Source organism: Zingiber officinale, chromosome 8A, assembly GCF_018446385.1.
Source record: "Zingiber officinale cultivar Zhangliang chromosome 8A, Zo_v1.1, whole genome shotgun sequence".
In the NCBI taxonomy this organism is placed as follows: domain Eukaryota; kingdom Viridiplantae; phylum Streptophyta; class Magnoliopsida; order Zingiberales; family Zingiberaceae; genus Zingiber; species Zingiber officinale.
The window spans coordinates 66110722-66182810 of NC_056000.1; the positions used below are offsets into that span (position 1 = coordinate 66110722).

Here is a 72089-nt window from a genome sequence, read left to right on the forward strand (position 1 = left end):
TTTATGTAAGACATCTCTCTCAATCCCTCCATCATTTTGTAAAAATGATCCTAAATATTTAAATCTCTCGGTTCCGGGCAACTCGTCCTCTCCTATCTTAACAATTGTTTCATTACTTCTAATATTGCTAAACTTAAATTTCATATATTCTGTCTTTAATCTACTAAGCTTAAAACCTTTCCCTTCGAGTGTTTCCCTCCAAGATTCTAGCTTAGCATTTACTCCTTCACGTGTCTCATCTACCAAAATAATATCATCTGCAAACAACATGCACCACGGTACTGTGTCTTGAATGTGTGCAGTGAGTTCGTCCATAATTAGTGTAAAAAGTTAGGGACTTAGAGTTGATCCTTGATGTAACCCTATCTTTATTAGAAATGCTTCAATTACTCCCCTTAAAGTCTTTACTCTGGTCGTTACATCCTCATACATATCTTTAATTAGTTCAATATATGTTACGCTAACACCTCTCTTTTCTAAAATTCTCCATATAATTTCTCTTGAGACTTTATCATAAGTTTTTTCTAAGTCAATGCATACCATGTGTAGATCTTGTTTTTGCTCCCGATATTTTTCAATTAATTATCTAAGAAGATGTATAGCTTCTATTGTCGACCTTCCAGGCATTAATCCAAATTGATTTTCTATCACTGTGGTCTCCTTCCTTAGTCTTTTTTCTATTACTTTTTCCCAAAGTTTCATAGTATGACTTATTAGTTTAATACCCCTATAGTCACCCTTTGATAAGTTAAAGAAATAGATACTAAATATATATGCTTGTTATTATAATAGGATTAAGAGTGCACATTTCTATAATAACTAAGGTCTAGTTCTTTTATTAAGTCAATATAAAAAGAACTTACCTAAAATGGTCCTACTCAATACACTTAGAGTGTACTAGTATAATTTATTAGTCAAGATAAACTAATACCTAATTACACTACGACTATACCAATGGATTGTTCCTTTTCATCTTAGTCGTGAGCAACTGTTTATAATTTATAAAGAGTTGATAACATGATCTTCTGTGTGTGACACCACACACCATGTTATCTACTTTATAAATTAATTGAACAACTATATTCAACAAATAAATATAAACATTTGACCAATGTGATTCTTTTATTTCAAAAATAAATGTTTACAAAAGTTGGGCTTTTAGTATACACTCTAACAGACAACGCACGAGAGAGATTGCTAGAACCGGTGGAGAGCTTGAAGGGTGTTCCCAACAGCTCCTCTGCTTGCAACAGAGAGAAGTGCACAGATTTGCAATTTGGAGTTGTGAACGTTTTCTTCTTAACCTAGATCTTAGATTAGTTGTTACAGATCAATTGTTTCCTCAGTTTCTGATTGCACGAATACACACCATGCTAGTTTTCAGTTTGGAATTGATGCATTGATAGATTTAGTTTTGATTTGTTTCATGAGTCAGTTTTTCAATGGGCACATATAAATTCTGTGATTAGTTTTCAGATTTGAATGAACTTTCTTGATCTTAGATTTGTTCCTATCCGCTAATACAATTTAGAACTGGTTTTAGATTGTTTCAGCTGAATTTCCAATATGGGATTGGATGTGGTAATTGAATAGATAGCTGGATGGACAAATTCTGCCTTTCTCTTTATTGTTCATTCCCTGTTTGTTGGTTGAACTTGACAAATTTAGATTTAGTGGTTAGAGTTTTGAAATAAGTTCTCAGTAACACTCAATCAATTGAAACTTTAGTTTAATTCCTGTTCTGCTAGGTTTTTTTTAGTTTGGTTTAATGGCTGATGAAAACAGAATCCATCTATGGTTCAGATGGAGTTCAATGACTAATTATGAGTCAGAATTTTAGGGGCATTTGATAAAACTACTTTGTTCTTCGGTAACCTAATAAGAGTTTATAATCTAATTCGAGCTCATTTACTAGTTATCCTCGGAAAACATGACTTGGGACTCCTTACTACATGTTTTATCTTTAGTTTAAATGGGTCCCTATTTTTATGAATTTTGTGTGCCAAGTGATGTGTAATATGGCCAACACCATCAATTGGATGATTTGGGTTGACTCTTATGGTTCTAGGAGGTTGATTCTCTTGAGGTTCTTCTTCTTCTTCGTGATTTAGATATTTATTAGTTCTTTCTTGATTATTGTTGCCTTGAATGAATTCAATTTGCTGAATTTGGGTTTGTTCTAGGTTTTGTTTTGGATTTCTCAAATTTTACATTTGTGGTTTCTTCAATTCTTAGTGTAACCTTATTGTATATTTTGTAACCCCTACTATTTAGTGAATATCCTACAATGATTCCATTTTCTATTTTAGAAGTGAATTTTCCTAAGTGTTCTCCTATGTTTAGTATGAAGGTTGGACACCCAAATACTTTAAAATATTTTATGTTGGGTTGTTTATTATAATATATTTCGAAGAAGGTTTTGTTATGTGTTTTATTTAATGTTGTTCTATTTTACACATAACAAGTTGTACTAACAACTTCTGCCCAAAAGTACTTAGGTAGATTATATTCATTTAGCATAGCCCTAGAGGCTTCAAGTAGAGTTCTATTTTTTCTTTCTACAATTCCATTTTGTTGAGATGGTTTATGACACAAAAATTCGTGATGATATCCATTATCAAGACAAAATTGATTAAAGTTATTATTTTTAAATTCACCTCTATTGTCACTTCTAAGTTTTTTAATTTTAAGGTCTTTTTCATTTTCAACTTGCTTGCAAAAGTTTGTAAAAATTTCAAAAGTTTCATCATTATTTTTTAAAAATTTTACCCAGGTGAACCTAGAATAGTCGTCTATTATTACTAGACAATACAAACTTCCATTTATTGATTTCACCCCATGGGAGTCAAATAGGTCTAAATGTAGAAGTTCTAGTATTGAGTTGGTTTGAGGTTGATTAGTTGGTTTGTGAGTAGATTTTGTTTGTTTTCCTTGTTGACAAGCATTACATATTGTTGAGTCTAAGTTAGGTAATTTTGGTAATCCTCTAACTAGTCCTTTTAATTTGCTTATATTTTTGAAATTTATGTGTCACATTCTTCTATATCATAACCAAGTTTTTTCTTTTTGTACTAAATAACGCTTATTTGAAGAAGTGGTTAAGTTAATTGCATAGATGTTATCTTTTCTAAACCCTTTTAGACTTATCGTAGGGTTATCTAAATGCTTGATTAGGCATTCTGAAGATAAAAACCTAACCTTATATCTAATGTCACACAATTGACTAATACTAAGAAGATTATACTTGAAATTTTCAACAAGTAATACATTTATAATAATAAAGTCAATTTTAAGCTCAATGTTACCTTGAGTTTGCCATTGTTTCCAAAGACAACTGTTCCTAAACTTTTGTAGGTAAGTTGGATGAATTTGGTGTGATCTCCAGTCATATGTTTGGAGCAATCACCGTCCAAGATCCACTTGATTTTCTACAATAGGTAGGAATTAGGGTTAGTTTGAGTTTTTACTTAAAATAATTTTTAAGTTAAAAGAATTTAAGATAGATTTTAAGTTAAAAGGATTTTTAAAATAAAATTTTTAAGAAATTTTTTTTTAAATTTAAAAAATTTTAAGATAAATTTTCTTAATTTAAAAATATTTTTTTAAAAAAATAATAATAAAAGTTTTTTTAAAAAATTAAAACAAATTTTTAAGTTAAAAAAAATTTAAGATAAATTTTCTTAAGTTAAAAAGATTTTTTTAAAATAAAATTTAAAAAAAAATTAAGTTAAAAACAATTTAAGATAAATTTTCTTAAGTTAAAAAGATTTTTAAAATAAAATTTTAAAAAAAAATTAAACAAATTTTTTAGGTTAAAAATAATTTAAGATAAATTTTCTTAAGTTAAAAAGATTTTTAAAATAAAAATTTTTAAGTTAAAAAAAATTTTAAGATAAATTTTCTTAAGTTAAAAAGATTTTTTTTAAATAAAATTTTTAAGTAAAAGATAAATTTTCTTAAGTTAAAAAGATTTTTTTAAATAAAATTTTTAAGTAAAAAAAATTTAAAAAAAAATTAAGATAAGTTTTTAATTTAATTTTTAAATTTTTAAATTTTTAAATTTAATTTTTAATTTTTAAATTTTTAAAATTTAATTTAATTTTTAATTTTTAATTTTTAATTTTTAATTTAATTTAATTTACTTTGATCGACTTGATTCGATTCGATTCGATTCGATTTGACTCGATTCGGTGTGATTTGATTCGAGTCTGTTCGAAGTCCTTAGTCATCTCACCCAATGTATGTTTTCAATCAGGGAAACCTATAATTTTTGTGAGATGAAGTTGAGTTCAATTTCAGGGTTGGTTTAATTTTATGTTAGATTCAGGTTTAGCTTTGGGCTCAACAAATAGGCATTCTTTGGATGAACTTATGGGGTATGGTGAGTCACTTGGATATCATTAGAGTAACCATGCTTTCGAGATTTTCCAAATAGTCCTATCCACTGAACTTAATACAAAATCTTGGTCTAACTGGTTAGGATCCGGAAGGGGTGGCTTCAGTTAGTTCCACTTAGCCAAATGCACCAGGTCGAAGTCATATCTTCCTAGACATGCATGGACTAAGCTTCCCTAACCTACTATTATCCAAAACTTTACCAGTACCGTAGGTCAAGTTAAATTTTATCCCTTTTTACTCTAATCCTAATTACCCTGCCGGGTAGGTTAGTTTTGGTTACCCTATCGGGTAGATTATTTTTGGAGGTGCCAGCTATTCTGGAGTCTCCCCCTGAATTATTGACCTGTATTTTTTAGTTTTAGTTCTAGGTTTATGTTTGTTACTTTTATAATTATATTTAACTTGATGATAATCTAATTTTTGATGGGTTTTAAACTTTTTCGATTTTGATTTTGTTGGTCTAGGTTAATTCCTACTTGCGTGGTTAAGCACGCTTTCGGAACCCAAGCTTTATTTTGTTGTTTATGTTGGGTTATTAGTGATTTAAACGTTTTATTTGAACTTGACTTGTAGCCAAGTCCAGTTTTATTGTAGACTACTTTTGACTGTTTAAAATAAGATCTAAATTTTTAGATCTTATTGTAAATTTTTTAAAAATACTTCTTAATTTATTATTTTATGTTTTTAGTGTTAGATTTTCCTCCTCAAGTGTTAGGTCTTGAGTTGGATTAGAATTTGTGATTTGTTCCTTGAGATTTTGATTTTCCTCAAGGAACAATTTATTATCATTTTCAGTTACAACTAATTTCTTATTTAAACAAGCAATAATTTTTAAAAAATTCTTGTTCAAATTAAAATATACCTCTTCGGGACCTTCGGAAATGAGTACGGACTCGTGGCTCAATTTGTGTGAGATCTCGGAAAATTTAAATAAATAGGGTTATTTCAGAAAATAGTCTTATAGAATTTTTCCGGAATTTTTAGAAATTTTCTAGGAATGTTTCGGAGCTCGTATGACGGGTTTTGAGGGGATTAATTTCGGGTACGGATTAAGCCTGTTTGGGATACCCATTTGAAAGAAGAAATATTTTAATTATAAATTCCTTTTCTTTTATTCCTTCTCCCCTAAACGCCAGTCCACCCGACCCGAATCCTTCCTTTCTTCCCCTCTGCCCCGACGCAAACTCCCTTCTCTGTTCTCTCTCGCGGACAAGCGACGCCGAAGGGAATGAAGCTTTGATCTCCGGCGATCTCCCTCTGCTGGCATCAACACCCTAAACTCAGATCTGGCCGGTGTTTCTCCTCTCCGGGTCTTCTTCGGCTGAGGAGTTGCTATTCGGTGGATTTTGCACCGATTGTTAACGATCGGTGGCTAGGGCATGGTGAGGGGTCGGATCTTGCATCGTCTTCCATCGGTAGACCTTCCCTCTCCTCTCCTCGTGTTGGACACAGTGCGATTACTCTCTTCGCTAGCCGGATTGGACCGAGCGGCGCCACCTAGCAGCTATTTGGGAGGTAAGGCATCGTCGGATATTTGGTAGATTCTAGGGTTCTTTTATGTGTTGATCCTTCTTGCTGGAATTGTGATCGTCTTCCAGTTTACACGAGGAGGAGAGCATCGGATTGCTGTGGATTCTTCCTATTGTCGATCATTGCTTTCTTCTTTCTTGAAGCTGTGGAGGTCTCAGAGTAAGGTAGGATCTAGGTATATTGCTTGATTCATTGTTTGATCCGAATTGTGGAGTGGAATCCAACACATTATTGTTCTGTGGACTTTTTGGTTCGGCAGCAACCCATCCATCAGTGTTCCCTTGATCCAGAATCAACAGCAGCTGGATTGAGGTATGGTGTAGTGAGGTTGATACATAATTAGTGTGGTGTTGATGAATTAGGTATGTATTGAATTCGGAATGAATTGGATTGGTACATGATTAGTTAGGGTAATTGATCTTAGTTGTAGATCATGTTTCGAATTTGAATATTAGTTTGATGATCTTGTTCTAGATGGATTAGGTTAAGTGTGATTGATTAGTTATTTATGTGTAGGTTTAATTGGAGGTTGTAATTGGTTAGTTGATTGTGATTAGATATAATTGTTTGAATTAATCTAATGGGGTAATTAGGGTTAGGGTAATTAACCCTAATTAACTGTTAGATTTAAATTGGGTAGATTGAGGTTGTGTGATTAGGGTTTTGCCCTAATTTAGGTTTAGGGATTTTATTTAGCTATTCATTTGGATTTAGCTAAATAAAATATATATATTGTTTGTTGACACAGGACTCTGATTCGAGACGGGCGTCTCGACCTTGGATTGCTTGAGTATACCTTCTTTTTGAGGCGGGTACCCTTTGACTTATCTTTTTGATATTGTCTTATGATATGTGTAGCTTATATATAATTACTAGTGATTGATAGAGTTAGCATTTCCCCGGTGTTAGCTTAGTTGATACCTGATACATGTTGCTACTGTCATCTGCTATACTTTCGTCTGGTATACCTTTACTACTTACCATGTGTATGTATGTTGATAGAGATGGATATTTATGATGCTTATCTACACTTGATTAGTTGCTGGAGATACTTGTTATATGTTGTTGGATTTGCATTGCTTATATCATTATTATACATATGCGTTTGTTTTATTGGCACCAACGCATATGGAGGAGGATATGTTCAGGTATGACATACTGTAGTCGCACGCACCATATCGCATGATTGCATGCTGGGCGATTGACGACTCCATTGTTGTTGAGCTCGTCGGCCGGCTACATGGACCTCTACACACGTGACCACTGCATGAGTAGTGGCATAGCACTTAGGGTGTGTATGGTAGGTTGCTCTGTAGTGCTCATTGGTCTCGTGGGTAGTGTGCTGACGTGGTAGCAGACGGGGTCCCTCCCGTCATGTGTCGGAGATGAGGCGTTCGCTCCTCACTATACGAGGTAGGAGGATAGGTGTACTCGACAGACCGTCCACTCGGTCACTCTTGAGGAGCAGTGACAAGTGACAGTCTACCCACTCGGTCTCACCATTGTGTGTGAGATGGGTGACTGGTGACAGGGACCATGTCATATTGCATCATATGCACGGATTGCATTCGATATGATTGATGCATTTGGTGATTGCGTATGATTGGCGTGCATCGGGATACGTGCTTTTGCTCGACTACTTTTATCTCGTATGTTGTGATCGATTGCCCAAGCCTCGCGGTGAGCGATTTATTTCGATTATGCATTTTCTTACTATTCTTGCTATAGACTGTACTTTTATCATTTCTTTGGTTATTACAGTTTATTTCAGCTATGCATATCTGTTATACTGTTAGGAGACCGTACTGTAGGTTGTACTGTTAAGAGACTGTACTGTAGGCTCTATGGTTTAGTGTACTATACCATAGGATGTTGCTAGTAGTTATATGTTGCTGTACATATCTATTGGATTACCTGCTGAGTTCTTTGAACTCACTCCGTTGTTACTATTTTTTCAGGTTGAGGCCGTCGGGAGATATTCCAGTCGCTAGCCCCATTATCGCGAGGATTTTCTTTGTCGGATTATATTTTGCTTTTGCATCTTATATACTTGTATTGTGGGTTTGTATTGTGGACTTTACATTGAACATTCGGGTTTGCTTTTGTTTTCCGCTGCGGATATATTTTCATTACTTCGTGGATTTTGTTTTTCTTCGTTGTAGTGGAGTAGGATGTGTACGTATATCTTCGTTGGTTTCTATATCATCTTTTCTTTATATAACTGCGTGTATTGTTTATATTATATCTGTGTAGAAATGTTAAATATAACTGCATGGATTATTTACTATTTGTGTGTATTGTTCCGGCCGAGTGTGGCCGAGGTATAGATATATGTATACTGAGATTCATATTGTCCGCCGTACAGGGGAGATGCTGCCGAAATTTCTTCGGACAGGGACTACCTGGGGCGTGACAATTTATTTTGTATCAGAGCTAGGCTCACGATACTTGCTCTTTGTTTTGGATTTTCGAGGTTTATCTGATACCAATTTATTTGGTATCAGAGCTAGGCTCCGATTCGGATTTTTGTGTTCTGGAGTTTGTGAGCGTATCTGGATATTTTTGGATTGTACGGATTTCCGTCGATTTTCTCGTTTCGGAATTCCGAGGCATTTTGACGAGGTTTTATTGGATCTATTTGGGGGCTATGCAGCGACAGGACATCTCCAGACGGCAATAGGTAAATCAGGTAATTTTATAGTTTTCATACCTGTAGTGATATCTGGATAACATTTTTTTACATATATGATACGTGTTCTAGTACTTAAACGTGGTCGCACATGTATGAGGGCGATCGATTCTCTAGAGACAGAGTCTCCAGAGAGTTCTGTTAGGGTTGAGCCTGTCCGTCAGGGATAGACTCCTCAGGGTATTGTGACCACGTTAGACTGTCAGATCCTGACGATTCCGACTCAGAGGTACCTACCTCGCCTGTACCGCCAGTAGTACCTACAGGGTACTCGGCACCTTCTCTAGCCGTGCCTACTGCGTACTCGGTACCACCACAGACATTTGTGCTGGTTACTACATACTCGGTACCTGCACCAGCAGTACCGGTTACATCTTACCCGGTACCGCCCATCGTACCTTTAGTCGTCCCTACTTATGCCTACTCTGTAGTTCCACTAGTGGTTCCTACCCTGTTTATGTTGCAGCACCAGTGGTACCTCTTCCAACCTATCCATCAGTACCACCCATAAGATCAACTCCAGTGATTCTGCCCAGTACCGCAGCGATATCTACGGATATGGTTGTGGCATGAGCATGGATCCCAGCCTTGGCGGAGTTAGTGAAAAGCCAATTCACGCTATTTCGCGGGGAGACTGATCCGAGCGTGGCTCAATCTTGGATAGAGTCTATGGAGCGGACATTCTTTTACATGGCCTACTCCGAGTGGGAGAAGGCTGAGCTGGCTGCTTACCACTTACGAGACGGGGCAGAGATCTGGTGGGACACACAGCGCTCGATTATAGGCGAGCAGCATGTTATATATACGAGATTTAGAGAGGCATTCGAGAGTCAGTGTTTCCCCCGGGCGTATCAGATGACACGTCAGCGGGATTTCCTGAGTCTTCGACAGAATAACCGCTCAGTGATGTAGTATAATGCCGAATTTAACCGGTTGTCCGGATTCTGTCCTGGTTGGTTGCCGATGACAGATCTCGTATGCTTCAGTTTGTCCAGGGACTGGACGAGCATCTTCAGGTGTAGATTGCCGATTTTGGTCATTCATCATATACAGAGGCTCTAGATAGAGCTCTTATGATTTAGGCACTCGATGAGAGCAAATCTGAGATAAGAAAAGCGGTGATCGGACTTCGGACGGATCCGACCACAGACTCTTGGCGGAGAAATCACCCTCGGATGGGTGAGTACTTCTAGGTCATCGACCCAGTCGGGATCTTCATCGGATATTCCGGTCTTCTCGGTGAGCAGGAAGCGATCTGGTGACTCTTAATGCACTTGATATGGATCCCCGATCACATCACCTTTGATGCACCACGGGAGAGTTAGTTTGCTATTATTGCTGTTGCACAGGCACCGAAACTATTATTGAAGGCTCGGCGTAGCGTCGGAGTTTACATTAGGAGACGGTTTAGTCGATCCGGAGATCCGCGATTTCTTGGGCTTGATTGGATATTACCGACGATTCGTTGAGGGTTTCTCCAGCATTGCTATGTCGTTGACACGTCGACCGGAAAGGCGTGAAGTTCGTGTGGTCGAGGCTTGCGAGACCGGCTTCCGAGCTGAAGCGGAGATTAGTATCGGCACCAGTTTTGGTTTTACCTTCGGTGATGACGGATTCGTACTTTACACAGATGCATCTTTTGGGCGCTGTTTCGATGCAACACGGTAGGGTGGTCTCCTATGCTTCGTCGGTTGAAGGAGCATGAGAAGAACTACCGAGTACATTAGAGCTAGCCATTATTATCTTTGCTTTGAAGATTTGGCGACATCATCTTTATGGTATTACTTTTGAGATTCTTACGATCATAAGAGTCTCAAATATATTTTCACCGAAGGAATCTCCGACGGAGGAGATGAATGGAGTTCTGAAGGACTATGATTGTACTATTAGCTACCATCGGTAAAGCTAATGTGGTTATTGATGCACTAGCGGGAAGTTCGAGGGACTTTAGCTTGTCAACGAGTTTTAGTCACGGACTTGATTGAGGGATTCTCCGAGTTGGGCCTTGAGGAGGAGGGATGGAGCAGGGTATTCTAGTTACCATGGTTGCTCAATCGTCGATCGGGATGAGGATTCGAGAGGCCCAGGAGATCGGCATTCTGATTCATTAGCCGGATAGCTCCTGACGATGGGAGTTTACGAGATAGCGAGGGTATTGTTATTTCCGAGGCGATTTGTGTGCCTCGATCTCACCGGCCATGGAGGAGTTACTTCAGGAGGCTCATCGTTCTAGATTTGTTATCCAACCAGGTGGGACTCGTATGTATCGCGATTTGAGACGTTCCTATTGGTGGAACGGCATGAAGAAAGACATCGCAGATTTTGTAGCTAGATGTCTTGTCTGTCAGCAGGTGAAGGCTGAGCACCAGAGACCTGCTGGTTTACTTCAGAGGATCCCTATTCCAAAGTGGAAGTGGGAGCATATTACTATGGATTTTGTGGTAGGACTGCCTAGGACTCGACGAGGCCATGATGCGATTTGGGTAATCGTTGATCGATTAACCAAATCCGCACATTTTTTAGCGATCCGGAAGACTGATTCTCTGGATCGATTAGCAGAGTTATACTTGTTGGTGCGGTTAGCACTAACGATTTAACCCAGGTTTTGATGAATGACAAATCAGGTTAAGTTAGTTTTGTTGTTGTCTGACACTTTGATCCAGTGTGCAGGAAAAGTCCAGCTAGGTCGACGGGCTGACCGGATAGCTGGCAAGAAGTCCAAGCGGGTCGACGGGCTGACCGGACGCTTGGCGAGAGTCGACAGGCTGACCGGATAGTTGGCAAGAAGTCCAAGCGGTCGACGGGCTGACCGGACGCTTAGGCAGGAAGTCCAGCTAGGTCGACGGGCCGACCGGATAGGTGGCCGAAGTCCAGACGGTCGAAGGGCGACCGGACGTCTGCGGTAAGTAAGGTAAGTCACTGGAGGGGAGTGACGACGTTCCGGAAAGGAACATTAGGCGTCGATCGGCTTAGATCCATTTCGGATATCTAAGTCGAGATCGTGACTAGATTCCGGTCTCGGAAAGACGGAATCTAAGTCATACTATCTATAAAAATGTGCTAACAATCTTTGCTGCAGGTACATTTGCCTTGGACTAACCTTTTCTTGCGGAGAAGGACTTTACGGAGAAGAGGGTCCGCGGGAGGCAAACTTTATCTGATTAGCGTCGCCACGTGGAGCTCCGGTTGGACTGCCACGTCTCACCGGCGCTGGAAGGGATCGGCGCCCGAGCTTCATATAAAAGAAGGCGGTAGAGCTTATATGAACTCGTAATCCAAGATCTCGCTCTATGCTCTTGCGCGCCACGAAAAGCTCTCCGACTCGGTCTGGTTTTTTTTAATTACATTGTCGGTATTTTCTTTATCTGTCAATTCTTGTACTTAACCTTGTAATATTCGAATTGATAGTGATTGCCGAAAGTACTCACTCCATAGGCCTTGAGTAGGAGTCGTCACAGGCTCCGAACGAAGTAAAAATATTTGTGTCTACTTTGTCTTTTCCGCTGCGTTTAAACTCTTGTTTTTTCGAATCGATATTCACCCCCCCCCCTCTATTGAATCTAACGGTCCTACAAGTGGTATCAGAGCAGGTACCGCTCTGATTTGGTGCAACCACCAATCAAGCAAAGGGGGGTCGTTTTAAAGAAAAAATTAGATATTGTCTGTCTTTTAAATAAAACCTTACGCCTTTCGTTTTTTCCCTCCAAAACGGTTTTTAAAAAATACATCGTCATCTTTTCACCATTGTTTAGTATTTAAAAAATATTATATTTTCAAAATTTTGAAATAATATTTTTTTCAAATATTTTATTAATATTTCAATAATATTTTATTATTTTTTTTGAAAATAGTGAAATATTATTTTTTCCAGCACTGCTAATCTAAGACCAAGTCTTGGGATTTTTTTCTGTTTCTCTGTGTGCAAGAATAATGACTCTTCAAGAAGGACGGAACCCCCACGAACCACCACCATACGATCAAGATTTCAACTATTGGAAGCGATTAATGGAATGCTTCTTAGGAAGCGTAAACTTTGATTATTGGCTGATATTGAGAAAACCTTCTCAGAACTCAGAACTAAACACAAATGTAAGTAAAATCATTTGTAATGTTTTACCTAACAATGTTTTATGCAGACTAGAAAAATACAAAGATGCACATGACCTTTGGACCCAATTGATCAAACTTCACGAGGAGTCGATGGAGCTCGAGGATCAAGTAAAAATTGAATCCGAACTCGGGTTAGATCCAATCGAAAAGCCTACTGAATTAGGGGTTGCGCTCAAGGTTAGTGATATTTACCAAAATACCCCTGCTAATAGTAGTTTAAAAAATATGAGCATTGATCTGATTATTTCTGAAAATATATGTGAAAATAATGTAGTTGACAATAATTACAAAAATACCCCTAGGATATTATCTGATAAAACAAATCCAATTAATTTAAAAAATTCAAACTTAAACCTAAACAAATCTGAAAACTCAAATGATAGAGATGACAAGGTCAATATTGATCTAGATAAAATTAATAAATTATTTAATAATCTAGACAATATTAATCTAGAAAATTCTATCCAAACCCAAGATAATTTAATTAATAAAAAATTAAATTTTAACGATAAGAATAATCTAATAAATTCCACTAATTATATCAACTTAAAAAATAAAGAAAATATAAGAATAAAATCAAACACTTTGATAAAATCAAAACTAAATTTAACAAAATTAAAATTAAATGTTAAAAATAACATATTAAATAAAGATAATCCAAAAAATTCAAAATTAACAATTAATAAAAGGTTAAAAGATAAACCTTTAAGGAAACATAATTCAAACAATTTAATTAATTCAAAGTTAAAAATAAATAAAAACTTAAACTTTAAAAATAAGCTATTAAAGAAAGATAATTCAATTAACCTAATAAAAATGAAATTGAAAGAAAATTTAAATATTAAATACACTCTCTTAAAGAAAGATAATTTGACTAATTTAATTAATTCAAAATTAAAAACTTGAATCTAAATTACAAATTAAACATTAGATTTCAACCAAAACTTAACTATAATAAACTCAGAACTAAAAACTAAATTAATGACCAATAATTCAGGGGGAGGTTCCAGAATAGCTAGCACCTCCAAAACCAACCTACCCGAAAAGGGTAACCCCAACCAACCTACCCGACAGGGTAACCCTAACCAACCTACCCGAAAAGGGTAACCCCAACCAACCTACCCGACAGGGTAATTAGGACTAGTTAAAGAAGGGTTCAAGTTTAACTTGAATCATGGTACTGGTAAAGTTTTTGGATGATAGTATGTTAGGGAAGCTTGGCTTCGATCTGGTGCATTTGGCCAAGTGGAACTGACCGAAGCTACCCTTAAATGAATCCTAACTAGTTAGACCAAGGTTTAGTACTAAGCTCCGTGGATAGGACTATTCGGAAAACCTCAAAAGGTTGGTTACTTCTAATGACGTCCAGGTGACTCACCAAGCTTAGAAGTTTATCCGAAGAATGCCTATTTGTTGACACCAAAGCTAAACCTGAATCTAACACAAGCTAAACCAAACTCTGTAATAAAATCTAATTCATCTCACAAGATAATAGGATTCCCTGATTGATAATCTAGATCGGGTGAGATGAATAAGGATCAAATTAATTTTCAAATTAAATTAATTAAACTTAAAATTCAAATTTTAAATCGAATTTCAAATTAAATTTAAATTTCAAATTTCAAATTAAAATTAAAATTTCGAATTTCAAATTAAATTAAAATTAAATATCGAATTAATTAAGAATTAAATTTCGAATTTAAACTAAATTAAGTTTAAAAAAAAAATTATTTTAAAAATTCTTTTAAAAATTATTTTAAAAAACTCTTTTAAAAATCATTTTAAAAACTTTTAAAAATTCTTTTAAAAATTCTTTTAAAACATTTTTAAAAATTATTTTAAAAACTCTTTTAAAAATCATTTTAAAAATTTTTAAAAATTATTTTAAAAATTCTTTTAAAACATTTTTAAAAATTATTTTAAAAACTCTTTTAAAAATCATTTTAAAAACTTTTAAAAATTATTTTAAAACATTTTTAAAAATTATTTTAAAAACTCTTTTAAAAATAATTTCAAAAACTTTTAAAAATTCTTTTAAAACATTTTTTAAAATTATTTTAAAAACTCTTTTAAAAATCATTTTAAAAACTTTTAAAAATTATTTTAAAACAATTTTAAAAATTATTTTAAAAACTCTTTTAAAAATAATTTTAAAAACTTTTAAAAATTCTTTTAAAACATTTTTAAAAATTATTTTAAAAACTGTTTTAAAAATTATTTTAAAAACTGTTTTAAAAATCATTTTAAAAACTTTTAAAAATTATTTTTAAACATTTTAAAAATTATTTTAAAAACTTTTAAAAATTCTTTTAAAACATTTTTAAAAATTATTTTAAAAACTCTTTTAAAAATCATTTTTAAAACTTTTAAAAATTCTTTTAAAACAATTTTAAAAATAATTTTAAAAACTCTTTTAAAAATTATTTTTAAACATTTTAAAAATTATTTTAAAAACTTTAAAAAATTCTTTTAAAACATTTATAAAAATTATTTTAAAAACTCTTTTAAAAATCATTTTTAAAACTTTTAAAAATTCTTTTAAAACATTTATTAAAATTATTTTAAAAACTCTTTTAAAAATCATTTAAAAAAAAACTTTAAAAAAAATTCTTTTAAAAATTCTTTTAAAACATTTTTAAAAATTATTTTAAAAAAAATTCTTTTAAAACTTTTTAGAAAATTATTATTATTTTAAAAAATTAGTTTAACTTAAAAATTATTTTAACTTAAAAATTATTTTAACTTAAAATTATTTTAATATAAAAATTATATTTTTAAAATTATTTTAACTTAAAAATTATTTTTTTAAAAAAAAAAACTTTTAAAAATCATTAAAAAAAACTATTTTAAAAAATCATTTTAAAACTATTTAAAAAAAAAAATTTTATGTATCATTTTGAAAAATTCTTCTTTTTTTTACTCTAATAAAATTCTATTAACTGAAAAAATAGTAATAATAATAAATTATTTTCACTTTAAAAATTATTATTTTGACTTTAAACTCATTTTTAATCTTAAACATCATTTTAACCTTAAAATTATTTGTTTAACTGAAAATTAAATCTTAAATTAAAACATAAATTACAATTAAAATTAAAATTTTTTTAACTTAAACTTAAAATTAAACTTAAACTTAAATTAACCACTAATATTAATTTAAATTTAAAATCAAAACTAAATCAAACGTATGTTAATTGACATAAAACATATTATAAAAATCATTTTAAATTCCTTTCAAATGCTGTTTTAGAAATCCCTTTAAAAAAATTAAATGAATAAATAAAAATAATAATAATAATAATTATAACTAACACTTTTATTGACCAACTCAATCAGGTAATATGAAATTTAAATTATTTCACTAAGTATTAAATTATTAAATCAAGTAAAAACTAATCAATAAATTATTGATAAATTAAAGGAGAGTAATAAATTAAAGGAGTATCAAATTCAGGGGGAGAAATAAAACTACTTTAGTTTTCCAAATTGAATTTTAAACTTAATTTTGAAAATCAAAGTTTAAAAACAACTTGTTTAAAATTGTGAAAATTTTTTAAATCACAAACTTTTTATCCTTTTTACTTAGTCTTTGAAAACTGAACTTTTCAAGTATTTTAAACCATGGTTTTGAAACTAGTACTTTTAAACTTTGAAAATTTGATTTTGGAAAATAAATTTTTACAAAAACATTCTAAAAATATGATCTTACTTTTACCAAACTCCTTTGAAAACTAAAAGTAAAGATTTAAATTTAATTTAACTTTACTTTGAAAATTGTCCTGAATCTAGTTCTTAAAATTTGATTTTACTCAATTTTGACAATTTGATTTGAAAGTTAAATTTTACAAAAATTAGTTTAAAAAAAAATTACGTTGTTATTGAAAATTGTGGAAATTAGATTTTTCTAAACTTAAGTTTACAAACTAAGCTTCTCAAAATCATTTTCCTTAATTTTGAAAATTGAATCTTTTACAAACTTAGTGTTGAAAAATAAATTTCAATCAGTTTTGAAAAATAGATTTTTCAAACTTAGTTTTGGAATTTTGGTTTTGAAAACTTATGTTTGAAAAAGCGTTTCAACTTGACTATTTTTTTTAACTTGCTGTTAAAAATTGTACTTTTATCAGTATCTTTGAATTTTTGAACTAAACTTTTTATTACTCTACACTATGCTTGTTTACCCCTGCTTATTTTTTGATGAATGCCAAAGGGGGAGGGTTAGGTGGTTAAGTTAGCTAAACCAATTTGAAAATACAGACTAACTTTAAAACCACATAAATGCATGTTGTTTCTTGCATATGTTTTCACTAACTTAACCAGGTTGTCATTCCATCAAAAAGGGGAAGATTGTTGGTGCGGTTAGCACTAACGATTTAACCCAGGTTTTGATGAATGACAAATCAGGTTAAGTTAGTTTTGTTGTTGTCTGACACTTTGATCCAGTGTGCAGGAAAAGTCCAGCTAGGTCGACGGGCTGACCGGATAGCAAGAAGACGGGTCGACGGGCTGGCCGGACGCTTGGCGAGAAGTCCGGCTAGGTCGTGGTGACCGGATAGTGGCGAGAAGTCAATGGTCGACGGCCGGACGCTGGCGAGAAGTCGGCTAGGTCGTGGTGGCCGGATAGGTGGCGAAGTCAGAGGTCAAGGGGACGTGGGCAAGTAAGTAAGGTAAGTCCATGGAGGGTGACTGCGAGGACGCGTTCCCGGGAAGGGAACATTAGGCGTCGATCCGGCTTAGATCCATTTCGGATATCTAAGTCGAGATCGTGACTAGATTCCGGTCTCGGAAAGACGGAATCTAAGTCATACTTTGCTTATATATAAAACTGTGCTAACAATCTTTGCTGCAAGGTACATTTGCCTTGGACTAACCTTTTCTTGTAGGAGAAGGACTTTCTGGAGAAGAGGGGTCCGGGTGCCCGGAGGGGATCCGGGCGCCCGGAGGTCCGGGCGCCCGGAAGGGATCCGGGCGCCCGGGAGGCAAACTTTATCCTGATTGCGCGTCGCCACGTGGAGCTCACTGGTTGGACCTGCCACGTCTCACCAGGGTGCATGGAAGGGATCCGGGGCGCCCTGAGCTTCATATAAAAGAAGGGGCAAGGGTAGAGCTTCTATATGAACTCAGAATCCAAGATCTGCTGCTCTGTGCTCTTGCGACGCCACGAAAAGCTCTCCGACTCAGTGCTGGTTCTGTTTTAATTCTGTTGTCGGTATTTTCTTTATCTGTCAATTCTTGTACTTAACCTTGTAATATTCGAATTGATAGTGATTGTCCAACGAAAGTACTCACGGAGTACGAGCCTTCGAGTAGGAGTCGTCACAGGCTCCGAACGAAGTAAAAATATTTGTGTCTACTTTGTCTTTTCCGCTGCGTTTAAACTCTTGTTTTTTCGAATCGATATTCACCCCCCCTCTATCGAATCTAACGGTCCTACAATACTGTCGTGAGATTATTAGATTACATGGTGTTCCTTTGAGTATCATATCAGATAGAGACCCACGGTTCACGTCCCGATTCTGGCAGAGTCTACAGCAGGCCTTGGGCACACAGCTTCGTTTCGGTACGGCATTCCATCCGCAGACAGATGGGCAGTCAGAGCGGACCATTCAGACTTTGGAGGACTTGTTGAGGTCTTGCGTCATGGACTTCGGAGGCAGTTGGGAGGACCACCTGCCATTAGTGGAGTTCACCTACAACAACAGCTATCATTATGCTATCCAGATGGCACCGTTTGAGACGTTGTATGGTAGGCCTTGTCGGACCCCCATCCTCTGGGAAGAGGTTGGGGAGGCCTAGTTGGTAGGACCTCAGAGAGCTCAGCAGGATGCAGAGTTAGTTCGCACTATCAGACGGAGGATGTCAGAGACTCAGGACCGTCAGAAGAGTTATGCTGATCAGAGACGGAGACCCCTGGAGTTCTCCATTGGTGATCATGTATTTCTTAGAGTTTCACCCACGAAAGGGGTGAAGAGATTTGGTCTCCGAGGTAAGCTAGCTCCCCGATATATTGGACCATTCTAGATCTTGGAGAGGATTGGAGCAGTAGCTTATCGTCTGGCGCTACCACCATCTCTAGCTGGCATTCACTATGTATTCCATGTATCTATGCGGAGGAGATACGTATCCGACCCAACACATGTTCTGTCAGATGTATCAGTTCCTATTCAGCCTGACGTCACTTACGAGGAGGTTCCGGTACGGATTCTGGACCACAGAGAGCGTCAGCTACGGAACAAGACTGTCCGGCTGGTTAAAGTCGGATGGCAGCATCATTATGACGAGGAGGCTACTTGGGAGCTGGAGGGTATGATCCGAGCTCGATACCCCCATCTTTTTACTTGAGGTATGTGGGTTAGAGTTCCTTCCAGCATTTCTATTATATGGTTATATTCTAGTGTTTGCAGTTGGTTATAGCGAAATTTGGGGACCAAATTTTTATTAGTAGGGGAGGATGTGAGATTTCGAAAAATTTAAATAAATAGGGTTATTTCAGAAAATAGCCTTATAGAATTTTTTCGGAATTTTTAGAAATTTTCTAGGAATTTTTCGGAGCTCGTATGACGGGTTTTGAGGGGATTAATTTTGGGTACGGATTAAGCCTGTTTGGGATACCCATTTAAAAGAAGAAATGTTTTAATTATAAATTCCTTTTCTTTTATTCCTTCTCCCCTAAACGCCAGTCCACCCGACCCGAATCCTTCCTTTCTTCCCCTCTGCCCCGACGCAAACTCCCTTCTCTGTTCTCTCTCGCGGACAAGCGACGCCGAAGGGAATGAAGCTTTGATCTTCGGCGATCTCCCTCTGCCGGCATCAACACCCTAAGCTCAGATCTGGCCGGTGTTTCTCCTCTCCGGGTCTTCTTCGGCTGAGGAGTTGCTATTCGGTGGATTTTGCACCGATTGTTAACGATCGGTGGCTAGGGCATGGTGAGGGGTCGGATCTTGCATCGTCTTCCATCGGTAGACCTTCCCTCTCCTCTCCTCGTGTTGGACACAGTGCGATTACTCTCTTCGCTAGCCGGATTGGACCGAGCGGCGCCACCTAGCAGCGATTTGGGAGGTAAGGCATCGTCGGATATTTGGTAGATTCTAGGGTTCTTTTATGTGTTGATCCTTCTTGCTGGAATTGTGATCGTCTTCCAGTTTACACGAGGAGGAGAGCATCGGATTGCTGTGGATTCTTCCTATTGTCGATCATTGCTTTCTTCTTTCTTGAAGCTGTGGAGGTCTCAGAGTAAGGTAGGATCTAGGTATATTGCTTGATTCATTGTTTGATCCGAATTGTGGAGTGGAATCCAACACATTGTTGTTCTGTGGACTTTTTGGTTCGGCAGCAACCCATCCATCAGTGTTCCCTTGATCCAGAATCAACAGCAGCTGGATTGAGGTATGGTGTAGTGAGGTTGATACATAATTAGTGTGGTGTTGATGAATTAGGTATGTATTGAATTAGGAATGAATTGGATTGGTACATGATTAGTTAGGGTAATTGATCTTAGTTGTAGATCATGTTTCGAATTTGAATATTAGTTTGATGATCTTGTTCTAGATGGATTAGGTTAAGTGTAATTGATTAGTTATTTATGTGTAGGTTTAATTGGAGGTTGTAATTGGTTAGTTGATTGTGATTAGATATAATTGTTTGAATTAATCTAATGGGGTAATTAGGGTTAGGGTAATTAACCCTAATTAACTGTTGGATTTAAATTGGGTAGATTGAGGTTGTGTGATTAGGGTTTTGCCCTAATTTAGGTTTAGGGATTTTATTTAGCTATTCATTTGGATTTAGCTAAATAAAATATATATATTGTTTGTTGACACAGGACTCTGATTCGAGACGGGCGTCTCGACCTTGGATTGCTTGAGTATACCTTCTTTTTGAGGCGGGTACCCTTTGACTTATCTTTTTGATATTGTCTTATGATATGTGTAGCTTATATATAATTACTAGTGATTGATAGAGTTAGCATTTCCCCGGTGTTAGCTTAGTTGATACCTGATACATGTTGCTACTGTCATCTGCTGTACTTTCGTCTGGTATACCTTTACTACTTACCATGTGTATGTATGTTGATAGAGATGGATATTTATGATGCTTATCTACACTTGATTAGTTGCTGGAGATACTTGTTATATGTTGTTGGATTTGCATTGCTTATATCATTGTTATACATATGTGTTTGTTTTATTGGCACCTACGCATATGGAGGAGGATATGTTCAGGTATGACATACTGTAGTCGCACGCACCATATCACATGATTGCATGCTGGGCGATTGACGACTCCATTATTGTTGAGTTCATCGGCCGGCTACATGGACCTCTACGCACGTGACCACTGCATGGGTAGTGGCGATGCAGCGTGGTAGCAGAACAGGGATCCCTCCCCTCGATTGTCTCAAGGAGATGAGAGCATTGAGCTCCCCCACTTGTGATTTGGGGTATGAGGATAGGTGTACTCCGATAGCATCCTATCCACTCGATCACTCAGAAGTAGTGATGGCAAAGTGCACAGTTGTTATAGCCCTATCCACTCAGTCTCACCATCGCGTGTGAGATTACTGACTGACGTTAGGGGTGACTAGGATATTTTGCATCATATGCATGGATTGCATTTATTAATTGTGATTGCTGTATATTGGATGTTGCATTTCTTTGATTGCGTATGATTGACATGTATATATGAGACATGATGAGTGGGTCTGACGACCTTTATATTAGGATAGGAGGCCCAGATGAGTATAGTTTCTTCAGTTCTTTCAGTTTTGCATTTTCAGCTATTGTCTAGGAGACTGTACGGTATAATTATTATTATTATTGAATATATATTGTATTACGCATGTCAGCTTGTTACCTAGTTTAGTGTACTGTACCATAGGATGTTGCTAGTAGTTATATGTTGTTGTACATATCTATTGGATTACCTGCTGAGTTCTTTGAACTCACTCCGTTGTTACTATTTTTTCAGGTTGAGGCCGTCGGGAGATATTCCAGTCGCTAGCCCCATTATCGCGAGGATTTTCTTTGTCGGATTATATTTTGCTTTTGCATCTTATATATTTGTATTGTGGGTTTGTATTGTGGACTTTACATTGAACATTCGGGTCTGCTTTTGTTTTCCGCTGCGGATATATTTTCATTACTTCGTGGATTTTGTTTTTCTTCGTTGTAGTGGAGTAGGATGTGTACGTATATCTTCGTTGGTTTCTATATCATCTTTTCTTTATATAACTGCGTGTATTGTTCATATTATATCTGTGTAGAAATGTTAAATATAACTGCATGGATTGTTTACTATTTGTGTGTATTGTTCCGGCCGAGTGTGGCCGAGGTATAGATATATGTATACTGAGATTCATATTGTCCGCCGTACAGGGGAGATGCTGCCGAAATTTCTTCGGACAGGGACTACCTGGGGCGTGACAATTTGGGTTCGAACCCGTCTTCTGATTCATCCTCCGATTCTGCTTCGCGGGCCATCAACGCGAGGTGGCTTTGATGCTTCTGATCTTCGGCCTCCGATTCTTCTGAGGATAAGTCGTCCCAGGTCGCTTTGAGAGCCTTCTTCTTGGATGTCTTCGACTTGTCACTCTTCAATCTCGGACACTCGTTCTTATAGTAGCCTTTCTTATTGCACCCAAAGCAAGTCACATTCCTTGGTTCAGTCAAGGAGTTGATCTTCTATAGGTCCTTCTTGCTGAAGCTTTTCTTCCTCCTGGTGAACATCTTCCTTACCAGGTTCACCAGGTACTCTTCATCTTCAGAATCTTGATCAGACTCATCTTTAGGTTCAGGCTTGGTCTTTGTCCTTTCCTTGGAGGAATCTGCAAACAAGGCAATACCTTTCTCGGTTCCAGCGTTAGTTTTCTCGTGTAATTCAAGTTCGTAGAATAGCTCGTCTAGTTTCAATTTAGATAAATTTTTCTAAATTTTGTAGACATCCACGATAGATACCCATAATGAATTTCATGGAAAAGCATTTAATGCGTACCTGATTAAGTCGCGAGTTTCCATTTGGTGGCCTATCGCATGAAGTCCGTTGAGAATATCATTGATCCTCACATGGAGTTGACTCGCTGTTTCTCCTTCCTGAATTTTAATATTAAATAATTTATTTAACATAAGGTCACGCTTTGTTACCTTGGCGTCGCTCATTCCTTCGTGTAGTTCGATCAACTTGTCCCATAATTCTTTCACATTTTGGTGTGGTCCCACTCGGTTCAGTTCTTCCTTCATCAGCCCGCATTGCAGTGTGTTGAGAGCTTTAAAGTTCGTCGAGGATTTCTTTCTCATGTCCGGAGTCCACTATTCCGAGTCTAGTGGATTTTCGGAGTTGCCGACCGGCACCTTGTAGCCTCTGGTGACGTTGAACCACTGGTCGAAGTTGGTCTTTAAATAAACCTCCATCCGCTTCTTCCAATAGGGGAAGTTGTCCCCGTTGAATAGTGGGATGAACTGTGCTGAAGCCTTCGACTTGAGACATTTTATCCTACACACAAATAAATAAAGAAACGAGGAATCCCAAGACTTGGTCTTGGATTAGTAATGCGGTATAAAATTAGAAAGAATTTAAACTAAATTGGTGTTGCACCAATTCAGCTTAATTACTACGAAAAAATTTTCAAAAAGGTAATGATATCAGTTTGGATTTATAACGTAAAACTGAAAACCAAAAAGAAATTAAAAAAAAATCACCCCCTGTCTGACTGGTGGTTGCACCAAATCAGAGCGGTACCTGCTCTGATACCACTTGTTGGATCGAGTAATTCGCTAGAGGGGGGTGAATAGCGATTTAAGAATTCGAAAAGAAGATCGAGTACGCAGCGGAAAAATAGAATATAGAACAATGTTAACACAAGTAATTTTTTACTTGGTTCGAAGCCTTCGTCGACTCCTACTCCAAGGCCCGCACTCGTTGAGTGCTTTCGTTGGGCAATCCACTAGCAATTCGAAAGAGTAGTTACAGAATGAAAGTACAGGAATGCTAAAAGAAATAAAGTACCGACAATAATTAAGAAACGAAAAAAGACAGCGCGTTTGTCGGAGAAGCTTCAGCGTCGCAGGAGCACAGCACAGCACAGTAGAGCAAGCGTTGGAAGGCTTTGTTATCAGTTGATTCTTTGCTCCAGGGTGCATCCTCCTTATATAGGAGGCTCCGGGCACCCGAATCCCTTCGGGGCACCTAGAGTGTGATGTAGCTCGGCTAATCATGAAGCTATATGTGACGATGTGGCGAGGGGATAAAGTTTGCATTCCGGACGCCCGGACCTCTATTTTCCAACAACCTACAAGAAAACGTTAGTCCGAGGCAAAATGCAAAACCACCCTGCAAAACAAAGTGTTAGCATAGTATAGTTATAATAATAAAAAACAGTAATTAGATTTCATCTCACCGAGACCGGAATCTAGTCAAGATCTCAACTTAGAGTTCTGAAATGGTTCTAAGTTGGATCGGCACCTAAGTTCCCTTCCCGGGAACTCGTCCTTACAGTCACTCCCCTCCAGTGACTTACCTCAACTTGCCTGACAGACGTCTGGTCAGCCCATCAACCCATCTGGACTTCTTGCCAGAATCCAGTCAGTCCGTCGACCTGTCTGGACTTCGTGCCAGCTATCCGGTCGACCTGTTGACCTAGTTGGGCTTCTTCTACTTACTTCGTCACAGTATTAGATTACAACGAAACTAGCTTAACCTATTTTGTCATTTATTAAAACTTGAGTTAGACGTCCACTTCTTACCCAAGTAATGAGTCGGACACATCCTTACTTGGAGCAAGGGGGCGGGCCAAGCATCAACTTGGAGCCCAAGAGGTTGTCGGCCAAACCATGCTTGGTGTCCAATCATAGGGCCGGCCACACCATTAGAACTAAAGGGAGATTTTATTTTTTGTTAAAATCTTTCCTTATGTAGCCATTCATGAAGAGATTTAAAAGAGAAATTTTAATTTTAAAATTTCCTTTTATAGTCATCCTTATGGTTTTAAAAGAGAGTTTTAAAATTTTAAAATATTTCCTTTTATAGCTATCTACAAAGGATTAAAGAGAGATTTTAATTTTGTTAAAATCTTTCCTTATTTGTAGTTATCTATAATGTTTAAAAGAGAGATTTTATTTTTTGATAAAACTTTCCTTTTTTGTAATCATGATTTAAAAAGAGAAGTTTTAATTAATCTTTCCTTTTTTGTAGTTGTCTACATGTTTTAAAAGAGAGAGAGAGATTAATTTTAAAATTTTCCTTTATTGCCATGTACAATAGAAAATTTAAAAAAGAGATATTTTAATTGTTGTTAAAATTTCCTTTTTTAAGGGGAGGCCACAAATAAGGAAGTTTTAATTATGTTTAAAATTTTCTTTTTTTGCCATGACCAAGGATTATAAAAGAGAATGAGAGGGTGCCTCATGAGACACAAAACCTAAGCCTTGTCTCCTCTCCTCTCTTCCTTGTGGTCAACCCTTACTCCTTCCTTTTGTTTTCTTCCTTCAAGGTCGGCAGCACCTTTCTCTTGTCTCCTCTTTTGCTTCCTTAGGGCCGGTGGCATCAAGGATTGATAAATCCTTTTGGTCGGTTGCTTGGAGAGGAAGAAGAAGAAGAGGAGTAGCACTTGGTGGCCGATTGCTTAGAGGAGAAGAAGAAAAAAAAAAATTTCCTATTTTGGCATCCCTTGGTGGCTCGAGAGTCTTGGAGGAAAAGAAGTGATTCGAGTGGAATTCATCTTGGTAGATCATCGCCCACACGACGTCCAAGAGGAGGAGAGGAATACAACAGAAGATCAAGAGGTCTGTAGCTACAAAGAAATATATAATTAATTAATGGTTTCCGCTTCGAATTAATTAGTTAGTTTTCTTTGCATGGATTCTGAAACACCAACACAAGAGGCTAGCAATTTTATGTTTTGGTTTCGTGCTATCGATTTTATATTTCGATTTTGCGTTTCGATCTTGTATTTCTATTGTGATCTCTGTAGTTAAACCTAGGGTTACTGTAAGAAGTTAAATATCCAATTTCTTTGAAAGACTTTGTCTAGGAAGTGGTGGATGATCCCATAACCAAAAAGGCCTAGTATCTCGCCATGTTTAACCTGGAAGTCAATCTTTGAAATAGATATTTAATTAACTTCTTTAATATGGTTTAACTTAGGAATATCACATCGGTTAAAGTTGGAGTAAAAATGTTAAGTATCGTTTCCAATCCAAGTTCTGAAGACCAACTTGGATTAATAATGTTAAACATCGTTTGCAATCCAAGTTTAACTTTAGTAGAGCACATGGGTAGCTAGGAAAAATTCTGTGCTTGTACAAAATTTTTGTACAGGGGAACAGAACGGAATCCAGGTGTAGCAACCAACACTTTGGTCTCTACCTTGATTGTTGTCTTTACTTCTTCCTCGGAATCGAGCAAAGCCCTTGCCATGGCCTCTACCTCGGCCACGTCCACGGAAGTCACCACGGCTATCGCCGTTTTCTTGCAAACCTTTGGTCTTTGACTCTTCTTTCCAGTCAATAATCACGAGTTTGGTTTGTAGAGCCTGCTCCATAGGCTCTCTCCATCTTCTTTGCATTCTTGCTTCATGAGCTTGTAGAGAGCTTAATAGTTCTTGCACCTTCATTTCTTTCACATCTTTTGATTTTTCTATGGCCGCAACTACATAGTCATACCTTGGCTCCAACTATCATAGAATTTTCTCTACGACGTGACTATCTTCAATATCATCGTCATTTCTTCTCAATTGGTTGACAATAACCAATACCCTTGTAAAATAGTCTGATACAGTTTCAGACTCTTTTATCTCTAACAATTCAAATTCCCCTCTTAGGATTTGAAGGCGAATACTTTTTACTCTTTTATCACCTTTGTATGCTACTTGTAGGATATCCCATGCCTTTTTGGAAGTTGTAGCTTCGGCTACTTTCTCAAAAGTAACTTCATCAAAAGCTTTATAGATAAAGAAAAGAACTTTCTTATCTTTTCTTCTTTGTTCCGCCATTGTCGTCCTTTGTGCCTCTGTTTGGTCGACTCCTTCTTGAGACACTTTATAGTCTCTTTCAACAATATCCCATAAGCCTTCACTCTCTAGTAAGACACTCACTCATTTGGATACTCCAATTACCATACTTCAAATCAGCAAGACGAGGGATAGGAAGCATGACATGACTCTAATATCACTTTGTTGAAAAAAATTATGGGAGAAGAAAAATTATGGAAGAGGAGGAGATTAATCTTTATGTGAAAAATGAGGAGAATAAAATAAAATGCTCCACTTCATTCATAAAAAAGGTACATATTTATAGATTTATTGGATAACTACTGATACTCTTATTTTGTAAAATTTGTTGACAGTTTATTTATTTATTTATTGTACTATAAATAATATAAGGTAAGAGAGATGTTTTAATTATATAATATAATATATAAATATATATAAATTAATGTCTTGGACTCATAAATTAGATTTGATAAACTTGTCAGACTCATACACTATGATAAGGTAAGAGAGACGTTCAAAAACCCTATACAATACGTTACTATAAATTAGATTTGATAAACCTGTCAGACTCATATACACTATGATAAGGTAAGAGAGACGTTCAAAAACCCTATACAATACGTTACTATAACGGATAAGAATAGACACAACCTATGAACTTAATTACGTCAAGAAAAATATGTTTCTAATTTTATTGATCCAAAATATTATTAACATTTCACTACTTCCAGGGTTATTAATCATGTGACACTAAAAAAAATCATGACAATATAAATTTTTTATATAAAAATAATCTAATAAAATTACTAATAAATTTTAAAATTACTTTTAGTGGAAAAAAATATTAATATATTTTTATTTTGAATCTCAAAAATTAATTAGTAAAGTACCCGATTCTTATGAAAATAGTAGTTTCTAAAATAGGACAGTAAGATAATAATATTAACAGATTACAGTAGATAATAATATTAACTATATATTTTTAATGTGTAAAAGTCAAATTTATTGTAATATCTGGACGTAAAACACATCGTTGTAGTGATTAGAATTGAAATATCTTTAACTGCTACAATTACATTAATAAGGATAGTTTTGAAAGGGAGATATAAATAGAAGGATGAGACATTTTTTATAATAAATGAAAGAGAAGTGTTTCATGATTTTAATTTGGGAAAAATATCTTTAATCCCTTCTATTGTTATCAAATAGTATTTTACCCCTCTATATTTTAAAAATAACATTTAACTCTCTTTGATTGAAATTAAATGTGAAAAAAAAAGTTATCTTTTTTTTATTTTTTTTATAGTCTTAAGAAAAAAATCATATTAAATTTATTGATAATTACTCCTACTTCCTTTGTTGATATATGAATTAATTCTAAATAATTTAAGACCCTAATTGATATTTTTAATATGTGCATGACTGTTGATTAATTAACTAGTGTAAAATATATATGTTCGTCGCCCCGGTTACGCAGCCTTTGAATACAATATATAATAATTATTTTTTTACTTTTCTCTAAATTTAAAATTTTAGATCCACTCATATTCACAATTATATAAGATTTTGTGAAAATAGGTGAAGGTATAATGTTCTTTTCTTATGCAAAGATAAATTTTCTTCTTTTTTTTCAAACTCTTTTTGCTTTCTCATGCATGCACACGAACTTCACATCTCAGTTCATCACTGACTTACCGTCAAAGAGAGTAACACTGGCAATATTAATTCTCAACTGACAAACTTTGTTTTGCAGGATATTGAGAACGAACACACCGATAAACTAACTTCAACCACAGATTCGAGTGAGTGATGAAGGGTACCATCACTGAATGCTTCTATATATATTTTTATCCTTTTATGTATATTTTTTTCTCTGTGTATATTATCGATCTAATTAATCAATAATTAATTTAAGACTAACTCCGAAAATATATATTATTATTTTCCACATTAATTCATTATATTTTTTTCCTCTTAATATTATCAAAAAAAATATAAAAAAAATATAAGGAACTAATTGTGTTTTATAAACTTTTTCACATTTGACTTGGTCATAGAGGAGAGGAGAGGAGTTAAGTGTTATTTTTTAAGTATAGAGAGACAAAATATACTTAATAAAAAAATAGAGGGAGTTAAAGGTATTTTTTCCCTTCCAATTTTACCCTAAATTTATTTTTAAAAATATTTTTGTATTATTTTAAAATATAACCATTTTATTTCTTCTGTAATATATACTTATTACAGTACTGCACTTCTACAGCGACTTGGTAGGACAGCTACTAAAGTTTGGATCTGATAACGCCAGCGAGAGCCGGTTTCCTGCGGGACTCAACTGGATCGAGGGTCGTCGGGGCGAGTCCAGGATTCCTGACGACGGCGTCGAGGTCTGCTCCCTCGCCCTGCAAAAAAGCCTTGAGGAACGCTGTCATAACTCCTGCCGTCGTCCTCCTCATTGCGTCCCTGCCTCCCTCGTCGCCGCACCTGCACACTATCTTCTGCACCGGCGCCGCGCCGTCGTCCAGCATGTCGAGGTGGCCGTAGTCTTTTGCCACCAAGTGGTAGCACGTCGGCCGGCTCTCCCGGTAGAACTCGTCGTGGTTGACGCCCTCCGGAGCGCACGGCGGGAACAACGGGTTCTTCTTCTTGCTCCCGAGCCCGGTGCCGATGACGAGGACCGGGAAGTCGAGGCCGAAGGAGGAAGGCACATAGGTCAGGATCTCGGGAGAGACCTGGTTCGACCTCCCGGAGCCGGCGACAGGGTCGACGCCGATGAGAGCGGAGAACTTGAGACTGGTCTTGGCGTGGCCGAGGGCCAGAGCGAAGGCCGCGTGGCCGCCCCGGCTATGTCCGGAGAGCCCGAGGTGGGCAAGGTCCGCGGTGACGCCCTCCGGGAGCAAGGACTGCAGGCCCTCTGGTAGCCAGTCGCAGACAGCGGCCGCGGCCGCGATGTCTTCCTCCGGCGACGATGGTAAAATGGTAAACAACTGTTAAAAAAAAATCAAATATACTTAAATCTTGCGGTTCATCAATATAGTAAATTGCATTTACTTATTGCCATTATTTTCTCTATATAAAAAAATATAGAATAGAATTAACCTGTGGAGCTACAAGGATAAAGCCATGAGAGGCAATATGACGAAGAATTTGAAGGTAAGATGAGACGTTGAGAAAGAAGCCATGGAGAAAGAGGGCGATTGGATACGTTCCCGCTTCGCTAGGAGTGACGACTAAAAGCGATTTGGGAGGAGAGGAGGCCTTCTTGTCGGAATCCTTTGTCACCGTCTTAACGTTAAACTTACCAAGATTAAATACGGTTGTCATTGATTAGTATCAGCTGTAATGAGGTATCAGCTATAGAGTGGATGTGAGTTCAATAGTTAGTGAAGGAAGCCATTTATAGACATGAATTATGAATTATGAATTGTTTTTTTATTACTTAAAAATTAAAGAAAATTCCTTTTTGAATTCCACAACTGTTCGAATAAAAGCAAATATTGTATTCTTTTGTTGACCAGGAAAATTAAAAGAAAAATCTTTTATAATTCAATAATTATTTTTGTTTGCCCAAATAAAAAGAGAATTTGTATTTGGTTGTTTAAAAAAAAATAATTGACTTTGAATTCAACAACCAGCTCAAGCAAAAGAAAATTAGAAAATAATTTTAGGATGCGACAAAATAAGATTACGTTAGTAAATATTTCTTTTAAGATTTAATTTTAAGAATGCATTAGTTTGAAAATTCGTAAGCTAATCATAAGTTCTTTACAATAACATAATTCCAAATTTACTAGAAAAAAAATAATAGTACTTCATGTCATACTGTTTCCATGCCTATCTCAACTAAAATTAAGGTACACGTTTGTTTAAAAAAAATTAAAAAGGAAAAAAAGAAAGAACATGTCATTTCATGTAGAAATCATAGCACTATTTCGGCTTAATTGCGAAAATAGAGTGTGTGGACAAAATATTATGAATTTATGAGTAAGAGGTGTGAACCGTAATATTATATATTTTTTATTTTAAAAAAATAAAATTATGTATTTTCTTTTATGGAGGGTTAAAGTTTAGTTTATTTTTTAAGGAAAAGTTATAATATGTTGATTAAAAAAATAACATTGATGTTTTTTTTAAATAAAATTTATTATTAAAAAGAAGAAAAAATATATCTCGGAGAAAATAATGTTTTATTTTGACCAAATTTTTTAGCCAGTAATAAATGCCACCAAAATAGTTATCAACATTCTTCTCACGTTTTTGTATTTTTATTATTTCTGTTACTGTCATGTTATGTACGAAGCATGTGGCATGTTTCTTCGTTCTATTAAATAAATCTAATAGTATTAATGTTTAATGTTATGTACGAAGCATGTGGCAGAAAGTTAGAAGAAGCTTACGAAGAAAGTTAGAAGGAGATCGAGCAAACCTCGGCGAGACTCTTCAGCAAGTCAGACCTTAGAGAAAGAATAACAAATGTGCGAGGTTTAATTTGTAGAATAGCATACCCTCTGGATCGATGTTGGTATCATAACCTTATACAAGGCAGAAGAGTAGTGAAAAATTATCCGTGTTTTCTTAAAGGGTGCACTTATTGTGAACAAAGTACATAACGTAAATAAAGTGTAAAAGGCAAAATAAAAAGAAGGAGAAAATTATATAGTCTTAAAAGGAGGTTAGTAAATTATACTAAAAAATTTAAGTTTACAAAAGAAAAGAAAATATAAATAGATAATTAAATATTAATAAAAGATTAATCTACCCTTAAAAAAGAATAACCCGGTGCATTAATCAACCCTTATATAATAATAATTTATCATATACTAACATCTCCCTTCAAATTCATGATCCATTAACAGAAAGCATTGAGAGTTTGTTAACTAGAAATTGAAATCGTACTGTGGAATGTGCCTTGATGAGCAAGTCTACAATTTACATGGAAGATGAGATAAATAGTAAAGTGATGGTATCATGCTGATAGTGATGACGAGTAAAATGATAATCAATCTCTATATGCTTGGAGCACTCATAAAAGACAGAATTATGGGTAATTTTAATGGCACTAGAGTTGTCACAATGCGTAGGGGTATGGTTCGAGAGAAAAATACTCATATCAGTAAGCAACCAATGTAACCAAATAATTTCAACAATAGTAGAGGTCATAACACGATATTCTGCTTTGGTAGAAGAACGAAAGATAACATCTTACTCTTTACTCTTCCAAGAGATAAGAGAATCTCCCAAGAAAATACAAATTCTGTGGTAGACTTATCATCTGTAGAATCACCACCCTAATCTACATCTGAATAGGTGTATAACTCTAAGGTAGAAGCAGAAGGATAAAGAAGATTATGAAACTAGGTACCTCGAAAATATCGAAGGATATGAAGCACAACTCTCCAATATACTTATGTGAGAGAAGTAACAAACTAGCTGACAATATGTACAACATAAGCAATGTCAGGTCTAGTGATGGTGAGATATACTAGACTGCCAACTAAAGTGCGATATAAAGATGGATCTGGCAAGGGAACATCATCAGTAGAAGAGTATTGAGCATTAACCTCAAGTGGAGTATCAATAGTGCGAGTGTTGGATAGATAAGCTTGTTCCATAATGTCACCAATATATTTGGATTGCGAGAGAAGATAACTATGAGGAGAATAAGCTATTTCAAGTCGCAAAAAAATAACGCAGAGGACCCAAATCTTTCATATCAAACTCACGAATACAATTTCAACTCTTCTATTCTACTTAAATCATCCCCTGTAATAATCATGTCATCAACATAAAGAGAGAGTAATGTGTTACCTAACGAAGTACAACAAATAAAAATAGCAGTCATACTGGCTAGGAAGAAAGCCAAGAGATCCAATCACAAAGGAGAACTTATCAAACCAAGCTCGAGGAGCTAGTTTAAGGCCATAAATAGTCTTTTTTAATCTGTAAACTTTACTAGGGTTGTGAATGACACTTGGTGGAGGAACCATGTAGACTTTTTCTTGAAGATTTCCATTTAAAAAAGCATTTTAAATATTCATCTAAAAAATAGACCACTAACGAATTGATACAACTGCAATGAGAGTATGGATAGTAACAAGCTTGGAAACTGAAGCAAATGTTTCCTTATAATCTATACCATACTATTGGGAAAATCCTTTAGCAACCAAATAAGCTTTATACCGCTCAATTAACCCATCAGATTTACTTTTTATCTTATACACCCATCGAGAGCCAATCACACGCTTCCACAAAGGAAGAGGAACAAGATCCCAAATACATGTTTGATATAAAGCAAAAAGTTCTTCCGCCATAGTCTGCTGCCAAAGAGGATCAAGAACAGCCTCTTTATAAGTTCTTCCGTCATAGCCGGTTAGAAAATAGATTTATCACTAAAGAATATTTTGATGGAGTTGAATAATTTGTGGAATTTGCTAAGCATCATCCTAAGTGTATGAATGGTGACAAGTTACGTTGTCCGTGTAATCATTGCAAGTGTAGAAATATAACTTTCCACGATAAGTATACCGTGAAAGTACATCTATGTTGAAATGAATTTGTTCCAATCTTCTGATCGTTCCCAGCTATCAATTACTGTAAGGCTATTGAACATGAAGGCAGATCACTTTATAGAATGATGTTATGATGACATTTATCAATTGATTTCAAGTTTCTCTCTGCTGATAACATAATAACTGATAGTTTTTATAATACAAAGAAATTGATTAGGGGCATAGGTTTGCATGTGAAAAAATTAATTATTGTATAAATAACTACATAATATTTTGGAATGAAAATATTAAATTAATTGAATACAGAATATATAATCACCTTCAATATAAGAAGCGTAGGCACATATCAAGGAATAAGAACAAAGACAGTTATGTATTATTTCCCGTTAACTGCTAGACTGCAACGTTTATATGCATATGTCGTAACAGTAAGTCATATGAGGTGGTATCATGAGCATGTACATGAAGAAGATTTAATGTGTCATCCCTTTGACTCACATGCATGGAAATATCTTGATACAATATTTCCCTCATTTTCAATAGAATCACATAATATAAGATTGAGACTTTCAACAGATGGATTTAAGTTATTGGGTCAATCCGGATAACAATATTCATCTTGGCCAGTCATATTAATATCATATAACTTATCATTATGTATGTGCATGAAAGACAAATTTATGTTCGTTATAGTGCTTATTTTAAGTCCAAAGAATCTAAAAGAGAAGATAAATATTTTTTGCAACTTATGATTATCAGGCTGAATGAATTATAGAATGTAGGGTTGGAGACTTATGATAGTCAATTAAAACTAATTTTACCCTCTATATTGCTTTATTATGAACGATTAGTGATATTCCAATATACTCAATGTTGTAAGGATGAAACACCGCTGGTAAATTAGCATGCATACATTGCATGACAGAGTCTGATATAATTTCATTACTTTACAGTGGGAAGGTTTCTTGGATTTATAATCATCGTAAATTTTACCAATTGAACACTCTTTCAGGTGAAATAAAAAAGATTTCATTAAGAATAAAATGGTTAGAAAATTTCCACCATCAATTAAGTCAAGTGAAAATCATTGAGGAAATAAACAATTATGGATTTGTACAAGTAACTCAGACTGGTTTTGATAAATTAGATAAATTCATTGTTAGGCAATGCATACATGGTTGGAAGAGAAAAAAATATATTTTGGGAGTTGTCATATTGGAAGTATCTTCTCATTCAATATAATTTAGATGTGATGCATGTGGAGAAGAATTTTTTCAATACTATTTCCAATATTGTGCTGAATGTTATGGGAAAAATTAAAGATATAGCAAAATCACATGAGAAATTAAAACAATTAATTAGCATACATGAGTTGCATCAGAATGAAACAACTAGTAAATTTCTAAAGGCTTATTATACATTAGACAAAGAAAAAGTAAGCAGATATTGTGCCGTTGGTTGAAAGAATTCAAATTTCCTGATAGGTATGCCTAAATATGGATCAATGTGTAGATATGAATAAATTAAAAATGTTTGGAATAAAGAGTCATGACTATCCCGTGTTCATATAAAGACTTATTCAATAGTTTTAATGACCTACTTCTTAATAATTTTTAGCAAACACTCATAAAATTGAGTTTGTTTTTCAGAGATTTGACATCGAGAGTTATTATGACAGCAGAAATACTGTTGGGCCCCGTGGTAGTTTTGATGTGATCAACCAAGTTGGTTAGGTCCTGCGGTGTTTGATCCCTGTGTCTAAGTGTGCAGGAGTTTAGGAATACAGGAAGTCGAGCGGAAGACGCAGCTAGCGAAAAGGACGGCACGGGAAGGGAGCCGACGAGCTCGGTGCGTCCGAAGGACGAGAGAGCTGCGAAAGAGTACTCCGGTGGGCGTGAAGAGCGTGCGCGGCGTTCGAGGGACATGAAGCCGGGACGGAAGGCTACTCGAGGAAAAGGCCGGGAATTGGGTTCGAGTGAGCCCTATTCCGGTTGGCCGCAATCACCCAAAAGAACGGAGCGTCGGAAGCTGGAAAAATCAAGCTGGAAATTGTGCTGCCAGCTTGGAGGCGCCTCCAGCAGGCTTGGAGGCGCCTCCATCATGAAGGCGCCTTCAACAGGTCAAATTTGACCGTTTATGCTGCGGATAAAGTTTTATCCGCTGACCGAGCTGGAGGCGCCTTGAACCTTGTTGGAGGCGCCTTGGACCCTCGGGATAGACTTTCCAGGAGCTATATAAAGGCCCCTAGAGCTAGGAATTCAAGTACAACTCAAGCAATCAATCTGTAAGCAATTCCTAGCAGTAGTTCTGAGCAATTAGAGTGTAAAAGGCTTCTCCGCCTTCAGAGAAGGAGAATTTTCTTAGTGCGCTTTTCACTGCCCTGGATTAATAACCCTCTTGGTTGTAACCAGGTTAAACTTCTGTTTCTGCTTTTACTTTCTGTCTTTATTATTTTACTACTGCATTTATTCTGAGTTGAAATCCGAGGAGGGTACTTTCATTTTTGTTTACAGCAATTCACCCCACTCTTGCCAGTCTCCGCTGCACCAACAAGTGGTATCAGAGTCTGATCGCCTCAGAAGGACTAACCGCCAACTGAAGCACTACGATCAAGACGATGGCCGGAGCGGACATCCATCCCCCGAAGTTCGACGGAGACTTCGCCACATGGAAGCGCAAAATGGAGGTATTTTTTAAAATCGAATTTGACATTCTTTTAATAATGAAATATGGCCATGCAGTTCCGAAAGATAAGGAGGAAAATACCTGGACAAAAAAGGAGCAAGCAGACTTCGTCACTAACGGAAAGGCTGAGTTCCACCTACTCAGCGTTCTACCACCGCAGGAGGTAAATCGGATCGGAAGCTACGACTCCGCGAAAGATCTCTGGGAAAAATTCCTGGAGTTTCACGAAGGTACTTCCGAAGCGAAGCTAGCGAAGCGAGATATCCTCTGGAACCAGTTAACGAACCTCTGAATGAACCAAGGCGAGAAGGTAGCGCAACTCCAAGCGAGAATCAAGGAGCTGATAACACAACTAACGAACCTTGGAGAAGAGGTAACCAACCGGGATTCTATTCGATACGCGCTCAATGCCTTCCCGAGAACTCCAGAGTGGGCCTCCTTAGTAGATGCGTACTACATCTCTAAGGACCTCGAGGTAAGTATGTTAGAACAATTATTTTCGACTTTTGAACTTCACGAATCTCGAGTTTCAGAGCCAAATGGAGTAGAGAAGACCAGTTAGAACATAGCTCTAAAGGCAAAAGTAAACGCTGACTCTGAAGCCTCAGTCGACGAATCCGAAGCGACACTACTGGTAAGACGCTTCAATAAGTTTTTCAGTTCTAATAAATTTAAATCGCAGAGGCATCATCGAAAGAAGAGGACGGTTCGTTGCTACAACTGCAACGAAGAAGGGCACATCAAGGAGGACTGCTCAAAATTGAAGAGAAAGGAGAAAGAAAAGGAAAAGCCAAAATACAAGAAACCAGAACCCTCCAAGCACAAGAATCTGAAGGCTACTTGGCCAGATTCGTCAACCTCTGAGTCGGACATCGAAGAATTCTCAGGGTTAGCGCTATTGGCGAACCATCAATCGGAAGAAGACTCAAGCTCAGAGATGAGCATCGATGAAGGGGGAGGTACATCAAAAGAAGAAAGCAGCAGTGAAGGGGGAGCGTCACCAGATCAGGTAAGTAAGGTACGCAATCTAACCCCGTTTCAGTCATTTCGATTTATTAAATCGCTTTCTAAAGACTTATTCAAAGTAGAAAAAGAAAATAAAGAATTAAAAATGAAATTAGCAAAAGCATGTCCACTTGAAATGTATGATAGTGTAAAATCAGAAATGATAAATTAAAATTAGAAATTGAAAAACTGAAATCTGCTGCATGCTTAAATCAATTTCTAAATTCAAAATTAAGAATTTATGGTAAATTAAATTGGTATAAGGAGGCATCAAGGTCAACTTAGGAAAATACCAAGAAACTATGTACCCCCTAGATTTTTGAAAAATCCTGTAGTAAGGAACCTCTATTGGGTTCCAAAATCTGTGCTTAATTAATTTTTCAAAAATTAAAAAGCTTACAGTGAGAAAATGAAACATTGAAATTCTTTTTGGAAGATTTGTCTAAGGAAGTGGTTGTTGCTCCAATAACCAAGAAGGCCTAGTGCCTCGCCACGACCTGGAAGCTAAAATATTGAAAGAAAATGTTTAATTAACTTTCTGAAAAAACATTAAACAAGAATTAAATAATGCTTTGAAAGTTTATCAAATATTTGTTAAAATAAACAAAAATTCCTTAGAAATTTTTTTAAATTCTAACTTAATTTTTTTGGGTTAGAAATTTTCTTCTAGAAATTTCTAAAAGTTCATTCACTTGACTTAGAAATTTTTTGGGAACATTTGAACATTTACTTAGGATTTTTTTACTTAGAAATTTTTTTTTGAAAAATTTATTTTAACTTAGCAATTTTTTCAAAAATTCATTTTTAACTTAGAAAAATTTCAAAAAACTTCAATCTTACTTGAAAATTCTTAAGACCCCATTTTTGCTGTGATCAAAGGGGGAGAGAAAAGTACAGTTTAGAGAAAAGTACAAGTTTAGGGGGAGTTAGAATAAAATTTAAAATTTCTTTTATTATTTTTATCTTAAGTATTGCAATTTTACTAATTGTAAAAATTATACTTAACTTGTTAGTTTAGTAATTTCTTCTTTAAAATTACTCTTTATGTCTATTTTAACCCTAACTTGAAGTTGGGTTGATGCACATCAAAAAGGGGGAGATTGTTGGACCCCGTGGTAGTTTTGAAGTGATCAACCAAGTTGGTTAGGTCCTGCGGTGTTTGATCCCTGTGTCTGAGTGTGCAGGAGCTTAGAAACACAGGAAGTTGAGTGGAAGACGCAGCTAGAGAGAAGGACGGCACGGGAAGGGAGCCGACGGGCTCTGTAACGACCCACCTTCTACTACTAACTTGTAAGGCCGATCGTTACGTAATGCTGTGCTAAATTACTATTGCAGAAATCTGGATTGATTAAAATTTTACTAAACTGATCTCTGTAAAATCTAAACTTAATATTCTAGGTGTACCTAGGGGTTGTACACATGCTAGGAAGGATAATCTATGCTTCTCGGATGTCCTGCTAGCCGTAATCAGGCATTTCAATCGATCCATGAATCGATTGGGCTATCGGATCGATCCAGTGATCGATCCATCTTGATACTGGCACGGAGAGGGACCCTGGATCGGTCGGCTGACCAATCCACAAGATATGCCGCTTCTGTGTGTTTCTGTGTGTGGCTGGATCGATCTACCGACCGATCCAAGAGCACACTGATCGGTCGGTAGACCGATCCAATGGCTCACTGATCGGTCGGCTGACCGATCAGTGAGCGTCTGTGCTCTCTGTTCGCACATGGATCGGTCGGCTGACCGATCCATAAACTCTCTGTTCGCGCATGGATCGGTCAGCTGACCGATCCAATGGCACAACTCGACTCTGATCGGTCTGCAGACCGATCTGGGTTCTGATCTCACCCTGAAACTCTGATTTCAGCACTCTGGCATGCCAAAACCTCACACAACAATTCTAAAATCAATTGGAATATATTCTAGCAACTATTAACCAGCATTCTAACATAATTACTAACAAACTAAATAAATCTCCCATTGTTTAAACATTCTAAGGTCTAAAAATGCATGAAAGAAGAAATACTAAGAATTCAACTATTTAAGCTTGCTAAAACCCCTGAGGATCTTTTATTCCAGTTCCTGCCACACACACCATCTTTGCATTGAACTCCAGCTTCCTCTGCTAGTCCATTTTCCCTTTACCTTTATCTGCAGTATAAGGAAAGTAGAATCTGTAAGCTTAAAGCTTAGTAAGAAACCAACTACCTCACTAAAACATGCTGTTGGAACCCCAAGGTTGGTTTTGGTGTGATCAACAAGTTGAGTTAGGTTCTGTTGTTTTCTAACCTTGTGTCTAAGTAAGCAGGAGCTTAGGAACACAGGTATTCGAGCGGAAGACGCAGCTAGCGAGAAGGACGAGGTGTCATGGAAGAGTACACCAATGGACGAGAAGAAAGTGCCGAGGTACGAAAGCCGGAGTGGAAGATTGCTTGGGGAGCAAGAGACGAGCTAGCGAGAAGGTAAGAGTACGCTAGTGGACGAGAAGGAAGCACGGGGTGCGAGAAGCCGGAGGAAGCCCGCTCGAGAAGACCGGAAGTTGGGTTTGGTGAGCCCTATTCCGGATAGCCGAGATCACCCAATCAAGCGGATCCGAGCGGAAGAACCGGACCGGGCGGGACTGAGGCGACCCGGATGAAAAGTCAATCATGTTGACTTTCGGTCCGGCGCCGAATCGACCGGGCGCCGGACCCCTCGGCGCCGGAATCCATCCGGCGCCTGAATAGAAGTTGACCAGATCGAGAATTATCTCGATCTGAACGCTGGGGATAAATTTTATCTGGGCGCCTGGAACCTTCAGGGCGCCACCAAGGCTATAAATATAGCCTTGGTCCGAAGCTCATTCATAAATTGTAAACAACACTTGTGTGCTTTCACTGTTTAGATTAGCTTCTGTCTTTCTGTGCTTACACTGCTGTAAACGAGGCTTCTCCGCCTGAAGGAGCTCTTAGTGCGATCTTCATCCTTGGATTAACAACCTCCCCGGTTGTAACCAAGTCAAATTCGGTGCCTCGGTTTTATGCTTTATTTTCTATTTAATATACTTTTTATGTGTTAGCTTAATCGTACGAGAAAGGGTTGCGTTTGATTTTTCAGGCTATTCAACCCCCTTCTAGCCGGCCGCATTGGTCCTACAAGTGGTATCAGGAGGACTAACCGCCGAACGAAGCAACAAGATGGCCGGATCTAACATCCACGCACCAAAATTCGAAGGGGACTTCGCTAGCTGGAAAAAGCGAATGGAGGTATTTCTTGAAACAGATTATGATTTATTACTAACAATGGAATTTGGCTATGAAGCACCAGAGGGCAAAGCAAGAAATCAATGGTCAAAGAAGGAGCAGGCTGACCACGTGGCAAACAAGAAAGCAGAATTCCATCTGCTAAGTGTACTTCCAACACAAGAAGTCAATCGAGTCGGTACCTACAACTCGGCAAAGGAGCTTTGGGAGAAATTCCTTGAGTTACACGAAGGAACATCCGAAGCCAAACTTGCAAGACGGGATTTACTTCGTAACCAGCTTACAAACCTCCGATTTGAAGAAGGTGAAACAATTGCACATCTACACTCGAGGATTCAGGAACTCATCACTAGACTAACGAATCTCGGAGAAGAGGTAAGTAACCGAGATTCGCTAAGGTATGTCCTAAATTCCTTTCCTAGAAACTCAAAATGGGCATCACTAGTAGATGCCTTTTACATTTCAAAAGATCTAGAAAAAATTTCATTAGACGAATCTTTTCAACTTTTGAAGTGCATGAGTCAAGATGTGCAGGTCCGAAGGAGCCCAAGAATAATGTCGCCCTTAAAGCTTCGAGAGACGAATCTTCTCTCGACGACGAGGAAATGGTAATGATGGTAAGACGATTTAAAAATATTTGTAAATCTAGGAAATCTAACCATCCGCAGGGAAGAAAGAAAAGAACCATCCGCTGCTACCATTGCGATGAAGAAGGGCACATCAAGGACAATTGCCCTAAACTGAAGAACAAAGGAAAGGACAAGGGTAAGAAGTCTATCCAAAAGCGCAAGGCCCTAAAAGCGACGTGGGACGATACGTCGTCGGAATCGAAAGTCGAGGAGTTCTCCGGGCTCGCGTTAATGGCGAGTCATCAAGACGACGACTGCGAGTCAAGCTCTTCCGAAATGAGCATCGAAAGCATCGATGAAGGGGGAGCCACGTCCGAAGAGAGTAGCAGTTCAGGGGGAGAAACCGACAACGAGATCGACAAGGTAAGTGAGGTACGATCTCTTCCTCCTGATAAAATGTTTAAATTCATTAAAATTTTAACAAAAGATTGCTGCAAATTAGAAAATGAAAATAAAGATTTAAAAGCAATATTAGCTACATCTTGTCCGTTAGAAATGCTAGATAAATCAAATTTAGAAAATGAAAAATTAAAATTAGAAATTCAAAATTTAAAAATTCAAGTAGAAAACTTGAAAAACTTTGCTTGCTCATCTAAAACCGATTTTAGAAGGTTCAATAATTTGAATTGGTATTATAGATATCACCAGGGACAAATTAAAAATATCTTTAGAAAATATGTCCCTAAGAAATTTTTAGTTAATCTAGTAGGTTGGAACCTTTATTGGGTTCCTAAATCTTGCTTAGTGTAAATTCTAAAATCAAAGTTAGCGCTTTAAGTGAGAAAATTAAACAAAAATTTCTTTATGGGCTTTGACTAGAAAGTGGTTGTTGCTCCAATAACCAAGAAGGCCTAGTGCCTCGCCACTGCCTGGAAGCCAATATTGAAATAAATGATTAATTAATAAAGCATTAATACTAGAATTACTTAATGTTTTTAAAAAAAAAAAGTTATTCAAACATGTTTCAAAATTTTGACTTAAATTTTTTTTAAATATTTTTTTAAATTCTATTTTCATAAATAATTTTTACTTAGAGTTTTTAGAAAAATTTTCAAAAATTTTTTTTCCTAAAGTTAAAATCTTTAAAAATATATATATATATTAAAAATCTTTTACTTAAAATTTTACTTAGAATTTTTTCTGCTTTTGATTCAAAAATATTTTTAAAATAGTTAATTAAGTTTTATTGATTGCAAAATTCTTTTTCTAACTTAGAATCTTTTGACTTAGAAATTTTTTCAGATAGCTTTTCAAAATTTTCTAAGTTTTTAACCCTTAGATTTTTCCTTGGAACCCCATTTTTTTGTGATCAAAGGGGGAGAAGGATAAGTATAAGTATAGGGGGAGGTAGCCTAAAACTATTTTTTTTCTATCTTTGTGCACTAAATTGTAAATTTAGTTACTTTATTTTTTGTCTAGATAACCCTAGCTTAACTTGGGTTGATCACACCAAAAAGGGGGAGATTGTTGGAACCCCAAGGTTGGTTTTGGTGTGATCAACAAGTTGAGTTAGGTTCTGTTGTTTTCTAACCTTGTGTCTAAGTAAGCAGGAGCTTAGGAACACAGGTATTCGAGCGGAAGACGCAGCTAGCGAGAAGGACAACAGTCCGAGGGACGAGGTGCTGCGGAAGAGTACACCGGCGGACGAGAAGGAAAAGCGCGCGGTGGTTCCGAGGGACGAAAGCCGGAGCGGAAGATTGCTCGGGGAGCAAGAGACGCAGCTAGCGATCCGAGGGACGAAGACTGCGGATGAGTACGCTGGCGGACGAGAATGAAACACGCGGCGGTTCCGAGGGACGAGAACCCGGAGGGAAGCCCGCTCGAGAAGACCGGAAGTTGGGTTCGGGTGAGCCCTATTCCGGATAGCAGAGATCACCCAATCAAGCGGATCCGGAGCGGAAGAACCGGACCGAAGCGGGACTGAACCAGAGAAGCGGTCCCGGATGAAAAAGTCAACTGTGTTGACTTTCGGGGTCCGGGGCGCCCGGAACTGACCGGGGCGCCCGGACCCCTCCGGGGCGCCCGGAATCCATCCGGGCGCCCGGAACAGTAAGTTTGACCAGATCGAGAATTATCTCGATCTGAACGTTGGGGGATAAATTTTATCCCCCCAGGGCGCCCGGAACCTTTCCAGGCGCCCCGACCAAGGCTATAAATATAGCCTTGGTCCAGAAGCTTTTCATCAGTTCAGAAATTGTAAACAACACTTGTGTGCTTTCACTGTTTAGATTAGCTTCTGTCTTTCTGTGCTTACACTGCTGTAAACGAGGCTTCTCTGCCTGAAGGAGCTCTTAGTGCGATCTTCATCCTTGGATTAACAACCTCCCCGGTTGTAACCAAGTCAAATTCGGTGCCTCGGTTTTATGCTTTATTTTCTATTTAATCTACTTTTTATGTGTTAGCTTAATCGTACGAGAAAGGGTTGCATTTGATTTTTCAGGGCTATTCAACCCCCCCTTCTAGCCGGCCGCATCGGTCCTACACATGCAACGATGCAAACATGCTTTTAAAGAATGCTATTTGAAATCATGTACTGGCATGGCATACTCTGGTTGCAAGCATAAACTGAAATAACTGAACATGTAAGCTGAAGCATGGCATAGCAGGCTAATCACATAGAACAATAATAGAGAACTAAGCTAACTGAAGCTAACCTGAAGCTGAAATCAAACTCAACTAACATAACTGATTTTATGAGTTTTGAAAACTAATAGCATAGTAGATCAAAATAATAATCATATGCTGTTGGGCCCGGCAACTGTATTTACTGTGCGCGCATCCCTAACTAAACCCGGGTTTGCAAGTCCCGAATTTGGTAGGGTTTACTAGGTTATCTGAATCTAGGGACGACTGTGGGAGTCCAACCCAATGGATATCTAATCCGGTACAGTGTCAACTGAAAGGTAAAATACTGAATATAGCTAAACTGTTCTAAATTGCTGTTTCTAGGTTATCTGGACTTAGAGCTAGGTTGTCTGAACCCAGAGGCGACTGTGGGAGCCCACCCATTGGACCGTAGTCCCATATAAGCTAGAATAAACTGATTTACTGATTTAGATGCTTCTAATGCATTCAACCGAGCTGTTAAAATGCCTAGTTTGCATTTTTACTTAACTAGCTATTTTATCGAACACTTGGTGTGCCCCAACTCTCCTCTCTATTAGGGAGACCACTTCTAGGCACTCGACAACGTCTAGAAACCCCCACTGAAGAGGGATTACGTGTCCGGCCCATCTAGAAGTGCTCACTAAATCCCTAAACCTGCGAGGAGGGTCAATTTCACGTATGCGTCGATAAAAATCTGCATATAGCTAAACTAATGCGTAGAAAACCCAAACGGAGCTACTTATACTGCAGGTGAGGGGTTTCTTACCTCGTACGCTAATTTCCTTACAATTCTATTCGCTAGAATTCCGGTGGAGACGACTTCTCGAAGATCTTCTCGCGTCTAAGCATTCCCCTCGCGAAGGAGAGTGTCCTCGTGCCGGAGTTATCGCCGGAAGATGTCCTTGGGGCCCTAGGGAGAGAACCCTAGGTCTTCCTTGTGGTTGGCGCCGAGAGAAGGAGAGAAGAAGGGTGTTCGGCGTGAGAGGGTGAGGAGGAGTTGCCGAACCAAATTCTAAAATAAACCAAACCCAACCTAACTCTTCTATTTATATTAAGTGGATAATTGAACCCAACTCTAATATAAATATAATTGATTCCTCTTTCTTTCAGCACGGCCCTGCTGGGTTCACCGGTTACTAAGGCTAACTAAAAGTTATCGGATCCGAGGGGTTCCGGGTTCGATTCCCGCCTAAGCTATTTTGCGGTTCTAATTATTTTTGTTGCTTCCGCTACTCGGAAAATTCCGGAAAAATATCTAAAAATCCCAGAAAAATTATAGAATATTTCTAAAATAGTTTTGAGAATTTTCGGGCGTTACAATCCCCCATACCTTATAAAAAGTTCGTCCTCGAACTTAGAATAACTCTGGGTACTTCTGTCTCATGCTGGCCTCTGTCTCCCAAGTTGCCTCTTCTGCTGTGTGACTGTGCCAAATAACTTTGACTAATGGTACTTCCTTGTTCCGTAATTTCTTAACTGCTCGGTCTATTATCTGAATAGGCCGACTGTCATAGCTGAGGTCTTCGCGGATCTGTACCGACTGAGGCTCAATCACCTGGGTGGCATCTGGGGTATGCTTCTTCAGCATAGAGACATGAAATACATTGTGGACAGCTGACATTTCCTGAGGTAGCTCTAGCTCATATGCTACCTTGCCCACTCTTCTTCTGATAAGATATGGTCCCACATATCGGGGACTTAGCTTGCCCTTCTTCCCAAAATGCATTACTCCCTTCATGGGAGCTACTCTGAGGAACACTGAATCCCCAACTGAAAACTCTAAAGGTCTGCGCCGTGTATCAGCATAGCTTTTCTAGCGACTCTGAGTTGTCTCTATCCTCTGGCGGATCTGCTGTATAGCTGCTGTGGTATCTGCCACTAGATCTGTCTGAAGTTCTAGTTCTTTCTGTTCACCACTCTCATACCAGCAGATTGGAGATCTACACCTCCGCCCATAGAGAGCCTCATAAGGTGTCATACCGACAGTGGTCTGATAGCTGTTGTTGTATGCAAATTCTGCTAAACTCAGATATTTGCACCAACTTCCCTTGAAATCTAGGGCACATGCTCGGAGCATATCTTCGAGTACCTGATTTACCCGCTCCGTCTGTCCAAACTTCAACTTCGTGCCCAAAGCTGACTGTACACACTCCCAGAAGTGTGATGTGAATCTGCTATCTCTGTCTGATATAATGGTTCGTGGGACTCCATGTAATCTAACGATCTCCTTGAGATACAACTGAGCTAGCTGTTCCATGGAGTAGGATATCTTGATAGCTAAGAAGTGGGTTGATTTAGTCAATCTGTCGACTATTACCCAGATGGTATCAAAACCATTCGTGGTTCTGGGTAATCCCACTATGAAATCCATGGAAATATCCTCCCACTTCCATTCTGGTATATGTATGGGCTGCAAAACTCCCCCTGGTCTCTGATGTTCTGCCTTAACCCTCTGACAGGTTAGGCAGGTGCTGACATATCGAGCGACGTATCTCTTCATCCCAGGCCACCAAAAATGTTTCTTCAAGTCCTGGTACATTTTGGTGGAGTCAGGATGCATCGCATAGGGAGTCTTGTGAGCCTCATCTAAAACCTTCTTTTTGAGTTCCTCCTGATCTGGAACACATAGCCTGTCACCAAAATACAACACCCCGCTATCTGATATTCTGAACTCTCCACCTTCTGATTCTACTAAGCCTTGCTTGATCCTCTGAATTTCAGGATCCTGCTCCTGAGCTGTCTGAATGTCACCAAGCAAGGTAGACTCTAATGTCATAGTAGAGAGCTGTCCGACTATGAGTTCGAGACCGAAATATGTGATCTCTTTCTGTAGGGGTGGTGACATGGCTGCTAGAGATAATAAGGTAGCACTGGACTTTCTGCTAAGTGCATCTTCTACCCTATTTGCTTTTCCTGGGTGGTAGAGGATGTCTATGTCGTAGTCTTTGACCAGCTATAGCCATCTACGCTGGCGCATATTCAGATCCTTCTGAGTGAAGAAGTACTTCAGACTCTGATGATCTGTATACACTCTGCACTGAGCTCCATACAAGTAATGTCTCCAAATCTTGAGAGCGAACACTACTGCTGCAAGCTCAAGGTCATGAGTGGAGTAATTCCTCTCATAATCCTTGAGTTATCTGGAGGCGTAGGCGATCATCTTGCCATTTTGCATCAGTACTGCTCCTAGTCCCAACTTAGAGGCATCACTATAAATGTCAAAGTTGTCTGTGTTCTCTGGTAGAGTCAGAATAGGTGCACTGGTCAATCTCCTTTTCAGCTCGCTGAAACTGTTCTCGCAGTCCTCTATCCACTGAAATTTTATATTCTTTCTGGTAAGAGCTGTCAGTGGGGAGGCTATTCTGGAGAAGTCCTCTACGAATTTCCTGTAGTAACCTGCTAATCCCAGAAAGCTTCTGATCTCACTGGCGTTCTTGGGTCTTTTCCAGTTGCTCACAGCTTCTATCTTACTGGGGTCTACCATGATACCATCCTTTGAGATGGCGTGACCCAGGAAGGACACCTGATCTAGCCAAAATTCACATTTGGTGAACTTGGCGTACAGCTGATTCTGCTGAAGGGTCTGCAATACTGTTTTCAGGTGCTCTGCGTGTTCTTCCTGAGTTCTGGAATAGATAAGAATGTCATCGATGAACACGATAACGAACTTATCTAAATATTCCCTGAATACTCTGTTCATGAGGTCCATGAAAGTAGCTGGAGCATTTGTCACGCCAAAGGGCATGACTACGAACTCGTAATGTCCGTATCTAGTCCTGAATGCTGTCTTGGGTATATCCCCTTCTTTAACCTTCACCTGATGATAACCTGATCTGAGGTCTATCTTAGAGAACACTGCTGCTCCCTTTAGCTGATCAAACAGGTCATCTATTCTGGGAAGAGGATACCTGTTCTTGATCGTAACTTGGTTCAGTGCCCGGTAATCTATACACAGGCGCATGCTCCCGTCCTTCTTCTTCACGAACAATACAGGCGCTCCCCATGGTGAGTGACTAGGGCGTATGAAGCCTTTGTCAAGCAGCTCCTGCAATTGCTCATGAAGTTCTTTCAGTTCTGCTGGGGCCATGCGATAAGGCGCTTTGGAAATAGGATTTGTGCCGGGAATGAGCTCTATCTCAAATTCAATCTCCCTGTCTGGTGCTAATCCTGGTAACTCTTCAGGGAAGACTGCTGGGTAGTCACATATGACTCGGACCTCTACTAGCTGTGGGTCCTTGTCCTGTCTGGTACTGACTATGTGTGCTAAGAATCCCGTACACCCTGAATCCATCAACCTCTGTGCCTTCATAGCTGAGAGAGACTTTTTGGCCTTTCTCTTGGGTTCTCCTATGTACTCAAACTGCACTTCTGCTTCAGGTTGGAATATGACTTTCTGTTTACGGCACTCTATAGAAGCACCGTATCTAATCAGGAAGTCCATCCCAAAGATGACGTCGTAGTCGGTCATATTAATCACTATCAGATCGCAAAAGAGCTCTCTGTCTGCTATAGTGACCGACACTGCTCTGAGCCAGTGCGTAGATGCCATAATTTCTCCTGAAGGTAACGTCGTCAAAAACTGACTACTGAGTACCTCTGGAGGTATTGCTAACTTCTTTGCAAATGCCCTGGATATATATGAATGAGTTGCCCCAGTATCGAATAAGACAGTTGTATTTTGCTGTAAAATACTAATCTGACCTGTAACAACTGTCGAGGCATTTGCTGCGTCCTCTCTGGTGAGTGAGTAGATCCTCCCATTGGTCGTAGCTGGAGGAGCTTCTAATCTGCCCTGGCTGATATGTGGACCATCTAAAGCGGCCTGCATCTGATGTAACTAAGCTGGCTGACCTCCATACTGAATTGACTGTGGCTGAGGAAGACTGATCTTGTTTGGACACTGCTTGGCCATATGCCCTTCCTGTCCGCATTCAAAGCATCCTCGTGTGCCCTTACGACAAACTCCAGGGTGGAATTTCCCACAAGTGGCACACTTTGGATAACTGGGCTGCTTGCTAGCTGGTCCTCCTTTTGGGTAACTCCCTGGCTTGCGCTTGTTGCTGGAGTTCCCTTTCCAGTTAGAGTCATGGGAGCTGTGGCCCTGCTGTTTCTGAGTGTCTGAGCCTCCTTGACCTTTAGCTTCTGAGAGGACTTGCTTCTGCTGCTTGATGCTGTTCTGGTAATGCTCAGTGATTAGAGCACTGCTCACTAACTCTTCTGTGGTTTGTGGCCTATGAACGCCACCAGCCACGTTCATTGCTATTTTCGGCCTCAGCATCTTGAGCATCAACCGGATTCGTTCCCTTTCTGTGCTGATTAGTTCAGGGCATAGACGAGCCAATCTATTGAATTTCTTCACGGCTTCCTCAACTGATAGGTTGCCCTGACGAAACTCAGTGAACTCGTCGTAGTGGCGGTTGGTGACCCGTACGTGAAAGAACTCCTCAAAGAATTCCTTCTCGAAGTCAGCCCATGTCATCTGGTTCACTGGGCGCTTCGCTCTGATTCTCTCCCACCACATGCGTTCATCTCCTGTCAGACAGAAGGAGGCGCACTTCACATTCTCATGTTCTGGCCAGTCCAGAAGCTCCATCGTACTTTCCAGTGTTTTGAACCATGACTAAGCATCCCATGGTTCACTGCTGCCTGAGAAGTTCTCTGGCTTAACTCTCTGCCACTGGATCAGATAGGCTTCTCTCTGTGTTCCTGCTACTGGGGCTACTGGTGCCGTAGGCTGGACTGGTGGAACCTCTAAGACCACTGGTGTCGCTAAGTTAGGCTCCGGGGTGACAGTGGGAGTGTTCTGCTGACTAGCCTTTAAGGTGGCTATTTCCTGTTGCTGTTCAGCTAGCTGCTGCTGTAAGGTCTGGGGGAGGCACTGAACTACCTGCCTCATGCTGGGGCTCAGTAGCTGGTGCCCTTCTAGCTGGGCGTTCTCTTGCCATTTCTAAAGACATAGAGGATACATATGACTAATACAAGCATAATAGAGTAACTATTGTTATCATGTTAACTACTATCATAAACAAGCATGCTTTAGTTATATCTGAACATGAAAACAAGAAACATAACAAAAGTGAGAGATGTTCTTACTTGGAAGCTGTAGGTACAATGCTGATGTGTGTGTAGGAAGTATGGAACACTGCTCTGACACCACTCTATAACGACCCGCCTTCTACTACTAAGCTGTAAGGCCGATCGTTACGTAATGCTGTGCTAAATTACTATTGCGGAAATCTGGATTGATTAAAATTTTACTAAACTGATCTCTGTAAAATCTGAACTTAATATTCTAGGTGTACCTAGGGGTTGTACACATGCTAGGAAGGATAATCTATGCTTCTCGGATGTCCTGCTAGCTATAATCAGGCATTTCAATCGATCCATGAATCGATTGGGCTATCGGATCGATCCAGTGATCGATCCAGCTTGATACTGGCACGGAGAGGGACCCTGGATCGGTCGGCTGACCGATCCACAAGATATGCCGCTTCTGTGTGTTTCTGTGTGTGGCTGGATCGGTCTACCGACCGATCTAGGAGCACACTGATCGGTCGGTAGACCGATCCAGTGGCTCACTGATCGGTCGGCTGAGCGATCAGTGAGCGTCTGTGCTCTCTGTTCGCACATAGATCGGTCGGCTGACCGATCCATAACAGACGCCAACTCTCTGTTCGCGCATGGATCGGTCAGCTGACCGATCCAATGGCACAACTCGACTCTGATCGGTCTGCAGACCGATCTGGGTTCTGATCTCACCCTGAAACTCTGATTTCAGCACTCTGGCGTGCCAAAACCTCACACAACAATTCTAAAATCAATTGGAATATATTCTAGCAACTATTAACCAGCATTCTAACATAATTACTAACAAACTAAATAAATCTCTCATGGTTTAAACATTCTAAGGTCTAAAAATGCATGAAAGAAGAAATACTAAGAATTCAACTATTTAAGCTTGCTAAAACCCCTGAGGATCTTTTATTCCAGTTCCTGCCACACACACCATCTTTGCATTGAACTCCAGCTTCCTCTGCTAGTCCATTTTCCCTTTACCTTTATCTGCAGTATAAGGAAAGTAGAATCTATAAGCTTAAAGCTTAGTAAGAAACCAACTACCTCACTAAAACATGCAACGATGCAAACATACTTTTAAAGAATGCTATTTGAAATCATGTACTGGCATGGCATACTCTGGTTGCAAGCATAAACTGAAATAACTGAACATGTAAGCTGAAGCATGGCATAGTAGGCTAATCACATAGAACAATAATAGAGAACTAAGCTAACTGAAGCTAACCTGAAGCTAAAATCAAACTCAACTAACATAACTGATTTTATGAGTTTTGAAAACTAATAGCATAGTAGATCAAAATAATAATCATGTGCTGTTGGGCCCGGCAACTGTACTTACTGTGCGCGCATCCCTAACTAAACCCGGGTTTGCAAGTCCCGAATTTGGTAGGGTTTACTAGGTTATCTGAACCTAGGGACGACTGTGGGAGTCCAACCCAATGGATATCTAATCCGGTACAGTGCCAACTGAAAGGTAAAATACTGAATATAGCTAAACTGTTCTAAATTGCTGTTTCTAGGTTATCTGGACCTAGAGCTAGGTTGTCTGAACCCAGAGGCGACTGTGGGAGCCCACCCATTGGACCGTAGTCCCATATAAGCTAGAATAAACTGATTTACTGATTTAGATGCTTCTAATGCATTCAACTGAGCTGTTAAAATGCCTAGTTTGCATTTTTACTTAACTAGCTATTTTATCGAACACTTGGTGTGCCCCAACTCTCCTCTCTATTAGGGAGACCACTTCTAGGCACCCGACAACGTCTAGAAACCCCCACTGAAGAGGGATTACGTGTCCGGCCCATCTAGAAGTGCTCACTAAATCCCTAAACCTGCGAGGAGGGTCAATTTCACGCTATGCGTCGATAAAAATCTGCATATAGCTAAACTAATGCGTAGAAAACCCAAACGGAGCTACTTATACTGCAGGTGAGGGGTTTCTTACCTCGTACGCTAATTTCCTTACAATTCTATTCGCTAGAATTCCGGTGGAGACGACTTCTCGACGATCTTCTCGCGTCTAAGCGTTCCCCTCGCGAAGGAGAGTGTCCTCGTGCCGGAGTTATCGCCGGAAGATGTCCTTGGGGCCCTAGGGAGAGAACCCTAGGTCTTCCTTGTGGTTGGCGCCGAGAGAAGGAGAGAAGAAGGGTGTTCGGCGTGAGGGTTTGGAGGGGAGGAGTTTGCCGAACCAAATTCTAAAATAAACCAAACCCAACCTAACTCTTCTATTTATATTAAGTGGATAATTGAACCCAACTCTAATATAAATATAATTGATTCCTCTTTCTTTCAGCACGGCCCTGCTGGGTTCACCGGTTACTAAGGCTAACTAAAAGTTATCGGATCCGAGGGGTTCCGGGTTCGATTCCCGCCTAAGCTATTTTGCGGTTCTAATTATTTTTGCTGCTTCCGCTACTCGAAAAATTCCGGAAAAATATCTAAAAATCCCAGAAAAATCATAGAATATTTCTAAAATAGTTTTGAGAATTTTCGGGCGTTACAGGCTCGGTGCGTCCGAAGGACGAGAGAGCTACGGAAGAGTACTCCGGTGGGCGTGAAGAGCGTGCGCGGCATTCGAGGGACATGAAGCCGGGACGGAAGGCTGCTCGAGGAAAAGGCCAGGAATTGGGTTCGGGTGAGCCCTATTCCGGTTGGCTGCAATCACCCAAAAGAACGGAGGGTCGGAAGTTGGAAAAACCAAGCCGGAAATTGTGCTGCCAGCTTGGAGGCGCCTCCAGCAAGCTTGGAGGCGCCTCCATCATGAAGGCGCCTTCAACTGGGTTGAAGGCGCCTTCAATAGGTCAAATTTGACCGTTTATGCTGCGGATAAAGTTTTATCTGCTGACCGAGCTGGAGGCGCCTTGAACCTTGTTGGAGGTGCCTTGGACCCTCGGGATAGACTTTCTAGGAGCTATATAAAGGCCCCTGGAGCTAGGAATTCAAGTAAAACTCAAGCAATTAATCTGTAAGCAATTCCTAGCAGTAGTTCTGAGCAATTAGAGTGTAAAAGGCTTCTCCACCTTCAGAGAAGGAGAATTTTCTCAGTGCGCTTTTCACTGCCCTGGATTAACAACCCTCTTGGTTGTAACCAGGTTAAACTTCTGTTTCTGCTTTTATTTTCTATCTTTATTATTTTACTACTGCATTTATTCTGAGTTGAAATCCGAGGAGGGTATTTCATTTTTGTTTACAGCAATTCACCCCCCTCTTGCCGGTCTCCGCTGCACCAACAAATACTTCAGCTAGAAACAAAAATACCTCTAATTTTATGTAAACTTGAGTGGATATTTCCACCCAACTTTTTTGATTTAATAGAACATCTACTTGTTCATTTACCATATGAGGCACGATTAGCTAGTCCCGTGTAATATAAATGGATGTATCTATTTGAATGGTTTGAGAGGAGATTAAATAATAATGTTCATAACAAGCAAGAGTTGAGGGGTCAATATATAATACTTATATGGTTTAAGAAGCATCTTCTTTCTGCTCATATTATTTTGCTGATAATATGAAAATCATACATAGCAAGTGCCCTAAAAATTCTGATGATACTCAACCAATAGACCCAAAGATGCTTTCTATTTTAAAGTTTTCTAGTAAGTCAACGGGTGCATCTATTTGTAGATAGTTAAATGAAAAAGAATATCATGCTGCAAGAACATACATACTTCTGAATTGTGTCGATATTAAACCCTACATAAAGTAGATTAACTTCTATAATAAAACATATACTGTTGGTGTGGTTTGCACTAACGGTCTAACTCAGATTTTGATAAATGACAAGTAAGTTAAGTTAGGTTCTATTGTGATATAACCACATGATTAAGTGTGCAGTACGAAGTCCATATAGGTAAACGAACCGACCGGATATCTAGCAAGAAATTTAGCTAAGTCGACGGGTCGATCGGATAGCTAATATGAAGACCAGATAGGTCAACGGGCTGACTAGATATCTGACAGGAAGTTCAGCTAAGTCAACAGGCTGATCGGATAGCTGGCATGAAGTCCAGACAGATCGACGGGTTGACCGAATGTTTGGCAAACTGGTAAGTTAAGGTGGTAAGTCACAAGAGGAGAGTGACCAAGTGAGCACGCATTTTGGTTAGAGGGATAGTAGGTGTCAGTTCATTTAGGTCCATTTAGAATCTCTAAGTTGAGACCTTGACTAGTTCCTGGTCCTGGGAGGATAGGAACTAATTCATATTGTTTATTATTATTGTGCTAACATTTGTCTTACAGGTTATTATTTTGTTTATTGGACTAACATGATTTTGAAGGACAAAGGAGCAAAATTACCTTCGGATGAACAGTATTCGAAGGCGCCTTCAAGTTTGATGAAAGGCGTCTTCATACTGTTCATAGAAGGTGCCTTCTATGGCTATAAAAGGTGCCTTCCATATGATAAATTTTGACCGAAATCATGGATAAGTGCCGAGATGCTTAGGATCGAACTTGCCTCATTGGAGGCACTATGGAAGGCGCCTTCTATGCCTTTTATAAGGTTGTCTCGAGAAGGCATTAAAAAACAACACCTATACGAGCTACTATGCATCCGATTGAACCTCTGACTGCTCCAGGAATCTGCTACGACTCTACTGTGAAGCTATTGCGCCCAACAACTATTCTGAGAACTTCCAATCATGATGCGCAGTCCAACACGAACACACGAGTGGTCCAACTTCTATTTCTAAAGTGTCAATAACTTTTTACTTGTGTACTTGATTACTACAAAAGGACAAGTGCAGTGTGTTGCACTTGTTCTAACTTTCTTTGTACTCGATTTCATCTTTCAGAGGTACCAGAAGAGGCCTTTAGTAGATTACCCGTCGATAGGTCGGTGAGACCTTGGTCTTGGAGTAGGAGTCACCGAAGGCTCCGAACCAAGTAAACTACTTGTGTCTTCTGGTGTGGTTTTCATTTTAATTTTCTACTGCGTACTCTACTTTGTTTTAAAACCGAAAATAAAAATTTTGAAAATCACGTGATTCACCCCCCCCCTCTCACGTGCGATTGATCCAACAGGTGGTATCAGAGCAAATTCTGCTCTGAATTGGTGCAACCACCAATCAAGCCGGGGGAATCATTTCTAGATTTCTTTGTTTTTTGCATTCTATTTGAATTGGTAAAATTTTACCTATTCAGATAATTATTTTTTGCTCGGTTTTAATTTGAGATTGGTTCAACACCTCTTAAATTTTTCAACATTTTTAAATATATCTCAAACACTGCTAATCCAAGATCAAGTCTTGGTACCTCATTTTAGTTTTTTTTCTACAGCTGTGAAATGGCACAACTTGAAGGGTATAACACCGTTCTATTGGATCACGACAGCCGACTAGAAGGAGGGTTGAATAGCTCTGTAAAAATAAAGACCAACCCTTCTCGAACTTTCTGTTGGTTGCTACTCAGAAAACCTAGAGGTTCCACTATACAAAAATTTTGTACAAAGGTCTGAACCTTTTCCTAGCTACCATGTGTTCTTTTAAATTAAATTTTGGATCGCCTGCGGAACTTAACACGTTTGATCCAAAACTTAATCTATTTGTTCTTTTAGGTTTAGGCTTGGATCTCCTGCAGAACTTAACACGTTCGATCCAAATCACCTTAAGTTATTAATTCCATTAAATATTAATTTCCATAATTGGTTCCCAGTACTGACGTGGCGAGGCATATGACCTTCTTGGATATGGGAGCAACCACCACCGACTAGACAAAACCTTTTATGGAAAGCTAATATTTAATTTCCTAAAATAACTTTAGGTTAACCGAAAAGAACAATCAAATCACAAGGAAAAATAAATCAAAAGAACACAACATCGAAAAACATATTCGAAATACTAGAATCGTAAGCCTCTTGTATTTGGTATTATTTCCAAAAATAACTAGTATGATGCGGAAAGAAAAATTACTAGTTATACCTTTTAGAAAGACCTCTTGATCTTCTACCGTATTCCTCTTCTAACCTCGGACGTTGTGTGGGCAACGATCTTCCAAGATGAGAAACCACCAAACACCTTCTTCTCCTCCTAGCTAGGTTCGGCCAAAACAAGAAAGCTTCACCAAGGAAGAGGAAAAAGACACCAACCAAGCTCCAAGGGATGCAAACTTTCTCTCCTTCTTCTTCTTCTTCTCCAAATAGTATCCGGCCACCACAAGAGCTCCAAGCCAAGAGAAAGGTTCGGCCACCACAAAGAAGAAGAGGGGAAGAGAGGTTGGCCGACCACACCAAGGAATAAGAGAGGGAGAAAAATAATAGAGGTTGTGTCTCATGAAGGCACCCCAACTCCCTCTTTTATATTCCTTAGTCTTGGTAAATTAGGAAATTTAATTACAATAAAATTTCCTTAATTTCCTTGACATGATTTAATTGAGAAAAATAAAATAAAATTTCCCAATTAATCTTATAATGGTCGTCCACATCATAGAGAGGAAAAATTAGACAAGTTTCAATCAACAAATTAAAACTTCCTAATTTGTTTCCGAAAATTTTAAAAATAAAATTTCTCTTCAAAAATCCCTTCATGGTTTATAAAAGAAATTTCTATAATTTTAATTTTTCAACATGTGAATAACTTTCAAAGAGAAAATAAAATATCTTTCCAATCTACAAATAAGGAAAGAGATCTAATCTCTTTCTTTAATCTTTTGTAGATCCTTTTAAGAGAGATATTTTTATTTTAATTCTCTTTAATAAATTATATCTTCCACATAATAAAAAAAAAATTCTTTTTAATTTTATTATGGCCGGCCCTCTCTAGCTTGGGTTCAAGCTAGGGCCGGCCACCCATAAACCAAGCTTAGGCCGGCCCTAGCTTGATTCCCAAGCTAGCTTGGCCGGCCCCCTTTAGGTGGGTATAGAAGGTGGGTATAGGTGGGTATAGTACTCTATAAATAAGAGGCTACGATAGGGACCGAGAGGAGGAATTGGTTTTGGTCTCCCGATAAAATTAAGCATCCCGTGTTCGCCCCGAACACACAACTTAATTTTATCAATAATAATTCATTCCACTAGAGAACTATTATTGAACTACCGCACCAATCCCAAATTACATTTTTGGGCTCCTTCTTATTATGATGTGTTACTCTCCCTGTGTTTAAGATATTGAATGTCCACTAATTAAGTGAGTTACTAACAACTCATTTGATTAATATCTTAGTCCAAGAGTAGTACCACTCAACCTTATCGTCATGTCGGACTAAGTCCACCTGCAGGGTTTAACATGACAATCCTTATGAGCTCCTCTTGGGGACATTATCAACCTAGTATCTCTAGGACACAGTTTCCTTCTATAATCAACAACACATACTATAAGTGATATCATTTCCCAACTTATCGGGCTTATTGATTCATCGAACTAAATCTCACCCATTGATAAATTAAAGAAATAAATATCAAATATATGTGCTTGTTATTATATTAGGATTAAGAGCACACACTTCCATAATAACTGAGGTCTTTGTTCCTTTATAAAGTTAGTATAAAAGAAACGACCTCAAATGGTCCTACTCAATACACTCTGAGTGTACTAGTGTAATTATATAGTCAAGATAAACTAATACCTAATTACACTACGACCTTCTAATGGTTTGTTCCTTTCCATTTTGGTCGTGAGCTACTGTTTATAATTTATAAGGTACTGATAACATTATCTTCTGCATGTGACACCACATACTATGTTATCTACAATATAAATTAATTGAACAACTACAAACAAATGTAGATAATTTGACCAAATGTGATTCTTTATTCAAAACAAATGTTTACAAAAGCTTAGGCTTTCAGTATACACTCCAACACTTTCAACAGAACACTTGCATAAAATAGAAAAGCAATAAATGAAAACAGAAAAGAAGAGGCACAAGATGTTTACTTGGTTACAACCGAAGAGGTTGTTAATCCAAGGAATGGAATACACTAGAATATTTCCTTCAGGCGGAGAAGCCTTTTATAGCAATTAAGCGCACAAATATAGAAGCTACACTAACAGGGAAGCACACAAGTATTGAATACACAGTTTCTTGTTCGTTGTTGAGCTTCTAGACCAAGGTAGTATTTATAGCCTTGGTCGGGGCGCCTGGAAGGGTTCCAGGTGCCTGGGAGAGGATAAAATTTTATCCCTTCGTAACAGATCGCGTTTGATGTGATCCTGGTCAAAAAGTCAACTCCGGGTGCCCGGAATGGTTTCGGGCGGCCCGAGCTGTTCCGAGCGCCCCGGACTGTTCCAGGCGCCCCGGGTGGGGAAGGTCAACCTCATTGACTTTTCCAACCCGGGTCTTCTGCTCCGACTCCGTTCACCTCAGTCCGAGTCTTCCGCTCGCTTGGGTGATCTCGGCCATCCGGTGATCTCGGTGATCCGGAATAGGGCTCACTCGAACCCAACTTCTAGTCTTCTCGAGCAGGCTTCTGTTCCGACTTCTCGTCCCTCGGAATTGTCGCGTGCTTCCTTCTCATCCGCCAGGGTACTCATCCACAGCTCTTCGTCCCTCGGTCGTACCCCGTGCCGACATTCTCGCTAGCTGCGTCTCTTTCTCCCCGAGCAATCTTCCGCTCCGGCTTCTTGTCCCTCGGAAACACCGCATGCTTCCTTCTCGTCCTCCGGTGTACTCTTCTGCAGAACCTCGTCCCTCAAACACACTCTCCCATGTTGTCCTTCTCGCTAGCTGCGTCTTCCGCTCGACTCCCTGCGCTCCTAAGCACCTGCACACTTAGACACAAAGTTAAAATACCACAGGACCTAACTTAATTTGTTGATCACACCAAAACAACTTTGGGATTCCAATAATCTCCCCCTTTTTGATGTGAGCAACCCAAGTTAAGTTAGGATAAATAGACATAAAAATAAAATAACTAATACTACAATAAAGTGCAAAAAGATAGAAAAAATTGTAGGTCTACCTCCCCCTAGACTTATTCTTTTCCTTCTCCCCCTTTGATCACATAAAAAATGGGGTTCCAATAAAAAATCTAAGGGTTAAAACTTAGAAAAAAATTTTGAAAATAATTTCAATGATTTTACTTAAACATTTGCAATAATTTTCAATAAAGTTTCTAAGTTTCTTAAAAAACTTCTAAGTTAAACAAAATTCTAAGTTAGATAATTTGCAAAAAAAAAAAATTCTAACTTAAATCTTTGAGAATTTTCTAAGAACAAATTTTACTAAGTTTTTGCAAGTAAAAATTATTTTTGAGAATTTTCTAAAACAAATTGAGTAACTCTTTAAAGCATTATTCAATTTCAAATTAATATTTTTTCAGTTAGTCAATTAAACTTTTTATTTCCATACTTAGCTTCTAGGCAGTAGCAAGGTACTAGGCCTTCTTGGTTATTGGAGCAACAACCACTTTCTTAGACAATGTCGCATAAGGAATTAACTGTTTAATTTTCTCACTGAAAATGCTAAGTCTAAGTTTTTAATTTAGATCAAATTCTCTAATATTGTGATATTTAAATTTTTATTTTAGTTTATCATAATTTCTCAGATCTAAAATAGAGAATTTTGAACATAAAAAAATTGTATAATCTGTATTTGTTCCTCTAACATGTCATTTTCTATTTTTAGCTTGTCTAAATCCTTTAATCGACAAGCTATTGCTAGAGTTTCTTTTATTTCACTATTATTTATTTTATTTTAAATTTATAATTCACAAAAATGTTTCGATAATATAAATTCTAACACACAAAAATCTTTCGATAATTTATTGATCGAATTAAGCAATTGGTCAAGAGGTGAAAACCATACCTAACTTACCTTGTCGGCTGTTGATTCTCCCCCTGTTGAGTTATTTTCTCCCGACGTTGCTCCCCCCTTCATCGATGGTCTCGATGCTTTTTGAGGAAGAGATGATTGTGTCTTCTGGTAGATACTCGGCGTTGAGTGTTGTTCCAACAATTTCCTCTGTCTCGGATTCTTCTGACGATGGTTCGGTATCCATCGAGGAGTTGGATTCAACTTCAAGTGATTCTTCGTAGAGCTTCAAGAACTTTTCCCAAAGTTCTTTAGCGCTTTTGTATTTTCCGACTCTGTCGAGATCTTGGGCAAGCAATACGCTCAAAAGGCAAGACTCAGCCTTACCATTTGTTATGAATTCATCACGCTGCTCATCAATTCATTGATGCTACTCAAGTTCTTCTCCTTCTTTGTTTTTGGGCATATCAAAACCATAGGTCATTATTAATAACAAATTAAAATCGATTTTAAAATAAACCTCCATCCATCACTTCCAAAATGCGAATTCCTCCTCGAACGTTGGTGGATAGATGTTAGCTACGGTTATCTCGTTGCTTCAGTCGGCAGTTAGTCCTCCTGAGGTGTCCTGGCTCTGATACCACTTGTTGGATCGCGGCGCCCGCTAGAAGGGGGGTTGAATAGCTCTATAAAAATAAAGACCAACCCTTCTCGAACTTTCAATAGAACACTTGCATAAAATAGAAAAGCAATAAATGAAAACAGAAAAGAAGAGGCATAAGATGTTTACTTGGTTACAACCGGGGAGGTTGTTAATCCAAGGAGTGAAATGCACTAGAATATCTCCTTCAGATGGAGAAGTCTCTTATAGCAATGAAGTGCACAAATAAAGAAGCTACACTAACCGGGAAGCGCACAAGTGTTGAATACACAGTTTCTTGTTCGTTGTTGAGCTTCTGGACCAAGGCTGTATTTATAACCTTGGTTGGGGTGCCTGGAAAGGTTCCAGGCGCCTGAGAGGGGATAAAATTTTATCCCTTCGTAACGGATCGCGTTTGACATAATCCTGGTCAAAAAGTCAACTTCAGGTGCCCGGAATGGTTCCAGGCGCCACGGGTTGTTCTGGGCGCCCCGGACAGTTCCTAGCGCCCCGGACTATTCCAGGCACCCCGGGTGGGGAAAGTCAACCTCGTTGACTTTTCCAGCCTGGGTCTTTTGCTCCAGCTCCATTCACCTCAGTCCGGATCTTCCGCTCGCTTGGGTGATCTCGACCATCAGGAATAGGGCTCACCCGAATCCAACTTCCGGCCTTCTCGAGCAGGCTTTCACTCCGGCTTCTCGTCCCTCAGAATTGTCGCATACTTCCTTCTTGTCAGCCATCGTACTCATCCGCAGCTCTTCGTCCCTCGGTCGTACCCCATGTTAACCTTCTCGCTATCTATGTCTCTTGCTCCCCGAGTAATCTTCCACTCCGGCTTCTCGTCCCTCGGAAACACCGCACGCTTCCTTCTCATCCGCCGGTATACTCTTCCGCAGCGCCTTGTCCCTCAGACGCACTCTCCCATGTCGTCATTCTCACTAGCTGCGTCTTCCACTTGACTCCCTATGCTCCTAAGCTCCTGCACACTTAGACACAAGGTTAAAATACCAGAGGATCGAATTTAACTTGTTGATCACACCAAAATAACTTTGGCGTTCCAACACGTTCTTCCTCCCCTGTTCAATGGTGATGACTTCCTATACTAGAAGAAGCAGAGAGAGGTGTACCTGAAGACCAACTTTGACCAGTGGTTCAGCATCACCAGAGGCTATAAAGCTCCCGTCGACAACGCCGAAATTCCAATGGACCCAGAACATAGGAATCCAGAAATGAAGAAAAATGCTTAGATCGACTTTAAGGCTCTCAACATAATTTAGTGTGGGTTAACAAAAGAAGAGTTGAACCGTGTCAGCCCACACAAAAACATAAAGGAACTGTGGGATAAGCTCATAGAACTACACGAGGGTACCAACGACGCAAAGGTAACAAAAAGAGATTTGTTTTTAAATAAATTATTGAATGTCAAAATGCAGGAAGGTGAGACCACTAGTCAGCTGCACGTGAGGATAAAGGATATCCTTAACGGACTTCACACCATCGGCCACCAGATGGAGAACCGCGATCTAATAAAGTATACTCTAAATGTGTTTCCTCGAAATGCACTGTGGTCATCTATTGTGAATGCCTATAAGATTTCAAGAAACTTGTCAAAGTTAAACTTAGATGAATTATTTTTTGGATTAGAACTGCATGAACAGTCTAACGCTAAACCCGAGAAAGGTCTTGCTCTTATTGCAGGGTCATCAAAAGACAAGTCCAAATCCAAACCGGAACTTGAAGTCAAGTTTGACCAAGACTCTGTAACGACCCAAATTTCTTCATTTTGAGCTCCAAAAATAATTCAAAAATATTTTGAAATGCTATAGAAAAATTCTAGAGATTTTTAGAATTTTTTAGAGTATTTTTACACCATTTTTAAAGTTCGTTTGGTATTTTTACCAAGAGGAAGAAGTAAAATAATAATAATAATAATAATATATGTTGAAGCCGGGTTTTGAACCCAAGATCACGGACCCGAACCCGAGTCTTAACGAACTTAGCTCAACCATCTAGTCTACAGATGTTTTGTTAATCATATATGGAGCGATATGTATTTAACTAGTAGTTAGGAACAGTAAAATAAATTGGAAATAAAAGTGCGCGGTTAAGGAATCGAAGCCGAGATCTCTGACTTGGTTAAACCTGGCTAACCAAGTGTGCTGCGGGCGGTTTTGTTTAAGAATAGATAGTAAAATATATTTAAGGTATAGTTGGTTTAATGAAAACCCTAGTTATAAGAAGAGAATTAAGTTTTCTTTTTCCCGAATTCTTTCTCACCTTCCTCTCGCGTCGGCACTTCTGGTCTCGGGCGAAACCGCAGCAGAAGCTGGGGTTTCTTCTGACGGTCGGCCGAGGTTTCTCCGAGGGGTTTTTCTCCACCTCCTTAAGATCTTCTCGTCGGGGAGCTTTCGTGGACAAGAAGAGGAGCCAAGACCTTCACTCCTCCAAAACCTAGAAGCGTTTGAGCCATTTCCTCCGGCTATGAGTCCAAGTAAACCTAAGGTAAGTGCTTACTCACCTGCGGTAAGATAGTTTCGAGCTTTTGATTTAAAGTTTCTCTTGTTTTGTGAATGTGCCGTGAGGAATTGTTGACAAGGAAGCTTGATGCCGTGAGTTTTATAGAGAAGATTGTTCTTCCCTTTTTAAGATTTCGGATTTGTTGTAAAGAAATTTTGGAATTTCTAGGGATTTGGTTTCTTCTTGCTTTAGAATTTTTTGTTGTGAAGATTGGGTTTAGGGCTGCTGCCATGAGACTCAAAGTAAGGATATGGAAGAGTTAAGTATGTTGAGTAATTTGTTTCCTCATAGTTTCTTTGTCGTGGCATGGATCAGAGAGAATTATTGTAAGTTTCGGTTGTGCTACCCAATGAACAAGAACAACCTATAAGTTTATACCAGTTTTAGACCGTAGTTAGTTTCATTATTACTATTTTGGTTGTGAAGCCTTGCAAAACTTAGTTTGTGATTGGTATTGAATTGCTGCCATGAATCTCAACAAAGAAAGGCATGAGTTAGGTTTGTAGTCAAATTCTTCAGCCCTTACAATTGGTAATTCGGGTTTAGATTTGCTTTGTTACCCAATGAGCAGGATCGGATTACAATTAGCTTTGCAATTTTAGTTGTTGTTGCTCGACAGTAAGCTTGAAATGGTTTAGAATTTGGAGCCTTTAGTTTGCACAAATGATTTTGTCGTTGATGGGTTCTGCAAGGTTGGTAAGGTTGAAGAAGCCATGGTTTGGTTGGTAAACGTGTTGGAGAATAATCTCAAACCAAAGGAAGGGACAATTAACAAACTTTTGGTGTGTCTTAGTAAGAATCATATAGTGCATGATCCACTATTGGTACTGAATAATTTGTTTAAATTAGGTTACACTCTTGCTATGTCTGTATGCTATTTACTGGTTGAGCAACTATGCCGAGACACACAGACACAATCAACATTGCAGGTTGAGGAAATATTGTTGAACAAGTTTTACATGAGTTTTCTTTTAAATTCCAGCAGATTATAGCTTGGTTTGTGTAAGTTAGGCATGAAATTTAAGTCCTTCTACCTTTATAAGTAGTGTATCAGATTTGGATGTGCTACGGATTTGGTTCATAGATTGGCCTTTCGGTTTTGGATTTGTGGTATCCTTCAGTTTTGAAACATGCAGTAAAGATTTGTCGGTTGTCTTCTTCAGGTTTTGTAATTTGTAATTCAGATTCTGATTTAGAACTTTCTGTTTGGGATCTTAAGGAGCATGATTGAGTTCATATGGAGTTTTACAGGTTTTGAATTTTCATTGCTAGGCAATGAACACTAAATGGTTTAGATCTTCCAGCCCATATGTTGTGCATTGAAATTCTAGACTTTCGAGCTTTAATGAACCTGAACAGCCCTGTTTCCTTAAGTGTGCAGAGGAGTTTCGCTTCCTTAATAGGCAAGAACAATCTTTATAATAAGCTTGCACAACCTTCTAATAATAAGCTTATAGTTTATAGTCCTTCTATTACTGTCGTGGGCATAAATGACATGCATATCACAAAGATGCAGTCCTCCACTTTTAGGGTACAGATTTGAAGTTTGCTACTCCCTTAATGAGCAAGAATAGTTCTTTAATTTAAAGCATGCGTTTCATTAAATCTTTTTAGAAGATTATAAGTAGTTATAAGTAAAGAAAGGACCAAGGTCTTGATAGGATCTCTAAATTTCAGAATTTGGGATCAGCAGCACGCCAAGTGCTCGAAGAAATGCCGAGGCATTCTATAATAAAAGAATTAGAAGATAAGAAACATTTTAGTTCTTTCCTTGCTTGTGGAAATTTCTGGTGTAGATTAAGAGGTTTCAAGTATATTCCTTTGTAGATTTGTGAGGTTCTATTGGGTTAAAGATGTTCTTTACATGATATGATAAGAATTGAGGAAGTCTTTAGGCACGCTTTTTGATTGTGTTTGTACAGAATTGAGGAAGTCTTGCAGTTTAGAATGAGTTAGATTAATTTGGAGCATGTTAGTTTCAGATTTCATGAAAACATTTCAGTTGTAGATTTTCAGTTTTAGTTTATATATATATATATCTATGCAACGAACTGCCTTTTATTTTAAGTATATATAAAGTTAGATTTATCTTTAAGCTTTTGGTTTCCCTTTGTTCTGCTATTAGGCAATGAACATAGAATGGCTTGGATTAAGTATTGGTTTATTATGCTAATTGGAGGTTGATCCGGCAGTGATTTTAGTTTGTTTTATGATGAAGAAGGTAGTGTAATCTCTTTAATGCAGAAGTGTGGTTGAAAGAGTGAAGATGAGCATATGTAATATGTTGTTTTGGTGAGTATCATGTATTAAGACTAAAGATGATTTGAATTGAGGTAATGAATTTAACAGGTGAGAAGTATGTGAGTAATTTAGATATGTAAGTAGTAAGTTCAGAGTAGAAGTTTAGTTTAGATTTTAGAAGATGAGAAAAGAGATTTATATGTTGATCAATATAGATTTTATACAGAGGATTCCTTTCTGACCATAAGTTTAATGGCATAATTGATGTTCAGAATTAAAGTATTTGGATGTGGCAATATCAAGGATTCCATTTGGTCTCAGTCGGTTACTAGAATCTGAAATTCTAGGTTTATAATTGCCATGTGAGAATTTTAGTGCAGAATTTTATTAAGCATTAGTGTGCAGATTTTTAGTTAACATTGAAATGCAGATTTCTGTTGCATTGCAGTACAGAATTTTGTTAAGCATTGTAGTGTAGGTTTGCTTTAAGTATTTAGTTTCTTTAGTACTGCAGATTTGCTAATAGATAGTTTATGGATAGCATTATAGAACAAGGCTTTATATTTCCCTTAAATATGCATGATTGTGTGTTACCTAGTTGTTTTCACTTATAGATGCATATGGAAAAATACCCTAACAGTATTTTTGGTTTAAGAAAAGTATAAGTAAGATAAAGAAAAGAAAGAAAAAAACCAAGGTCTTAAATTGATCCTAAATTTCAGAAGTTTAGGATTAAAAGCACACTAAGTGTTTGAATAAATGCCAAGACATTTTGTTATAAGAGAATTAAAGAATAACAAGTATAAGGAAGTTATAGTTAAAAAGAAAATAAGTATTTTACTTTTTAATGGCATGTACCGGACACAAGGTCCATTGGGTGGGCTCCTAGATCGCCCCTAGGCATAAGATCGCCTAGAAGTACCTTAGTAGTTTCGGGATTAGCTACCTCGACTCATATTAAGGATGCGCGCAAATTGGTACAATGTCTGGCCCAAGAGAAGTTGATTATTATTTTAAAGTAATAAATATAAGTTTTGAAACAAATGAAACAAGCTTCATTTATGCTTAGAGTCAGAAAGTTTAATTCATTTGAATTCTAGCATGCAGTATTAGTTTTGTTTGTTTCCTGATTTGATATTTAGCATGATTAGCTTTATCTTTCAGCATGCAGTTTTGTCCTTGTATAGCATGATTAGCTATTAGAATTACATGAGTAGATTTCTTTAGCTTTTCTTTGCTTTTAGTTTGACATGAGCAGTTATGTTTATGCTTTACTTTCTTTTAGAGCATATAGTTTCTAGTTCTTTCTGTATACATGCATATTCGTGTTTTTGTGAGTTAGATAGCGCTTACTAAGCAAATTTTGCTTATAGACTGCATTTCCTCTTACTGCAGATACAGGAAAGGAAAATGTTTTAGCAAAGGAAGGCGACAAGGAGGTGTTCGAGGACGTGTGATGCCAGGACTATGGAAGCCCTGGGACTTAGTTAAGAATTTGTTTAGATTAATCCTTTATTTAGGATGATAAGAAAATTTGGAAGTAAGAAGTTGTAATTCTTTATTAAGTTTCCGCATTTTAGTATTTGGGATGATATATGTTATTTTGATGTTGTTAGGACATAGTAGATGAATTGTAATCTTGTGTGATGATTTCTGGTATAGTTTTCTTTTGGTTTTGACACTTATATAACTGCGTGAGAGTTTGTTATCTGTTCCAGCCGCCTGTGGCTGTGTATATAGTGTTTGTATATCAGTTTAAGGTCACCGGTACAGGGGAGACTCTGTCGAAATTTTTCGGTAGGGTTTTCATGTGGTTTTTAATCATACCGGTTAAGTAGAATTAGTAGTTAAGTAACGGTCACTCTTAGAGAATAGTAGTAGTAAGAAGGGTGGTTGTTACAGTTGGTATCAGAGCAGGTCCCATTCTCCAGCATCACTCATTAGCACCATCCTTGTCGTCTTCAAGTAAGAAAGTATTTAATTTTCTTTTATGCTTTCTTTATTATTTGCAGTATAGAGTATCTGCTTATATGTGCTTAGGAAAGAAGAAAATTCATGTTTCAATTTTCTATGTTTTGATACATATGCTTAGAAAGAATAGAGACAATTTTAGTTTTGTTTCTCTTATATTCATATATACATAAGTATGTTTAGAAAGGATAGAGAAGATATCAGGTATTATTCTTGGCATAACTAGATGTTAAGATAGAGGACAAGACAGTGGGGAGTCAGAAGCCCCAGTTAAGTAATTAGAACTAGAAGGACAATGATAACAAGAAAGACCCAAGCAAGAAGACATTCGGGTAGTCTGTGAATATCCAGAGATATTTCTAGAAGAGCTACCTGGACTATCTCTCAATAGAAAAGTAAAGTTTGAAATTAAGTTGTTTCCTGACACCAGTCTAATTTCAAAAGCTCTGTATTGAATTTCTCTAGCGGAGCTAAGAGAGTTACAAGAACAAATTCAGGAGCTACTTGACAAGGGTTCTATCCGCCTTAGTCATTCACCCCGGGGAGCTCCAGAGTTGTTCAGTAGGAAGAAAGACAGATCTATGCGGATGTGCATAGATTTTAGAGCACTGAGCAAAGTAGCAGTTAAGGACTAGTACCCTCTTCCCAGAATAGATAATCTATTTGACTAGTTAAAGAGGACAATAGTGTTATCTAAAATAGATCTGCGTTCTAGGAACCATCAGTTGAAAGTGAAAGGAGAATGAAGAGTCCAGAACAGTTTCCAGTATCCGATATGTACACTACGAAGTTGTAGTCATGTCATTTGGTGTGACCAGTGCACCTATGGTCTCCAGAGACTTTATAACAGACCTTCCAAGGACCACTAATGGATATGATTCGATTTGAATGATAGAGGACCGAGAAGTTAAGAGACTAAGGAACAAAGAGTATCATTAGTGAAAGTTATTTAAAACCAGAAGCATGAGGAAATTATTTAGGAGCGTAAGGACACTATGAGACAGAGAGATCTAGAATTATTCTAAGTTCGAGGACGAACTTTTTATAAGGTGTAGGGAATTGTAACGATCCAAATTTCCTCATTTTTAGCTCCAAAACTAATTCAAAAATATTTTGAAATGCTATAGAAAAATTCTAGAGATTTTTAGGAATTTTTAGAGTATTTTTACACAATTTTTGGAGTTCGTTTGGTATTTTTACCAAGAGGAAGAAGTAAAAAATAATAATAATAATAATAATAGTTAAAGACGGGTTTTGAACCCAAGATCACGGACCCAAACCCGAATCATAACAAACTCAGCCCAACCATCTGGTCTACAGATGTTTTGTTAATCATATATGGAGCGATATGTATTTAACTAGTAGTTAGGAACAGTAAAATAAATTGGAAATAAAAGTGCGCGGTTGAGGAATCGAAGCCGAGATCTCTGATCTTGGTTAAAACCTGGCTAACCAAGTGTCCTGTGGGCGGTTTTGTTTAAGAATAGATAGTAAAATATATTTAAGGTATAGTTGGTTTAATGAAAACCCTAGTTATAAGAAGAGAATTAAGTTTTCTATTTCCCGAATTCTTTCTCACCTTCCTCTCGCGTCGGCGCTTCTGGTCTCGGGCGAAACCGCAGCAGAAGCTGGGGTTTCTTCCGACGGTCGGCCGAGGTTTCTCCGAGGGGTTTTTCTCCACCTCCTTAAGATCTTCTCGTCGGGGAGCTTTCGTGGACAAGAAGAGGAGCCAAGACCTTCACTCCTCCGAAACCTAGAAGCGTTTGAGCCATTTCCTCCGGCTATGAGTCCAACTAAACCTAAGGTAAGTGCTTACTCACCTGCGGTAAGATAGTTTGAGCTTTTGATTTAAAGTTTCTCTTGTTTTGTGAATGTGCCGTGAGGAATTGTTGACAAGGAAGCTTGATGCCGTGAGTTTTATAGAGAAGATTATTCTTCCCTTTTTAAGCTTTCGGATTTGTTGTAAAGAAATTTTAGAATTTCTAGGGATTTGGTTTCTTCTTGCTTTAGAATTTTTTTGTTGTGAAGATTGGGTTTAGGGCTGCTGCCGTGAGACTCAAAGTAAGGATATGGAAGAGTTAAGTATGTTGAGTAATTTGTTTCCTCATAGTTTCTTTGTCGTGGCACGGATCAGAGAATTATTGTAAGTTTCGGTTGTGCTATCCAATGAACAAGAACAACCTATAAGTTTATACCAGTTTTAGACCGTAGTTAGTTTCATTATTACTGTTTTGGTTGTGAAGCCTTGCAAAACTTAGTTTATGATTGGTATTGAATTGCTGCCATGAATCTCAACAAAGAAAGGCATGAGTTAGGTTTGTAGTCAGATTCTTCAGCCCTTACAATTGGTAATTCGGGTTTAGATTTTCTTTGTTACCCAATGAGCAGGATCGGATTACAATTAGCTTTGCAATTTTAGTTGTTGTTGCTCGACAGTAAGCTTGAAATGATTTAGAATTTGGAGCCTTTAGTTTGCACAAATGATTTTGTCGTTGATGGGTTCTGCAAGGTTGGTAAGGTTGAAGAAGCCATGGTTTGGTTGGTAAACGTGTTGGAGAATAATCTCAAACCAAAGGAAGGGACAATTAACAAACTTTTGGTGTGCCTTAGTAAGAATCATATAGTGCATGATCCACTATTGGTATTGAATAATTTGTTTAAATTAGGTTACACTCTTGCTATGTCTGTATGCTATTTACTGGTTGAGCAACTATGCCGAGACACACAGACACAATCAACATTGCAGGTTGAGGAAATATTGTTGAACAAGTTTTACATGAGTTTTCTTTTAAATTCCAGCAGATTATAGCTTGGTTTGTGTAAGTTAGGCATGAAATTTAAGTCCTTCTACCTTTATAAGTAGTGTATCAGATTTGGATGTGCTACGGATTTGGTTCATAGATTGGCCTTTCGGTTTTGGATTTGTGGTATCCTTCAGTTTTGAAACATGCAGTAAAGATTTGTCGGTTGTCTTCTTCAGGTTTTGTAATTTGTAATTCAGATTCTGATTTAGAACTTTTTGTTTGGGATCTTAAGGAGCATGATTGAGTTTATATGGAGTTTTACAGGTTTTGAATTTTCGTTGCTAGGCAATGAACACTAAATGGTTTAGATCTTCCAGCCCATATGTTGTGCATTGAAATTCTAGACTTTCGAACTTTAATGAACCCGAACAGCCCTGTTTCCTTAAGTGTGCAGAGGAGTTTCGCTTCCTTAATAGGCAAGAACAATCTTTATAATAAGCTTGCACAACCTTCTAATAATAAGCTTATAGTTTATAGTCCTTCTATTACTGTCGTGGGCATAAACGACATGCATATCACGAAGATGTAGTCCTCCACTTTTAGGGTGTAGATTTGAAGTTTGCTACTCCCTTAATGAGCAAGAATAGTTCTTTAATTTAAAGCATACGTTTCATTAAATCTTTTTAGAAGATTATAAGTAGTTATAAGTAAAGAAAGGACCAAAGTCTTGATAGGATCTCTAAATTTCAGAATTTGGGATCAGCAGCACGCCAAGTGCTCGAAGAAATGCCGAGGCATTTTATAATAAAAGAATTAGAAGATAAGAAACATTTTAGTTCTTTCCTTGCTTGTGGAAATTTCTGGTGTAGATTAAGAGGTTTCAAGTATATTCCTTTGTAGATTTGTGAGGTTCTATTGGGTTAAAGATGTTCTTTACATGATATGATAAGAATTGAGGAAGTCTTTAGGAACGCTTTTTGATTGTGTTTGTACAGAATTGAGGAAGTCTTGCAGTTTAGAACGAGTTAGATTAATTTGGAGCATGTTAGTTTCAGATTTCATGAAAACATTTCAGTTGTAGATTTTCAGTTTTAGTTTATATATATATCTATGCAACGAACTGTCTTTTATTTCAAGTATATATAAAGTTAGATTTATCTTTAAGCTTTTGGTTTCCCTTTGTTCTGCTATTAGGCAATGAACATAGAATGACTTGGATTAAGTATTGGTTTATTAGGCTAATTGGAGGTTGATCCGACAGTGATTTTAGTTTGTTTTATGATGAAGAAGGTAGTGTAATCTCTTTAGTGCAGAAGTGCGGATGAAAGAGTGAAGATGAGCATATGTAATAAGTTGTTTTGGTGAGTATCATGTATTAAGACTAAAGATGATTTGAATTGAGGTAATGAATTTAACAGGTGAGAAGTATGTGAGTAATTTAGATATGCAAGTAGTAAGTTCAGAGTAGAAGTTTAGTTTAGATTTTAGAAGATGAGAAAAGAGATTTATATGTTGATCAATATAGATTTTATACTGAGGATTCCTTTCTGACCATAAGTTTAATGGCATAATTGATGTTCAAAATTAAAGTATTTGGATGTGGCAATATCAAGGATTCCATTTGGTCTCAGTCGATTACTAGAATCTGAAATTCTAGGTTTGTAATTGCCATGTGAGAATTTTAGTGCAGAATTTTATTAAGCATTAGTGTGCATATTTTTAGTTAACATTAAAATGCAGATTTCTGTTGCATTGCAGTACAAAATTTTGTTAAGCATTGTAGTGTAGGTTTGCTTTAAGTATTTACTTTCTTTAGTACTGCAGATTTGCTAATAGATAGTTTATGGATAGCATTATAGAACAAGGCTTTATATTTCCCTTAGATATGCATGATTGTGTGTTACCTAGTTGTTTTCACTTATAGATGCATATGGAAAAATATCCTAACAGTATTTTGGGTTTAAGAAAAGTATAAGAAAGATAAAGAAAAGAAAGAAAAAGACCAAGGTCTTAAATTGATCCTAAATTTCAGAAGTTTAGGATTAAAAGTACACTAAGTGTTTGAATAAATGCCAAGACATTTTGTTATAAGAGAATTAAAGAATAACAAGTATAAGGAAGTTATAGTTAAAAAGAAAATAAGTATTTTACTTTTTAATGGCATGTACCGGACACAAGGTCCATTGGGTAGGCTCCAAGATCGCCCCTAGGCACAAGATCGCCTAGAAGTACCTTAGTAGTTTCGGGATTAGCTACCTCGACTCATATTAAGGATGCACGCAAATTGGTACAATGTCTGGCCCAAGAGAAGTTGATTATTATTTTAAAGTAATAAAGTATAAGTTTTGAAACAAATGAAACAAGCTTCATTTATGCTTAGAGTCAGAAAGTTTAATTCATTTGAATTCTAGCATGCAGTATTAGTTTTGTTTGTTTCCTGATTTGATATTTAGCATGATTAGCTTTATCTTTCAGCATGCAGTTTTGTCCTTGTATAGCATGATTAGCTATTAGAATTACATGAGTAGATTTCTTTAGCTTTTCTTTGCCTTTAGTTTGACATGAGCAGTTATGTTTATTTTTTACTTTCTTTTAGAGCATATAGTTTCTAGTTCTTTCTGTATACATGCATATTCGTGTTTTTGTGAGTTAGATAGCGCTTACTAAGCAAATTTTGCTTATAGATTACATTTCCTCTTACTACAGATACAGGAAAGGAAAAAGTTTTAGCAAAGGAAGGCGACAAGGAGGTGTTCGAGGATGTGTGATGTCAGGACTATGGAAGCCCTGGGACTTAGTTAAGAATTTGTTTAGATTAATCC

At 37.9% G+C, this 72089-nt stretch overlaps 1 protein-coding gene and 2 long non-coding RNA genes across 3 annotated transcripts; 2 read left to right on the plus strand and 1 right to left on the minus strand.

The window, feature by feature from the left end:
* The first annotated feature begins 5513 nt into the window (after positions 1–5513).
* Positions 5514–7027, plus strand: LOC122011634. The gene is made up of 4 exons (XR_006119993.1): positions 5514–5913; positions 5997–6092; positions 6188–6240; positions 6677–7027. It is a non-coding gene; the product is annotated as an uncharacterized LOC122011634 (long non-coding RNA).
* A 12304-nt stretch (positions 7028–19331) lies between these two features.
* On the plus strand, positions 19332–20920 carry LOC122011635. Its single transcript, XR_006119994.1, has 4 exons — positions 19332–19786; positions 19870–19965; positions 20061–20113; positions 20550–20920. It is a non-coding gene; the product is annotated as an uncharacterized LOC122011635 (long non-coding RNA).
* Positions 20921–28900: 7980 nt separating this feature from the next.
* LOC122011636 (chlorophyllase-2-like) lies at positions 28901–30085 on the minus strand. Its single transcript, XM_042568013.1, has 2 exons — positions 29808–30085; positions 28901–29695 (listed from the first exon to the last, which is right to left on the minus strand). The coding sequence occupies exons 1-2, from the start codon at positions 30030–30032 to the stop codon at positions 28991–28993; spliced, it is 930 nt and encodes a 309-aa protein (XP_042423947.1). The 5' UTR covers positions 30033–30085; the 3' UTR covers positions 28901–28990.
* Between the last annotated feature and the right edge of the window lie 42004 nt (positions 30086–72089).

Excerpts from the sequence above, each read along its gene's own strand:
- LOC122011636 (XM_042568013.1), bottom strand. The coding sequence starts at position 30,032 with ATGACAACCGTATTTAATCTTGGTAAGTTTAACGTTAAGACGGTGACA. Across the intron at positions 29,696-29,807 it reads TTATCCTTGTAGCTCCACAG|TTGTTTACCATTTTACCATC; the intron begins GTTAATTCTATT and ends TTTTTTTAACAG.